This window comes from Arachis stenosperma, chromosome 2 (assembly GCF_014773155.1).
Source record: "Arachis stenosperma cultivar V10309 chromosome 2, arast.V10309.gnm1.PFL2, whole genome shotgun sequence".
In the NCBI taxonomy this organism is placed as follows: domain Eukaryota; kingdom Viridiplantae; phylum Streptophyta; class Magnoliopsida; order Fabales; family Fabaceae; genus Arachis; species Arachis stenosperma.
The window spans coordinates 77643334-77715422 of record NC_080378.1 but is presented as its reverse complement, the minus strand read 5'-3'; the positions used below and the strand labels follow the sequence as shown (position 1 = coordinate 77715422).

At 38.6% G+C, this 72089-nt stretch overlaps 1 protein-coding gene and 2 non-coding genes across 4 annotated transcripts; 2 read left to right on the top strand and 1 right to left on the bottom strand.

Moving 5' to 3' along the window:
- The first annotated feature begins 33339 nt into the window (after window positions 1–33339).
- LOC130962291 (UPF0481 protein At3g47200-like) lies at window positions 33340–40861 on the top strand. Of its 2 annotated transcripts, XM_057888491.1 has the most exons (3): window positions 33340–34067; window positions 39282–39961; window positions 40769–40861. In XM_057888491.1, the coding sequence occupies exons 1-3, from the start codon at window positions 33355–33357 to the stop codon at window positions 40804–40806; spliced, it is 1431 nt and encodes a 476-aa protein (XP_057744474.1). In that variant the 5' UTR covers window positions 33340–33354; the 3' UTR covers window positions 40807–40861. The 2 variants fall into 2 exon arrangements, with proteins under 2 accessions (XP_057744474.1, XP_057744473.1); XM_057888490.1 differs by lacking the exon at window positions 40769–40861 and having other exon boundaries at window positions 39282–40203.
- Window positions 40862–47343: 6482 nt separating this feature from the next.
- LOC130964168 (small nucleolar RNA R71) lies at window positions 47344–47451 on the bottom strand. Its single transcript, XR_009080274.1, has one exon. It is a non-coding gene; the product is annotated as a small nucleolar RNA R71 (small nucleolar RNA).
- A 23460-nt stretch (window positions 47452–70911) lies between these two features.
- On the top strand, window positions 70912–71015 carry LOC130964509 (small nucleolar RNA R71). The gene has a single exon (XR_009080599.1). It is a non-coding gene; the product is annotated as a small nucleolar RNA R71 (small nucleolar RNA).
- Window positions 71016–72089: the final 1074 nt, after the last annotated feature.

The window sequence follows — 72089 nt, the reverse complement described above, 5'->3', positions numbered from 1 at the left end:
TGGTCGCCCCAAGGGGAGCTTTCTTGAACTCCCGAGCAATAGCGGCATGAAGACTAGCCATCCGAACACAGCTCCGCACCATATACTGAAAGTGATGCTCCATAGACGCATCATCAGTAGAAATAAAGGTCTGGGGGAGAATGTGCTGCTCAATCCAACCAAGAGCGTCAAAATCCTTATCATTGAAACCGGCAAGCTCTTGAGAGGTCTTCTGTTTCTTGGGGGGAGGACCCGAGGTCGAAGACGGGGAAAGGTGACCGGGTCCGGAGGTCGGAGGATCTTGAGTTATAGCTCGGAACTGAGGAGTCGGAATGGTCTTCGACCGAGTCCGAACACCCACGGTAGTCTTCTGCGGAGAAGATCGGGCAGAAGCCTCAGCCTCGATATTCCGAGCAGCCGCAGACTTCTTCGACCGACGAAGGAACTTCATGGAATCAGCCTGAGAAGACATCTCTGCAGAAACGAAAGAAAGGGATTATCACAACAGAAAAACCTCCAAAACGAAGCCAAAATACTAAGATGAAATCTCAAAGAGGTCGGGAACTACCTAACTCGGAACGGAGAAGGCTTGGATCTCCCAACATTTTCTTCGTATCCAAGTGAGGTGCCCGACCCCATAAACTGCTCAACACACCCACAAAAGCCTGCTCCACCTCATCTAGACTCTCAAAAGTATACTTAACCGACACTACATTCTCCTGCCAACAAAGAGGAAAAGAAGGCTCCCCACTCTCATCTAAAAAGAAAGGTCGGACATCTCCAGCAGCCCGGACCTTGAAATAGTAGTTCTTGAAATCATGAAACGACTCATCATACAAGGTACAAAACTTCTTTCCCTGGTTAGCCCTAAAAGAGACCCAGGACACCTTCCCAGCACCCGACCCCGGCTTCGTCAACACGAACAGATAGGAAAAAAGAGAAACAGAAGGGGAGACGCCCAAAAACTGACACAAAAGTTGAAACAGCTTTAAAAACGCCCAAGAATTTGGATGGAGTTGCGTAGGGGCAAGGTTACAAGACCAAAGGACCTCGGACTCCAAGTCGGTAAAAGGAAGTCGTACACCCAGCTTAGAGAAAAAACAATCGTAAGCATAAAAGAATAGCTTCTCGGAACTTTCTAAAGGCGGGAAGCACACTCTCTCCTCGGACTCCGGGGCTACTAGCTCATAATCCCGCTCAGACTCCCTGTTCTCACAAATACTACACTCCCTACGGAACCTAACTAGATACTCAGAATCTACAACAGAAGGGACCCTTAGAGGAACAGGATCTACCCAACCAAGACCACTCGGAATCTTGGTCGACATTGCTTGAAACACCTTTCGAGACATAAAAAATCTTGCCTACAAAGAAGAATACAACAGCAAGCCAAAAATCACATAATAGGCAGACAGCAAAAAACCCATTCAGCAGAAGCAAGAAAACAAAAGTTCTTTTAGAAGAAAAAATGCAGTAACCCGAAAACAAAGTACCAAGAGAAAAGAGCCCCCCCCCCCACATACAAACAACCAAAACAATGGCGGCGCCTCTTTTCGGGGCAACCCCAGCATAGAAGAAAAAGAAACAAAAGCATATGTGCACAGCGAAAGTAAAGACGAGAAAACAAACCTGGAAGAAAGGAAGAAGACGACGAGCTCCGATGCAAGAAGAACGAAAAACAACGCACAGAAAGAATCGGAGAAGAAGAACAGAGAGAAAGAAGGAAGATGCTCGAAAGAGAGGTGGCGAAAAACCCAGAAAAAGGGAAAGGGAACAGAATAAACAAAGAAAATGAGGAAAGGGGCAAATAAATAATGCCTTCACAGAGCCCGAACGGAAATCGAGGAGAAACGGTAAAAAGCAATAAATGCTGAAACGGCCATTTTCAAATTTTGAAAAGACGACTATGCCCGAGCTCGACCTCTCAAAAGGACGAACTCGGACAGGGGCACTGTTCATACCCTGACCGAGCTCTCCAAACTCGGGAAGTTCGCAGAAGGTCCGACCTCGTCCCAAAGGCCCACGCCTAAGGTCGGACCTCGGACAAATAAAGAAGAAGGCCCATCAAAAGGAACGAAGCCCAAAACCTAAAGGCCGAAAAAGGCCTAGGAAAGGCGGTTCCACAAAAGATAGAGATAAGACTCCCAAAAGATAAGATAAGATAAGAATATCTTATCCAGGGAAGATCACGACCAACCACTATAAATACACTGGAGCACCCAGGTATAACTCATACTCTAATTCTACTCAATATCTGCTTGGACCCATGCTAACTTAAGCATCGGAGTGTCATTGCAGGTACAACCCCCAGCCGCTCAGCACACCAAGCTCGGGTCACGGAACCCCTACCTCGGGTCTTGCCAGACGACCGAGCTACACGTTTCAGGTAACCCTCGGAACAAATGGCAAGGAAGTAAACTAACAACTATAAAAGGCTCTTGGCAAGGTATGAAAATTAGAAGTTCTATCCTAGTTATCCTTCTCAATTGTGATGAGAATTGTTCATTGCTACCACTTAGTTAACCCTTACTAAAGAAAGGAAAGTCAAGTGGATGAATTGACTTGAGCCACAAGTCCTAGCCAACTCCCAAGGAAAGACTAGCTTTAGTGCACTCCAAACCAATTAGCAATCTCTCCAATTATCAATCAACAAAGGAATTAGATAACTCAAGTGTCACTAATTACTCTACCTAGGCCAAGAGGAACAAAAATCTATACTATATCTAGAAGAGGCATTTCAACAAACACATAGAGTGCAATAGAAGTAAACATTATTTGATGTGGTTAAACGACCATAACTTGAGCTACAGAGGTCCAAATGATGTGGTTCCAGTTGGGTTAGAAAGCTAACATCCGGGGCTTCGAAACGATATAAGATTTGTCATAGTTGCCACACGTATGGTGGCGCGCACGCGCATAGTACGCGCACGCGCATAGTACGCGCACGCGCCGTTGCTGCCACCTAGTCCACTTAAAGCAAAACGTGGCCAGAAATTTTAGAAGCCTTGTGGGCCCAATCCAACTCATTTCTGATGCTATTTAAGCCAAGGATTGAAGAGGAATCAACTGAACTTTTAACTATTAGTTTAGTTTAGTAGTTAGAGTTAGTTTCTAGAGAGAGAAGCTCTCTCTTCTCTCTAGAATTAGGATTAGGATTATGATTAGTTCTTAGATCTAGGTTTTAATCTTTGCTTTCTTCTACTTCTACATTTCAATTCTTTGTTGTTAGATTCATCTTCTTCTACTCTTTTGTTGTAATTTCCTTTATGTTGTTCTTGTGTTTTGTTGTAGATCTACTTTTGTTTCTCCCATTTTCTTTCAATTCAATAAGAGGTAATTCATAATAATTGTTCTTCTTTGCTTTTCTATTGTTGATCTCTTGCCTTTGTAGTTAGATCTCTCTTTAATTCTTGCAATTTATGTTGTTTACTTTTATTGCCTTTTATGTGTTTGATGAAATGTCTCTTATAGCTATTAGTTAGATTTTGTTCCTCTTGGCCTAGGTAGAGTAATTAGTGACTCTTGAGTTATCTAATTCTTTTGTTGGTTGATAATTAGAAGTTGCTAATTGATTTGAATGCCTCTAAAGCTAGTCTTTCCTTTAGGAGTTGATTAGGACTTGAGGAATCAAATTGATTCATCCACTTGACTTTCTTCCATGGTTAGAGGTTAACTAAGTGGGAGCAACACACAATTCTCATCACAATTGTGAAGGATAACTAGGATAGGACTTCTAGTTCTCATATCTTGCCAAGAGCTTTGTTAGTTGTTAGGTTATTTTCTTTGCCATTTATATTTCTTGTCCAAAAGCTTAAAAACCCCAAATATAATTCACAACCAATAACAAGACACTTCATTACAATTCCTAGGGAGAACGACCCGAGGTCCAATACTTCGGTTTATAAATTTAGGGGTTTGTTTTAGTGACAAACAACTTTTTGTATGAAAGAATTAGTGATTGGTTTAGAAACTATACTTGCAACGAGAATTCATTTGTGAATTCTAAACCGTCAAAAATCCAATCATCACTTGCCTGCTGCACCGGTCACGCGTACGCATTGTCCATGCATGTGTGTCAAGACCAGCTTCTCAAAACTTCAATTTCTTGTGTTCCTTCTAATTTTGAATGCTTTCTTTCCATCCTCTAAGCCATTCCTGCCCTATAAAACCTGAAAACACTTAAAATACATATCACGGAATCGATGGTAATAAAAAAGGATTAAAAATTAGCAATTTTAAGGCCAAATAAGCATGTTTTCAGTCATAGCACAAATTCGGAAGGTGATGAGCGGATAATTTATATGCTTTTTGGCATTGTTTTTAGGTAGTTTTTAGTATGTTTTAGTTACTTTTTAGTATATTTCTATTAGTTTTTATGCAAAAATCACATTTCTGGACTTTACTATGAGTTTGTGTATTTTTCTGTAATTTCAGGTATTTTCTGGCTGAAATTGAGGGACCTGAGCAAAAGTCAGATTCAGAGGCTGAGAAAGGACTGTAGATGCTGTTGAATTCTGACCCTCCTGCATTCTAAGTGGATTTTTTGGAGGAAAGTAGACATCTTAGGCTTTCCAGAAATGTATGACAGTCCATACTTTGCCCAAGATTTGATGGCCCAAACTGGCGTCCAAACGCCCACTAGAGACCATTTTCTAGCGTAAAATTTCAGAACTGGAGTTAAACGCCCAAACTGGCATCCAAGCTGGCGTTTAACTCCAAGAATGGCCTATTCACGTGAAAGCTTCAAAGCTTAGCCCAAACACACACCAAGTGGGCCCCGGAAGTGGATTTCTGCACTATCTGCACTTAGTTACTTATTTTCTGTAATCCCTAGTAACTAGTTTAGTATAAATAGCACTTTTTACTATTGTATTTTATCTTTTTGATCATCTTTTGATCTTTTGATCACTTTGAGGGAGGCTGGCCATTCGGCCATGCTTAGACCTTTCTCTCTTATGTATTTTTCAACGGTGGAGTTTCTACACCTCATAGATTAAGGTGCGGAGCTCTGCTGTTCTTCATGAATTAATGCAAGTACTATTGTTTTTCTTTTAATTCACGACTACTTCTTCTCCAAGATATACTCCCGTACTTAATTCAGTTAAGTCAGAATGAAGGGGTGACCCGTGACAATCACCCACTATCTTCGTTACTCCCTTAGCCAAGATCCGCGTGCTTGACAACCACAAGCGGTCTACATGATGTTCAACGTAGTCATTGGACGACAGCCGGAGTATAATCTCTTGGGTCTCTGATCCACGGATTTGACTTGACTCTCCTAACAACAGAGCATTCGAGTCCGTGAGGTTAGAACCTTCGTGGTATAGGCTAGAACCAATTGGCAGCATTCCTGAGATCCGAAAAGTCTAAACCTTATCTGTGGTATTCTGAGTAGGATCGGGGAAGGGATGACTGTGATGAGTTTCAAACTCGCGAATGTTGGGCGCAGTGATAGTGTGCAAAAGGATAGAGAGATCCTATTCTGACACAAGTGAGAACCGACAGATGATTAGCCTTATGGAAACCGTACTGGACCATTTTCATTGAGAGGACGGATGGTAGCCATTGACAACGGTGATCCACCAACATACAGCTTGCCATGGAAGGGAGTACGCATGATTGGATGAAGACAATAGGAAAGTAGAGGTTTAGAGGCAACAAAGCATCTCCAAACGCTTATTTGAAATTCCCATCAATGAATTATATAAGTATCTTTATTTTATCATACGTTTTATTTATTTTTCAATTATCAAAACTCATAATTGAATCCGCCTGACTAAGATCTACAAGATGACCATAGCTTGCTTCAAGCTGGCAGTTTTCGTGCGATCGACCCTTACTCACGTAAGGTATTACTTGGACGACCTAGTGCATTTGCTGGTTAGTTGTGCGGAGTTGTGAAAAGTGTGATCACAAATAAAAGCTTTAGAGTAAACAAAAATAGAAGAGAAACATAAATTATTGAACTTGATATGAAGAAACAATCCTAATCCTAAATCCTAAGAGAGAGGAGAGAACCTCTCTCTCTAAAAACTACATCTAAAACCTAAAATTGTGAGTAATAATTGAATGATCTGATTCTGTTCCACACCCAGCCTCTAATCTATATTTTTTGGGCCGAGAACTGGGTCAAAAACAGCCTAGAAGTTACTCTCAGTGCTTTCTGGTCCGTACAGGTCGCGACAAAGTGACGCGGAGGCGTCGTCCACTCGTTTGCGATTGAAGTTCGCAGATGCGATGCGGGCGCATCATCCACGCGTCGCCTAACTTTGGAGCAGCTATGACAAATTATATATCGTTGCAAAGCCCCGGATGTTAGCTTTCCAACGCAACTAGAACCGCATCATTTGAACCTTTGTAGCTCAAGTTATGGTCTTTTTAGTGCGAGAGAGTCATGCTGACAACTTTGCAATTTCTTCAACTTCTTGTATTCCTTCTACTTTTGCATGCTTCCTTTCCATCCTCTGAGCCATTCATGCCCTGTAATCCCTAAAATCACTTAACACACATATCACGACATCTAATGGTAATAAGAGAGGATTAATATTAGCAAATATAAGGCCAAAGAAGCATATTTTCAATCATAGCACAAAATCAGGAAGGAGAATGTAAACCCATGCATTTAGTATGAATAAGTGTATGAAAGATTGATAAAATTCACTCAATTAAGCACAAGACAAACCATAAAATAGTGATTTATCAGCCTTCCCACACTTAAACATTAGCATGTCCTCATGCTAAGCTCAAGAGAACTAAAAGAGTGAAGAGGAATGATAGAATGTATGAAATGCAACTTATCTATATGAATGCAACTACATGCAAAGATGTTTCTACCTACTTGGTTAAAAGTAAATAAGTTCTTCAAGACAAAAATAATTCAAATTCCACTAATTCAAATCATACAGTGAAAACAAGTAAACTTGTAAGAAGATAGCTCATGAAAATAGGGAACATAGAATCAAGCATTGAACCCTCACTTGTAGTGTATGTCTCACTCTAGTCTCTCTAGTGTATAGGGTAATCACTCTATTCTTCTCTAATCATGCTTTCTAAACTTTGTTCTTCATCTAACCAATCAACAAATATTTAATGTACCAATGCAAACATCATGAGGTCTTTTCAAGGTTGTAATGGGCCTAAGGTAAAGGTGAGGATATATGTATAAGGCTAAGTGAGCTAACAAAGTGAATCCTTGATTAGTCTAAGATCTCACCTAATATACACACTTTATGTAATTTAAAATGCTTTACCTAGCTACCCAAATTTTTCCCACTTTTGTATTACACGCTCATGTATCAAACTTGTTTTTCGAGTTTTGTCCCATGTGCATTGATTCTTTTTATTTTTCATTTGGGGTAATATATTTTTTTTTGTATCCCCTTATTTAATTACTTAATAATTTTTTATTTTTTTATTTTTATTTTTATTTTTTTATTTTATTTTCTTATCAATGCACATGGTAATTTAATTATTTTGATTTCACATGAGCATGCTTCCCAAATTTTCAAATAACTTATTCAATTCAATTTCCTACTTTTTTCTATCATCCGATGTTCCCATAAAATTCCCCACACTTAAATTATACACAATATCTATCTTAAGCTAACCAAGAATTCAAGTTGAAATTTTTATTTTGTTTTTCTGCTTAAGGCTAGTAATGTGGTTATAAAATAAGAGGTGAGTAAAAAGCTCAAGGTGGCTAACAAGGGTGACATAAAAGGGTAGGCTTTATTTGGGATAAGTGAGTTAATAATCAAATATGGCCTCAATCATATGCAAGCATGTACATACACTAAATAATGGACATATAGAATGGAACAAAGCAACGATTGCAATCATAGAGAAGAAAACACACAAGAATAAAAAATTATGGTTAAATAATGTAACCATGTAAATAAGCTCAAATCTCACAGATTGTGTATTCTTTGGCTCAAAAACCATGTTCCAAATACAACTTCAAACAAATTTAACACAGAAAATTTTAATTTTTAATTTAAATTAGTGAAATATTATAAAATAAAGTCTTGAAAAAAAATTTATTACTTCAACCAAGTGGTGGTCAAATATGCACAAAATCTAACTATAATGCAATCAAACATGCAAATGCAAGAACTAACTGTTCATACCCTGGGTCGAGCTGTCCGACCCGGGATGTTCTACAAACAAAGTGACCGACCTCTTTAGGCTAGGACAACCCGGCCTCTTCTTAAAGAGCTCGGCCAAGTCACAGGAAAGCCCAATAAAAGGGCCCAAGCAGAGGAACACGACCCGAATCCAAGGGCGGCCCAAGCCTATAGAGATAAAGGTGGTTCCCTAAAAGATAAGATGACCTCGCTCGAAGATAAAGATAAGATAAGATAACTAACTTATCTTATCTAAGAAGGTCACTCTACGCCATTATAAATACACTAGAGCACCCAGGTATAACTCATACTCTGATTTTACTCAATACTTGCTTAATACCCTTGCTAACTTAAGCATCGGAGTCCCTTGCAGGTACCCCCCACCCTCCGGGGACGAAGGATCAGCATCATCACCAAGTCCAACGAGTCGGACACAGCGACTCCGACCACCATGATCAGATCGGACTCCGCAGCTCCGACCAGCATAAGAAGATCTCGTCCGAGATCGACCTCTAGTTTCAGGTAACCCTCGGAACACTAACTATGGAGAAGTTTAAACATTGGTGTTGAGTCAGAAAATAACAAGAAATAATAAAATCTAACAACTACCAATTCAAGGAGACAAGATCAACAACTCAAATCAACAATTGAAAGAACATCAACCATTAAATTGCATTAATTGTAAATCAAATCCAACATGAGCATCCATGAACATAAAAGAGACATAAAAGTAAAATTAACACTACAAACTAAGAGAATTAAAGTGTAGAAACAAGAAATTGTAGAGGAAACAAGATGAAAACATAAAATTGGACCTAGATCTAAGATGGAAATACCCTAAGAACCCTAATTCTAGAGAGAAGAGGGAGATTATCTCTCTAGAAGCTAAACTACATTATGCTAAGCTACAACCCAGTGCTCCCCCCTTTGCTTGGGCTTCAATTCTGCATGAAATACACTCAGAAACAGGTTGGAATTGGGCCTGGGTTGCTCAGAAATCGCCCCCCAGCGTTTTACCTTTAAGTGAGTCACATGCGAGTATCGGCGCGTACACGCCATGTGCACGTGCGCGTCGATTGGCTAATTCTTCATCCACGCGGACGCGTCATGTACGCGTGCGTGTCTCTATACGAAATCACTTTTACGCGTGCGCGCCTTGTACGCGTGCGCGCCCATCGATGCATTCCCAATTCTTGTTTCCTCATGCATTCTCCACTTTGCATGCTTTTCTCCTTATTTCTTCCATCCAATACTTGTCTTATGAACCTGAAATCACTCAACAAACACATCAAGGCATCGAATGCAATTAAAGCGAGTTAAAATCACCAATTTAAGGGCCTAAAAAGCATGTTTTTACACTTAAGCACAATTCAAGGGAGAATTACAAAACCATGCTATTTTATTAAATAAATATGGAAAAAGGCGAATAAATCCCCTAAAATAAGCATAAGATAAACCACAAAATCGGGGTTTATCATTTGTCTGAGCTTTGATGGCCCAAATTGGCGTCCAAACACCCACCAGAGACCCTTTTCTGGCGTAAAATGCCAGAACTGGCACCAAAACTGGAGTTAAACGCCCAAACTGGCATCCAAGCTGCCGTTTAACTCCAAGAATAGGCTATGGACGTGAAAGCTTCAAAGCTCAGCCCAAACACACACCAAGTGGGACCGGAAGTGAATTTTTGCACTATCTGCACTTAGTTACTTATTTTCTGTAATCCCTAGTAACTAGTTTAGTATAAATAGCACTTTTGACTATTGTATTTTATCTTTTTGATCATCTTTTGATCTTTTGATCACTTTGAGGGAGGCTGGCCATTCGGCCATGCCTAGACCTTTCTCTCTTATGTATTTTCCAACGGTGAAGTTTCTAGACCTCATAAATTAAGGTGTGGAGCTCTGCTATTCTTCATGAATTAATGCAAGTACTATTATTTTTCTTTCAATTTACGCCTACTTCTTCTCCAGGATATACTCTCGTACTTAATTCAGTTAAGTCAGAATGAAGGGGTGACCCGTGACAATCACCCACTATCTTCGTTACTCCCTTAGCCAAGATCCGCGTGCTTGACAACCACAAGCGGTCTATATGATGTTCAACGTAGTTATTGGACGACATCCGGAGTATAATCTCTTGGGTCTCTGATCCATGGATTTGACTTGCCTCTCCTGAAAACAGAGCATTCGAGTCTGTGAGGTTAAAACCTTCGTGGTATAAGCTAGAACCAATTGGCAGTATTCCTGAGATCCGAAAAGTCTAAACCTTGTCTGTGGTATTCCGAGTAGGATCGGGGAAGGGATGACTGTGACGAGCTTCAAACTCGCGAATGTTGGGCATAGTGACAGTGTGCAAAAGGATAAAGAGATCCTATTCCGACACAAGTGAGAACCAACAGATGATTAGCCATGCGAAAACCGTACCTGGACCATTTTCACTGAGAAGCCGAATGGTAGCCATTGACAACGGTGATCCACCAAAATACAGCTTGCCATGGAAGGGAGTACGCATGTTTGGATGAAGACAATAGGAAAGCAGAGGTTCAGAGGCAACAAAGCATCTCCAAACGCTTATCTGAAATTCCCACCAATGAATTACATAAGTATCTTTATTTTATCTTACGTTTTATTTATTTTTCAATTATCAAAACTCATAACCAATTGAATCCGCCTGACTAAGATTTATATGATGACCATAGCTTGCTTCAAGCCGGCAATCTCCATGGGATCGACCCTTACTCACGTAAGGTATTACTTGGACGACCCAGTACACTTGCTTGTTAGTTGTGCGCAGTTGTGAAAAGTGTGATCACAATTCCGTGCACCAGAAGAATTTATAAAACCATTTAATTTATATGAATAAATGTAAGAATAGTTGATAAAATTTACTCAATTCAATACAAAATAAACCGTAAAATAATGGTTTATCACTAGGCGAGGTGAGGAAGTGGTGGGGCTACCTGCAAGGACACAATTGCTCAAGTCAGTGTCCATACAAAGGCAGCTATTAGGGTTAGGTTAGGTGACGTACCTCTGGAGAGGGGTAGGTCCCTCCCCTTTTATAGTCTATCCTAGGTCTGTACCTCGGGTGGGCCCTTGTCAGTCAGGCCCACTCCTTTGGAAGCTTCTGCCAGCTGTTTGAGTTTCACATGGGAGGGGAGGTGCCATTCGAGTCACCTCCCAAATTGGGTCTGGCTCCCCATTTGGTCGGCCTCGTGTCCGGAACCGGGTCGCTGGCCGCTTATGGACTGGGGAGGAACAGTGCCCTCAACGTGCCAGCTACAGGCATGAGCGCCGTGGTTGGCGCGTTCTATTCAACTTGCCCTTGGGTGAGGTTCTCGATAGGCCGGCCGCCCGTGATGGAGTTGTGCCTTATACGCACGATGGAACTTTGTCTATTATTGGGGACGTCAAACGTCACCTCATTTTTTGCGTCGGGCTTTTAATGTCCATTACATCTTATTTGAAACTTGGGGGGGCAAAAAACCCATTTTGCTCTTGGCTTTTGCCCTTCTCAGTGTCAGTTACCACTCAATTTCCATTATTCATCTCAATCCGCCATGCCTTACATTCTCATCATTCCAAATTGCCTTTGCCTTCGTTGTTGCTTCCTCCCTCTTTCCTGATTTATTCGCTTCACTTCCTGCCTTCTGTCACTCTGCATTTCATTGGAGTTCTTCCTTCTTCACTTCCTATTTCCTGGTTTATTCACTTCACTTTCTATTTTTTGGTGAGTGCTCTTTGCCTCTGTTCTTGATGAGTTTAATCTTTTTTTTATTCATGTTGCATGCTTCTTCTCCTGCTTAGGCTATTTGTTATTGCTTTTGTTTGGGTTGCACTGTTGTTGAATAGGTTATAGGGGGTACCATTAGATTTGCAGCTTTTTTACTCTTGATTGGCCATAGATTAGTTTACTGTAGAACATAGAGTTTCTGGTCAGTTTCCCGACTTTCCGACCTCCCATGCTTAACTTTAAGTTGTGCCCCATTATAGGTATGGCAGCACAACCTGTACCTCGAATTCCCGTGGTGGACCATTACATTTGGGTCACTTTGGGTGTTAAGGATACTGCCTCTAAGATAATCCTAGAGGAACTCCAGGAATTCCGGAACTCTAACCTACTTTGTGGAGGGGATCCCGAGGAAGAGAACTATGATACATTCATCCCTGGTAATCACGAGCGTATTTGCCACATTAACATGGACACTCCACGAATTGCTGATTGGATGTGGGTTTACAAGCCTACGTTCACCAATCTGGGGGGTACGTCTTCCCTTCTCCCTCTTTACTGTGTTGCTTTTAAACCGATGCGACATTGCGTCGTCGGAGTTGCATCCCAACAGTTGGGCCTTCATCCATTGCTTTTAGATGGTATGCGACTACATAGGGTTACCGGCATCTGTAGAAGTCCTTCTTTACCTCTTCCTTCTAACCAACCCTTCCAAGGAGGAGAGACCCAAAAAGGGGTACATGTCTTTCCGAGCCGTGCAAGGACAACGGATCTTCTGGTTGTTTGAAGATTCCTTCCATGGCTTTAAAGAAAAGTTCTTTAAAGTGCATCCCAGCGAAGGTCGGCATCCCTTTTGGCTAACAATTGAAGGGGAGTGCCGCATCCCGACTTACTGGAGTTTCGAAACTGGGGCCAACCATCTGATAAGGATGACATATAAAGGGTTGAGCCAGCAAAATCAGAATGTCGCCGACGTGTTGTTGGCTATTTTTGGTAAAAACAATGTCAATGCACATCTTTTAATGGGTGATCCTAAAATAGATAGGAGCTATATAGGTAATCTATCAGTTAGCCGAATTGTCGTGGCTCCTTATGATTTATGCTTGCACACTCCCTTGATTTGCTTAACTTCTGACTTTGTAACAGTTTCTTTTTTGGTTTTTCAGTTTCCATGGCTGCCGAGCACGTGGGTCTTGACAATCTGATGGCCCAGCTCTTTTTAGGGAACAGTAGCGATAGTTCTGCCACATCCACTGCCGATGTTCCGGCCTCACCAGTTCATGAGGTCCAATCGCGGCCACCTTCCCAAGAGATTGTTGGCACTAACGCTGGCGCGGCTCCTTGATCAGAGGAGAATCCTGAGGATGAGTTAGGTCCCGAGGTTACGATCCTTGAGAACCCTAAGAAGAGGAAGTTTGTCTCCAGCCCGGAGGGGGTTCTTACCATTATGGAGAGGAACTTTGATGCTAGGACCTTCATTGATTCCCTACTTCTGTCGGGCATGGAGGAGTTCTTCAATTGCGGGGATCTTGCTTCTCAGGCTAAGTGGGTTTACCGCACCCTGCTCTGAGCCGCCGCTATTGCGAGGAAGGTGGAGCCAGTCTTGGCTGGTGCTGGGTCCTTGGATGGTAAGCTCCAGGCGGCTTCCCGACTTATTGATAAATTGAAGGCCAAGGTTGAGGTTGTGAAGGTCAAGTTAACAAAATCTGAAGAGAAAGTGAAGTTATCTGACGAGAAAGTGAAGCTTTTTGACCAGACGGTGGCCAGGCTCACTGAGAAAGAGCTTACCTTGGAAAGCCAGCTTAACACTGCTCGGGGTTGAGCTGAAACGACTATCCAAGGTGGCTGATTTGGAGAAGAAACTTGCCGATGCCATGGTTGAGGTCGCTAATCTTAAGAAGAAGAACAAAGAGATTGTTAAGAATGCTCGGAACGCCATTGGGGGTATCGAGGAAGCGATCAAAGCCCAGGTGAATCTGCTGGTCCCTGACTTCGACGTCTCAGCTGTTGGTGCTTTCAAGACCATCAAAGATGGCAAGATCATCCACATACCAAGAAAGCGATCTGTAAAAGCGATCTGTAATGCTGTAAATCTTGTAATCTGTACTTATTTTGACTGGGCCGTCCCGACGTTTATTTTGTATGACACTAGTGGTAGTTTATGAATCCAAACTATTTACCGCCTTGTCGTGAAATGGTTATTGCTCGGCCAATATCATGCCTTTATTTTTTTAACCGCTTTCATATTGTGTGGCTTTAAAGTAAATAGCCATTAAATACTGTTTACGATTTCATTAGCTCCCGAGGTGATCATTTCCAGGGTGCCATGGAGTCGACAATTGGGTAAGGAGTAATATTGAGAATGAGAAGTAATAACAATTAAACACGAAATAAAAGTGACATGCCGACGGCTAACAAGAAAACAAGCAGTAGTAGAAACTTAAGGTAAACAAAGTAAATGGACAAAAGCAAAAGCAAAAATTTTAAAAAGTGGTTACTAAGTCGGATGCTCGTTGGGTTGCTGCATCTCAGACTGGCTCTTACGAGTAGATCTTTTCAGGTTTGTCGCGTTCCATGTTCTGGGCACCTCTCTTCCATCTAGTTGTTCTAACTTGTGCGCCCCTTTGCTGAGCACTTCTCTTATTCTGTATGGGCCTTCCCAGTTAACTGATAGTTTTTCTTCTCCATAGGGTAGTAGTCCTATATCGTTACGTTGTAGAACCAGGTCATCTGGCTCGAAACTCCTATTTAGCACTCTAGCATTATACCTTAGGGCTACTCTTTGTTTTAATGTTATTTCTGATAGATGGGCCATCTCCCAGGTTTCGTCGATTAGATCCTTCTTTACTGCCTCTTTAACCCTGCCAAGGAGCAGTCGTGGGCTCGGCTCCCCTATCTCTACAGGGATCACTGCATTGGTTCTGTAAGTAAGATGGAAAAGGGTCTCCCCAGTGGAGGACTGTGGCGTCGTCCTATAAGCCCACAAGACTGAGGCGAGCTCGTCTGCCCAGGACCCCTTTTCTAGTCGAGTCGCTTTTTAAGGCCTTTGAGGATGACCTTGTTTGCAGCTTCCACCTGAATGTTGCTCTGTGGATGTTCCATTAATGAGAACCTCTGCTTTATTCCCAAGACGGAGAGGAATTAGCCAAATTTCTTATCTGCGAATTACATCCCATTATCCGACGTAACAACTTCCGAAATTCCGAGCCTGGAGATCACCTGTATCCATATGAACTTTCGACAGTTTGCCGATGATATACTAGCCAATGGTTCTGCCTCGACCCACTTGGTGTAGTAATCAATGGCTACAATTAAGTACTTAACTTGCCCAGGACCTATTGGGAATGGCCCCAAGAGATCGACTTCCCATTGAGTGAAAGGTTGGGAGGCCATCAATGAACTCAACTCCACTACTAGAGACCTGTGGAAGTTGACGTTTTCTTGACATTTTCTGCATTTCTTCACGAATTTCTATGCATCCGACATCATCGAAGGCCAGTAGTACCCAGCCCTGACGAGCTTCCTGGATAAAACTTTTCCTCCAATATGGTGGCCACAGCACCCCTCGTGGACTTTGCCCAGGACGTAGTCTGTCTGGTCAGGGCGTAGGCATTTTAGCAGGGGCTGATTAAGCCCTCACTTGTACAGCTAGCCCTATATCACGACGTACTTGGCCGCCTCCCTTCTTATCGTCTTTGCTTCTTTCTCGTCTTCGGAGAGTTCGCCGTCTTCCAAAAAGTTTAGGATTAGGTCTATCCATGAGGGATAGTTCATCGCTTGTGACATACATAGGGTCACCGTTGGCTCCTTTATCAGTCCCTGAATCAAAGATTGATTCCCCAACCCTAGCTTTGTACTTACTAGTTTTGACAAGAGGTCGGCCCGGGCATTTCTTTCCCTGGACAAATGCTAGATTATGACCTCCTCGAAGTTTTTGCACAATTTTTTTACCCTTTCCAGGTACTTCTGGAGCAGGGAATCCTTGGCTTGGTAGGTCTCGTTAACCTCGGAAGCGACAATTTGGGAATCACTATTGACCTCGACCCGCGAGGCATCGATTTCTTTTGCCAAGAGTAGGCCCACAATCAAGGCTTCGTACTCTACCTGGTTATTGGAGATCGGGAAGTCAAATTTGATTGACTGCTCGTAGATCACCCCTGTCGAACTTTCAAGGATTATCCCTGCCCCTACGAATGCTTGGTTGGAGGCTCCATCAACGTGGAGCATCCAACGTATGTCTGGGTTCTCGTGGGGGTCCCCAGTTACCTCTATCAGGAAATTAGCCATTTCCTGAACCTTGATTGCGTGCCTGTGTTCGTATTTCAAATCATATTGTGACAGTCCACGTCATCATTTGTCCCGCCAGATCGGGTTTTTATAGAATTTGGCAAATAGCTTGATCGGTTCTTACGATTATCGAGTGTCCTTGGAAGTATTGCCTCAACCTCCAAGACGAGGTTAGGAGGGCGTAAGCTAGCTTTTCCAGCTTGGTGTACCTTAGCTCTGCACCTTGCAGCACTTTGCTAATAAAGTAGACCGGCTATTGGACTTTATCATGTTCTTGGATAAGGACAGCCGCCAAGGCCTGGTCCGTCACCGCTAAATATAAGAACAACATCTCGTTGTCTTTGGGCTTACCTAAGATTGGTGAAGCTGAGAGTATCTTCTTGAAGTGATTGAAAGCTTCTTCGCAAGCTAGGGTCCACTCGAAGGCTATTCTCATTCTCATCAGGTTGAAAAAAAGGGAGAGCTTTCGCTGCCGACGTGCCGAGGAAACGAGATAGGGCCGTAAGCCTCCCAGCCAATCTCTGTACATCTTTAATGCACCTCGGGCTCGTCATCCGCAGGATAGCTTCACACTTATATGGGTTGGCCTCAACCTCCCTCTGTGTTATCATGAAATCGAAGAACTTCCCAGCTTCTATGGAAAAGGCACACTTGAGGGATTGAGTCTCATATTGGGCTTTCGGAGAGACTCGAAGACGGCCTCTAGGTCGTTGACCAGGTCCCTTGGCTCACTTGTTTTTACCAAGATGTCATTGACATAAACCTCAACCGACTTCCCGATAAGATTGCTAAAGACTTTGTTCATCAGCCTCTAGTAGGTTATTCCAGCATTTTTTAGTCTGAACAGCATTACCCTATAACATAAGTACCGTCAGGCATTATAAACGTCATTTTTTCCTTGTCAGGTCGGTGCATCGGTATCTGATTATATCCGAAGTATGCGTCCATGAAGCTCAGGAATCGATATCCTGCTGCTGTGTCTACCAAGGTGTCAATGTTTGGAAGGGGAAAAGAGTCCTTGGGACATGCTTTATCGAGGTCAGAGTAATCGACGCACATCCTCCACTTCCCATTGGCTTTCTTGATGAGAACTATATTCGACATCCACATCAAGCAGGGGCAGAGCTAGACTAACTATTTAGGGGGGGCGGTGTTTAATAATTTACTAAAATTATTACCTGCTGCAAAGTAAAAGTGGGAAATTGGAGTGAATGAAGATATTGAGAGAAAAAAAATTTATATTTTATTTTTTAAATAAAGTAAACTATTAGACTAAGCATAAAACTATTATACTTTGTTAATGTTATATAAAAATAGACTGATTTTTTTATGAATGAAAAGAAGATTGAAAAAGTGTACCAAAAAAAGGAAGGGGCTGGGAAATAAAAATAGGAGGGGCTATGTCTGTTATTTCTTTTTTTAACAAAAATTAAAAATTTGGGGGGGGGGGGGCATTGCCCCCCTTTCCTTATGTGTAGCTCCGCCCTCGACGTCAAGTACTCGAGCTCTTTGATGAAGCCGACTTCTAACAAGCTGACCGTCTGCTTGGCCACCTCGTTAACTCTTTCTTGGGACATCTTCCTTTGCCTCTGAGCTACAGGCTTGACTTTCGGCTTTACTACGAGCCGGTGTGACATAAACTCGGGGTCTACCCCTTGCATTTCAGCTGGGGTCCAGGCGAATAGGTCACCGTTTGCTCTGATGGCCTCCATAAGGGGTTCTTTTAGGTTGTGTGGGAGGTTCCTGTTTACAAAGGTGAACTTCTCTTCTGTGTCCTCGACTCAAAACTTTTCCAAATCCTCCTGGGGTTCAGGTCTTGGCTTGTTGTCTACTCTGGCATCCAGATCGGCTAAGAAAACTCCAGATGCCTCCTACGACTTCTTTCTGAGTGAGAGACTGGCGTTGTCGCATGCGACTGCCAATTCTAGGTCACCCCTGATGGATCCGACAAATCTGTCGTCCGTAACAAACTTGATGTGCAAAAACTTGATGGACGTCACAGTAGAAAACTCGTTGATCGTCTTCATTCCTAGGATGACGTTGTAGGCTGTGGAGTCCCCCAAGACGACGAACTCTGCCATTACTAACCTCATTCCTTCTCCTCCCCCTATGAAAACTGGGAAGGTAACTATCCCGTCAGGTCTTATGTAGTTGTCGCCTAGGCTGATGACCCCATGTTGATGGGTCTTGAGGTCGGTTTCCCTGAGTCTCAAAGCGTCGAACATGTTTCTGAACATGATATTGGAGTCGGCTCCAGTGTCGACGAGGATCCTCTTGACTAGGCCCGTCCTAATTCTTGCCGTGATCACCATGGGGGGCTGTCCGAGACATCGTAAAACCATTGGTCTTCTAGGCCAAAAGAAATCCTACGGGGCTCCCTAGACGGGGTTCTGTGGTTCCCCGATGAAACGGCCAGGACTTTGGCATCCTTTTTGGTCGCTAACCTTGACTTGGGAGGGCGTCCCTCCCAATCACAACGGGCGTTATTGGCGTCCTCAGTAGGTCCTTGTCTGGGGTTCACAGCCTAGTTACAATCCTCTTTGGAATGCTCGCGTTCCCTTCTTTTGGGGTCCCTTATGAACTAAGGAAACTCAGTCGACTTGCCCTCGCGAATGGGTTGCTCCAAGGCGTCTTTCAAGTCAAAGAAGTCTTGAGTTTTGTGGCCAAAACCTTTGTGGTAGTCACAGTACAGGCTCCTATTTCCGCCTGTTCGATCTTTCAATTGTCAGGGCTTCGACAAAATCCCTTTGTCCGCAATCTGCTGGTAAACTTCAACAATGGGAGCCGTAAGGGGGTGTAGTTCGTGAACTTTTCCAAGCGGGGAAAAGGCTTGAAGGGTTTTCCTAATCCCCCCCCCCCTCCTCGGGGAGTTCTCTCATTTTCTCCCCGTGCCCGGGATGACGGGGAGGGAAGTTGGTCAGCTACCGTTTGTTGGCCGCCACCACCTAGCTAACCTCCTTGTCATTGATGAATTCCCTTGCCACGTTCTGGATCTCTTGCATGGTCCATACGGGATAGGTAGTAAGGTGCTTCTTGAAATCTCTGATTAGCAGACCATTCGTCAGACACAGGTGATGAGCGGATAATTTATACGCTTTTTGGCATTGTTTTTATATAGTTTTTAGTAAGTTTGAGCTACTTTTAGGGATGTTTTCATTAGTTTTTATGATAAATTCACATTTCTGGACTTTACTATGAGTTTGTGTGTTTTTCTGTGATTTCAGGTAATTTCTGACTGAAATTGAGGGATTTGAGCAAAACTCTGAAAAAGGCTGACAAAAGGACTGCTGATGCTGTTGGATTCTGACCTCCCTGCACTCGAAATGGATTTTCTGGAGCTACAGAACTCCAATTGGCGCGCTCTCAACGGCGTTGGAAAGTAGACATCCAGGGCTTTCCAGCAATATATAATAGTCCATGCTTTATTCGAAGATTGACGACGTAACTTGGCGTTAAACGCCAAGTTCATGCTGCTGTCTGGAGTTAAACGCCAGAAAAACGTCATGATCCGGAGTTGAACGCCCAAAACACGTCATAACTCAGAGTTCAACTCCAAGAGAAGCCTCAGCTCGTGGATTGATCAAGCTCAGCCCAAACATACACCAAGTGGGCCCCGGAAGTGGATTTATGCATCAAATACTTACTCATGTAAACCCTAGTAGCTAGTCTAGTATATATAGGACACTTATCTATTGTATTAGACATCTTTGGTCTCAGTTTTGTTTTATTCTTCATCTTAGGAGATCATTGATCACGTTTTGGGGGCTGGCCATTCGGCCATGCCTGAACCTCTTTTGCTTATGTATTTTCAACGGTGGAGTTTCTGCACACCATAGATTAAGGGTGTGGAGCTCTGCTGTACCTCAAGTATTAATGAAGTTCTATTTTCTTTCATTCAAATCCCTCTTATTCTTATTCCAAGATATTCATTCGTACCCAAGAACATGATGAATGTGATGAGTTAGATAACTCTCATTATCATTCTCACTTATGAACGCGCGTGATTGACAACCACTTCCGTTCTACATGCAACAGAGCTTGAATGTGTATCTCTTAGATTCCCCAACAGAATCTTCGTGGTATAAGCTAGATGGATGGCGGCATTTATGAGGATCCGGAAAGTCTCACCTTGTCTGTGGTATTCCGAGTAGGATCCTGGGAATCCGGAAAGTCTAACCTTGTCTGTGGTATTCCGAGTAGGATTCCGGTAATGAATGACTGTGACGTGCTTCAAACTTGTAACCTGCTGGGCGTTAGTGACAGACGCAAAAGAATCAAGGGATTCTATTCCAGTAGGAGCGGGAACCAACCAGTGATTAGCCGTACTGTGACATAGTGCGTGAGCATTAGTTTTCACTGCGAGGATGGGATGTAGCCATCAACCATGGGTGATGCCTCCAGACTGGTTAGCTGTGCGAGTGACAGCCGCATAGGATATTTCCCCGAGAGGATTGAAAGTAGCCACAGCTGATGGTGAACCCCTATACAAAGCTTGCCATGGAAAGGAGTAAGAAGGATTGAGTAGAAGCAGTAGGAGAGCAAGCGTCCTTGAGCTCTACAGCATCTCCATCCGCTTATCTGAAATTCCCACCAATGAATCTACATAAGTATTCTATCCCTTTTATTATTTATATTTTATTATTTGAATCTAATCAAGTATCATGTTTAATCTACCTAACTGAGATTTGCAAGGTGACCATAGCTTGCTTCATACCAACAATCTCTGTGGATTCGACCCTTACTCACGTAAGGTTTATTACTTGGACGACCCAGTACACTTGCTGGTTAGTTGAATGGAGTTGTGAATTCAGGTGCTGCCCCTTAGAAGCCTTCATCTCAAAATAATTAGAACAGTGATCACAATTTTGTCCACCAAGTTTTTGGCGCCGTTGCCGGGGATTGTTCGAGTATGGACAACTGACGGTTCATCTTGTTGCTCAGATTAGGTAATTTTCTTTTCAAAAATCTTTTTCAAAATTTTTCTTTTCTTTTTCGTTTTCTTCAAAAATATTTTCGAAAAAAATTAAAATAAAAATACAAAAAAATTAGAAAATCATAAAAATAAAAAAATATTTTGTGTTTCTTGTTTGAATCTTATGTTAATTTTTAAGTTTGGTGTCAATTGCATGCTTTTAAAATTTTTCTTGCATTTTTTTCGAAAATCTCATGCATTCATAGTGTTCTTCATGATCTTCAAGTTGTTCTTGACAAGTCTTCTTGTTTGATCTTGAAGATTTCTTGTTTTATGTTGTTTGTTGTTTCTCATGTGCATTTTTGCATTCATATTTTCCATGCATTAAAGATTTCTAAGTTTGGTGTCTTGCATGTTTTCTTTGCATCAAAAGAATTTCTCAAAATTATGTTCTTGATGTTCATCATGATCTTCATAGTGTTCTTGGTGTTCATCTTGACATTCATAGCATTCTTGCATGCATTTTGTGTCTTGATCCAAAATTTTCATGTTTTGGGTCATTTTTGTGTTTTTCTTTAAAAATTCAAAAATCAAAAAATATCTTTTCTTTATTTCCCTCCAAATTTTCGAAATTTTGGGTTGACTTGGTCAAAAATTTTCAAAATTAGTTGTTTCTTACAAGTCAAGTCAAAATTTCAATTTTAAAAATCTTATCTTTTTAAAATCTTTTTCAAAAATCATATCTTTTTCATTTTTTTATAAATTTCGAAAATTTCAAAAATCTTTTTCAAAATATTTTTCAAAATCTTTTTCTTGTCTTTATATCAAATTTTCGAAAATTAGCTAACAATTAATGTGATTGGTTCAAAAATTTGAAGTTTGTTACTTTCTTGTTAAGAAAGGTTCAATCTTTAAAAGTTCTAGAATCTTATCTTGTAGTTTCTTGTTAGTTAAGTCTTTTTAAAAATTAAATCTTCTTCAAAATATCTTTTTCTTAAAACTTTTATTTTATCTTTATCTTATCTTTTTCAAAAATTTCATCTTTTTCAAAAGTTGATTTCAAAATATCTTATCTAACTTCCTATCTTCTTATCTTTTTCAAAATTTGATTTCAAATCTTTTTCAATCAACTAACTAATTTGTTGTTTGTTTCTTATCTTTTTCAAAACCACCTAACCACTTTTCCCTCTCTAATTTTCAAAAATTCTCCCTCTCTTTTTCAAAAATTCTTTTTGTTTTAAATTTTAATTTTAATTATATTTTGTCTTTGATTTTCGAAAATTACTAACCTCTTTTTCAAAAATCATTTTCGAATTTTCTCCCTCTCTTCTCTTCTTCTTCTATTTAATTATTTAATTACTAACACTTCTCTTCACCTCTCTTCATCCAAAATCCGAACCCTCTTCATTCTTCTACTCCTTTCTTTTTTCTACTAACATAAATGAATCTCTATACTGTGACATAGAGGATTCCTCTTTCTTTTCTTGTTTCTTCTCTTTCATATGAGCAGGAACAGGGATAAAGGCACTCTTGTTGAAATTGATCCAGAACCTGAAAGGACTCTGAAGAGAAAATTAAAAGAAGCTAAATTACAACAATCCAGAAGAGACCTTCTAGAAATTTTCGAACAAGAGAAAGAGATGGCAGAAGAAAATAATAATAATAATGCAAGGAGAATGCTTGGAGACTTCACAAAGCCAACGTCCAAGTTTGATGGAAGAAGCATCTCCATTCCTGCCATTGGAGCCAATAACTTTGAGCTTAAGCCTCAACTAGTTGCTTTAATGCAACAAAACTGCAAGTTTTATGGACTTCCATCTGAAGATCCTTACCAGTTTTTAACTGAGTTCTTGCAGATCTGTGACACTGTAAAGACAAATAGAGTTAATCCTGAAGTCTACAGACTCTTGCTTTTCCCTTTTGCTGTAAGAGACAGAGCTAGAGTATGGTTGGATTCACAACCCAAGGATAGCCTGGACTCATGGGATAAGCTTGTCACTGCATTCTTAGATAAGTTCTTTCCTCCTCAAAAGCTGAGCAAGTTGAGAGTGGATGTTCAAACCTTCAAACAAAAAGATGATGAATCCCTCTATGAAGCCTGGGAAAGATACAAGCAGCTGACCAAGAGATGTCCATCTGACATGTTTTCAGAATGGACCATATTAGATATATTTTATTATGGTCTCTCTGAATTTTCGAAAATGTCATTGGACCATTCAGCAGGTGGATCTATTCACCTGAAGAAAACGCCTGAAGAGGCTCAAGAACTCATTGACATGGTTGCAAACAACCAGTTCATGTACACTTCTGAGAGGAATTCGGTCAACAATGGCATACCTCAGAAGAAAGGAGTTCTTGAAATTGATGCTCTGAATGCCATATTGGCTCAGAACAAAGTGTTGACTCAACAGGTCAACATGATCTCTCAAAATCTGAATGGATTGCAACATGCATCCAACAGTACTAGAGAGGCAGCTTCTGAAGAAGCTTATGATCCTGAGAACCCTGCCATGGCAGAGGTTAATTACTTAGGTGAACCTTATGGAAACACCTATAACTCATCATGGAGAAATCATCCAAATTTCTCCTGGAAGGATCAACAAAAACCTCAACAAGGTTTTAACAATGGTGGACGTAATAGGCTAGGCAATAGCAAGCCATATCCATCATCTTCTCAGCAACAAACAGAGAATTCTGAACAAAACAATTCTAATTTAGCAAATATAGTCTCTGATCTGTCAAAGGCCACTTTTAGTTTCATGAATGAAACAAGATCCTCTATTAGAAATCTGGAGGCACAAGTGGGCCAGCTGAGTAAGAAAGTTATTGAAACTCCTCCCAGTGTTCTCCCAAGCAATACAGAAGAAAATCCAAAAGGAGAGTGCAAGGCCATTGACATAGTCAAAGTGGCCGAATGCACAAGGGAGGAGGAGGACGAAAATCCTAGTGAGGAAGACCTCCTGGGACGTTCCTCAAGCAAGAAGGAGTTTCCTATTAAGGATCCAAAGGAACCTGAGGCTCATCTAGAGACCATAGAGATTCCTTTAAATCTTCTTCTGCCATTCATGAGCTCTGAAGAATATTCATCCTCTGAAGAGAATGAAGATGTGACTGGAGAGCAAGTTGCTCAATACTTAGGAGCTATCATGAAGCTGAATGCCAAGCTGTTTGGTAATGAGACTTGGGAAAGTGAATATCCCTTGCTCATTAGAGAACTAGATACTTGGATTCAGAGAACTCTACCTCAAAAGAAACAAGATCCTGGCAAGTTTCTAATACCTTGTACCATTGGCACCATGAGCTTTGAAAAAGCTCTATGTGATCTGGGGTCAGGGATAAATCTTATGCCACTCTCTGTAATGGAGAAGCTGGGGATCATTGAGGTACAACCTGCCTTGTTCTCATTACAATTGGCAGATAAGTCCATAAGACAAGCTTATGGAATAGTAGAGGACGTGCTGGTAAAGGTTGAAGGCCTTTACATCCCTACTGATTTCATAATCCTAGACACTAGGAAGGAAGATGATGAATGCATCATCCTAGGAAGACCTTTCCTAGCCACAGCAGGAGCTGTGATAGATGTCAACAGAGGAGAGTTAGTCCTTCAATTGAATGGGGACTACCTTGTGTTTAAGGCACATGGCCATCCCTCTGTGACAAAAGAGAGTAAGCATGAAGAGCTTCTCTCAGTTCAGAGTCAAGAAGAGCCCACACAGTCAAACTCTAAGTTTGGTGTTGTGAGGCCACAACCAAACTCTAAGTTTGGTGTTCAAACCCCATATCCAAACTCTAAGTTTGGTGTTGGGACTACACACTAAATTGACCTGATCACCATGTGGCTCCATGAGAGCCACTGTCAAGCTATTGACATTAAAGAAGCGCTTGTTGGGAGGCAACCCAATTTTATTTATCTAATTTTATTTTATTTTGTTTCTTTGTTATTTTTGTGTTTAATTAGGTACATGATCATGAGGAGTCACGAAAAAATCAAAAAAATTTAAAAACAGAGTCAAAAACAGAAGAAAAAAATTTTTCACCCTGGAGGACGCACGGGCTGGCGTTCAACGCCCAGAAGGTGCATCTGGCCGGCGTTCAACGCCAGAACAGAGCACCATTCTGGCGCTGAATGCCAAAAACAAGCAACAACCTGGCGTTAAACGCCAGGATGGTGCACAGAGAGGACAAACTGGCGCTGAACGCCAGTAACAAGCATGAAACTGGCGTTCAACGCCAGAAACATGCATTACATGGGCGTTGAACGCCCAGGACGTGCACCAATGGGCGTTTGAACGCCAGAATGGTGTGCCAAGGCAATTTACATGCCTATTTGGTGCAGGGATGGAATTCCTTGACACCTCAGGATCAGTGGACCCCACAGGATCACCTCAGGATCTGTGAACCTCACAGGATCCCCACCTACCTCGCCCTCTCTCTCTCCATTCATGGTCATCCCTTCTATTTTTCATTCACCACTCACTCTTACCCATATAGCCGAGTCCATCTCCCCTCACTCTCCTCCATTTTCATTCTTCTTCTTCTTTTTTTCTTTCTTCTCTTGCTCGAGGGCGAGCAATATTTTAAGTTTGGTGTGGTAAAAGCATAGCTTTTTTGCTTTTCCATTACCATTAATGGCACCTAAGGCCAGAGACACCTCAAAGGGAAGACAAAAGCTTCCACCTCTAAGTCATGGGAGATGGAAAGACTCATGTAAGCTGGAATAGCTCAGTTGGGTAGAACATGTGGCTGCAAATCAAGAGATCCCTGAGATACCTCAGGGGATAAGTTGTCCTCCACACAAATATTGGAAGCAACTAAGGGTGAAACATCATGAGCACTCCATCATTCTCCAAGAAATAAGAGAAGATCAAAGAGCAATGAGGGAGGAGCAACAAAGGCAAGGAAGAGACATAAAGGAGCTCAAAAAGCACCATTGGACCTTCAAGAAGGCGCCACCTTCACTCAGGTGGATTCATTCCTTGTTCTTATTTCTTTCTGTTTTCGGTTTTTAATATTGTGTTTATCTATGTTTTGTGTCTTTATTTCATGATCATTAGTATGTAACCATGCCTTAAAGCTATGAATAAATTCCATTAATCCTTCACCTCTCTTAAATGAAAAATGTTTTAATTCAAAAGAACAAGAAGTACATAAATTTCGAAAATAGCTATTGAATTTAATTTAATTATATTGATGTGGTGACAATACTTTCTGTTTTCTGAATGAATGATTGAACAGTGCATATGTCTTTTGATATTGTTGTTTATGAGTGTTAAAATTGTTGGTTCTTGAAGGAATGATGAACAAAGAGAAATGTTATTGATGATCTGAAAAAAATTATGAAATTGATTCTTGAAGCAAGAAAAAGCAGTGAAAAAAAAAGAAGCATTCGAAAAAAAAAAAGGGAGCTAAAAAGAGTATATAGAAAAAGAAGGAGCAGTAGAAAAAGCCAATAGCCCTTAAAACCAAAAGGCAAGGGTAAAAAGGATCCAAGGCTTTGAGCATCAATGGATAGGAGGGCCCAAGGAAATAAAATCCAGGCCTAAGCGGCTAAATCAAGCTGTCCCTAACCATGTGCTTGTGTCATGAAGGTCCAAGTAAAAAGCTTGAGACTGAATGGTTAAAGTCGTGATCCAAAGCAAAAGAGTGTGCTTAAGAGCTCTGGACACCACTAACTAGGGACTCTAGCAAAGCTGAGTCACAATCTGAAAAGGTTCACCCAGTTATGTGTCTGTGGCATTTATGTATCTGGTGGTAATACTGGAAAACAAAGTGCTTAGAGCCACGGCCAAGACTCATAAGTAGCTGTGTTCAAGAATCAACATGCTTAACTAGGAAAATCAATAACACTATCCAAAATTCTAAGTTCCTAAAAGAAGCCAATCATTCTAAACTTCAAAGGAAAAAGTGAGATGCCAAAACTGTTCAGAAGCAAAAAGCTACAAGTCCCGCTCATCTAATTATAATTAATATTCATTGATATTTTGGAATTTATAGTATATTCTCTTCTTTTTATCCTATTTGATTTTCAGTTGCTTGGGGACAAGCAACAATTTAAGTTTGGTGTTGTGATGAGCGGATAATTTATACGCTTTTTGGCATTGTTTTTATATAGTTTTTAGTAAGTTTGAGCTACTTTTAGGGATGTTTTCATTAGTTTTTATGATAAATTCACATTTCTGGACTTTACTATGAGTTTGTGTGTTTTTCTGTGATTTCAGGTAATTTCTGACTGAAATTGAGGGATTTGAGCAAAACTCTGAAAAAGGCTGACAAAAGGACTGCTGATGCTGTTGGATTCTGACCTCCCTGCACTCGAAATGGATTTTCTGGAGCTATAGAACTCCAATTGGCGCGCTCTCAACGGCGTTGGAAAGTAGACATCCAGGGCTTTCCAGCAATATATAATAGTCCATGCTTTATTCGAAGATTGACGACGTAACTTGGCGTTAAACGCCAAGTTCATGCTGCTGTCTGGAGTTAAACGCCAGAAAAACGTCATGATCCGGAGTTGAACGCCCAAAACACGTCATAACTCAGAGTTCAACTCCAAGAGAAGCCTCAGCTCGTGGATTGATCAAGCTCAGCCCAAACATACACCAAGTGGGCCCCGGAAGTGGATTTATGCATCAAATACTTACTCATGTAAACCCTAGTAGCTAGTCTAGTATATATAGGACACTTATCTATTGTATTAGACATCTTTGGTCTCAGTTTTGTTTTATTCTTCATCTTAGGAGATCATTGATCACGTTTTGGGGGCTGGCCATTCGGCCATGCCTGAACCTCTTTTGCTTATGTATTTTCAACGGTGGAGTTTCTGCACACCATAGATTAAGGGTGTGGAGCTCTGCTGTACCTCAAGTATTAATGAAGTTCTATTTTCTTTCATTCAAATCCCTCTTATTCTTATTCCAAGATATTCATTCGTACCCAAGAACATGATGAATGTGATGAGTTAGATAACTCTCATTATCATTCTCACTTATGAACGCGCGTGATTGACAACCACTTCCGTTCTACATGCAACAGAGCTTGAATGTGTATCTCTTAGATTCCCCAACAGAATCTTCGTGGTATAAGCTAGATGGATGGCGGCATTTATGAGGATCCGGAAAGTCTCACCTTGTCTGTGGTATTCCGAGTAGGATCCTGGGAATCCGGAAAGTCTAACCTTGTCTGTGGTATTCCGAGTAGGATTCCGGTAATGAATGACTGTGACGTGCTTCAAACTTGTAACCTGCTGGGCGTTAGTGACAGACGCAAAAGAATCAAGGGATTCTATTCCAGTAGGAGCGGGAACCAACCAGTGATTAGCCGTACTGTGACATAGTGCGTGAGCATTAGTTTTCACTGCGAGGATGGGATGTAGCCATCAACCATGGGTGATGCCTCCAGACTGGTTAGCTGTGCGAGTGACAGCCGCATAGGATATTTCCCCGAGAGGATTGAAAGTAGCCACAGCTGATGGTGAACCCCTATACAAAGCTTGCCATGGAAAGGAGTAAGAAGGATTGAGTAGAAGCAGTAGGAGAGCAAGCGTCCTTGAGCTCTACAGCATCTCCATCCGCTTATCTGAAATTCCCACCAATGAATCTACATAAGTATTCTATCCCTTTTATTATTTATATTTTATTATTTGAATCTAATCAAGTATCATGTTTAATCTACCTAACTGAGATTTGCAAGGTGACCATAGCTTGCTTCATACCAACAATCTCTGTGGATTCGACCCTTACTCACGTAAGGTTTATTACTTGGACGACCCAGTACACTTGCTGGTTAGTTGAACGGAGTTGTGAATTCAGGTGCTGCCCCTTAGAAGCCTTCATCTCAAAATAATTAGAACAGTGATCACAATTTCGTCCACCAACAGGCTGGCCACTGAGTTAGTCAAGCCGTCAATCTCTAGGCACTCGTCGTTGAATCTGTCGAGGAACTTCTTGGTCGGTTCCCCGACTTTTTGGGTGAGCCCCAGAAGGTTGATCGGGTGCTTGGCTTTGGCAATGCGCGTGGTGAACTGTGCTAAAAAGGTACAAGTTATATCCGAGAAGGCTGTAATAGACCCCTACGGAAGCACATTGAACCATTGGATTGCAGAGCTTGCCAGTGTCACAGGGAAAGCACGGTACCTCATTGCGTCACCAACGCCTTTGAGGTTTATCCTAGCCTTGAAGGTCGTCAGGTGCTCCTGGGGGTCTTGGGTACTGTCATATCTCATCTTCATCGGCTTGTCGAAGTTTTTCGGTAGTCGAACTTTGAGGATGGAGGAGGGGAAAGGGGTAGATCCCATGATGATGGGTTCTTGCCGTCTTTTTGGTCTCTCTTAGTAGGTCTCCCCGTGTCCTTTTGACCCGTCCTGGGTCGTTTGAGACCAAACATTTGGTCGGTGGCGGTCATCTCTTCGGGGGCTTCTGCCTCGAGCTTCTGACCTTCTTAGAGGGGATCGGGTGCGGGAGAAACTTGGCCTAGGACGGTAGCGGTCCTTCGCTGCTAGCTCTCTTTCCAGATTTTGCACCTAGTGGCGCAGCTCTTGCATGATTTTGGCATTATTGTCACCCGTGCCTCCGAACGGACGCCTCTCATGAGAGTTGGAGGGTGGGTCATCCCTGCGGGAACGTGTTCTCGTGTGCTCACGGGAGGATGCCACAGAGGCTAACCTACTCATCAAGCGGGTTCCTTCCTCCTCATGTGCTTCCTCCTCCTCGTGCTTGTCCATCGGGCCCAACAGAAAATTCATTCATGCTTCGTCCCCATAGATGGCGCCAATGTTCAGTCGCTCGGATTCTGAACGGGTACGGTCTGGTGAATATCAAGGATCGGTAGGTTGCTGGAAGCTGGATCTGCACGAGCTCCGGGAATGACGATCTTCCGAGTAGGCGAGGTGAGGAAGTAGTGGAGCCACCTGCAACTACAAGGACTCTAACGCTCAAGTCAGTGTCCATACAAAGGCGGTTATTATGGTTAGGTTAGGTGACGTACCTCTGGGGAGGGGTAGGTCTCTCCCCCTTTATAGTCTGTCCTAGGTCTGTACTTTGGGTGGGCCCTTGTCAGTCAGGCCCACTTCTTTGGAAGCTTCTGCCAGCTGTCCGAGTTTCACATAGGAGGGGAGGTGTCATTCGGGTCACCTCCTAGATTGGGTCTGGCTCTCCGTTGGGTCGGTCTCGCGTCCGGACCCGGGTTGTCGACCACTTGTGGGCTGGGTCGGAACAGATATAAAAATGACCATATATGCCCACGTGCATTCATAAAAAAATCTAAATTCAAATTTATTATTATTGTAGTATATGTTGATGATTTAAACATCATTAGATCACATGAAGAGATTCCAAAAACTGTGGATTATTTAAAAAGAGAATTTGAAATGAAAGATCTTGGTAAAACAAAATTTTGTCTTGATTTACAAATTGAATACTTGCAGAATGGTATATTCATCCATCAGTTAACTTATACTGAGAAACTTTTGAAAAAAATTTACATGGAAAAGGCACACTCATTAAATACTCTAATGGTGGTGAGATCACTAGATGTGAATAAAGATCCCTTTCGACCATGTGAAAATAATGAGGATCCCCTTGGTCCTAAGTACCCTATTTTAGTGCTATTGGCGCACTAATGTATTTCACTAACAATACAAGACCAAATATAACTTTTTCAGTAAACTTGTTATCAAAATTTAGCTCCTATCCAACTAGAAGATATTGGAATGGTGTCAAACATATATTAAGATATCTTCAAGGATCTGTTGATAAAGGTTTATTTTATTCCAACAAATCAACGTTTCAATTAGTTGGATATGCATAAAGGCAGATCACAATCAGGTTATCTATTTATATGTGGAGGCACAGATATATCTTGGCACTCAACAAAGCAAACTATAGGTGCAACATCCTCAAATCATGCAGAAATATTAGCAATTCATGAAGCAACTCGAGAATGTGTTGGCTTTGGTCAATCACCCAACATGTCTAAGATATGTGTGGCTTACCTGTGAAAAAAAATACCAACAGTCATACAAGAAGATAATTCCGTTTGCATATATCAACTAAAAGAAGGATACATCATAGGAGATAGAACAAAACACATTTCACCAAAGCTCTTCTACTCTCACGATCTTCAACAAAGTGGTGATATAGATGTTCAAAAAATCCGTTCCAATGATAATTTAGCAGATATGTTCATTAATGCACTACCTACTTCAACATTTGAGAAGCTAATATACAAGTGAGAAATTCGCCGACTAAGAGATATCAAGTGATGTAATTATTAGTGATATAGGTTGTACTCTTTTCCTTAACCATGGTTTTTATCTCACTTTGGGTTTTTCCTGGTAAGGTTTTTAACGAGGCAGCTACCTAACGTATTACAAGACGAGGCCTGCTACACATACAAGCCTTTTTGACTTACAAGTCTTACAAGTTAGCACAAGCCCAACAATACGCACGTTATTCAACCACTTCCTGTTTCCAAAGCGCGCTACTCACCATGCATTATGAACGACTCTTCTTCTTCTTCCTCCATGAAAACGAGTTTCTTGCCAAATTTGTTCGATCTCCTTCATGCGTTCTCTCTTCGCCTTTTCATTCGTTGTTTTACCTGCGTTTATCACTGGTATTCTTGCTTTGTTTTTTTTTCGATTTTCATGGTTTCTGAAATCAAGCTTTGAAATCGCTTTGAAGATAATGAAACTTCAGAAAAATGATTACAGAAATACACCCAAACGATTACAGAAATACACCCAAAGGATTTAAGAAATACACCTAAAATTCGTTGAAGTGCACCTTATGCATAATTCAGAACTCTTTCTTTTTCTCCTCCTCATCTTCTGCTGCTTCTTCTTCTTCAAAAACGATTTTAGAGCTTGATGTCAAAAAATAATAAAAATCGAGAATAACGAAGAAAGAAAACAGAGAAAAGCACATAAATGAAGAAAGAGAAGACAAGAAACGAAAGAAAAGAAGAAGAAGAAGAAGAAGAAGAAGAAGAAGAAGAAGAAGAAGAAGAAGAAGAAGAAGAAGAAGAAGAGGAAGAGGAAGAAGAACGTGCAGCAAGAAGAAGAAGAAGGTGCAGTGAAAAACGTGCAGTAATAGTTCGAAGTGCGTTAATATAAATGACTTGTAAAGACTTGTATAAAAAAAACGCTTGTATGTGGAGAATTATCCTTACAAAACAGTGTTCTCTTTTTCCTTCACCATATTTTTTTAGTAAGTTTTTTTTAGGCACTAGTCTACTATTATTACTAGGGACATCCAAGAGAGAGTGTTATAAATATATTTACTGTGAATGTCCTAACGAAAAGTTGGGTCCTTGGTTAAGACTAAGAGTTAGGCCTTTAATTAAGAGTTGGACCCTTGGCTATAAATAGCTCTTCTCATGTTTTTTAATGTACACAATTAATAATAAAATTAATTTTCATGTTGTCTATTCTTTTTTTTCTTCTTTTAGATTCTAATCCTTATTTTCATAATATTACTAATATTTTAATTTATTATTTGAATAAAAATACTATTTATTTTTTGTTATGATTAATGGTTGTTTAATGCCAATTCTGGTAATAGGATAATGGATGTTTAATTTATTTGATTAAAATAATTAAAACTATTTATCTTCTACCATTGGATTTATAGTGGAATGTATTTGATAGTAATTACTAATTTTATTTTTTAATAAAAAAGAGTCATGGTTAATGTCAGATTTATTGACAAAAGAATTTGATGATATTAGGTGAGATATTAGCGTCAGATGACGAAAATTTGATGGTAATGTATTTTTTATGAGTATTTTTTTATCGCATTGGTTCCGATAATAAACAAGACAGTAATATAATTCATAATTGAATTTACCTTTAATTTAAAATTTGAGGGTAATTTCAATGGTAGAAAAGAGAAATTTTTGCAGTTTACAATCAATTTTTTTTCTTTTTTATTAAAAAAGATAATTTCGTAAAGTTAAAGTTGCAATTAAGTGCATTACTGAGCCATTATTACAGTTCATAAAGTCTAAAAGAAAAAATAATACGTAATTAACATTTTTAAAATAAATATAAACAATATCAATCATCGCCTAATAAATTATTAGACTATTTTCAAAGTATCTGTTGCTTAGTTTTAACCTAATTGAGTGCCTGTACAATGTAGTAGTACATCCAAATTCCAAACTTGAACCATTAGCAAAGAATGATTATAATATTCCTTATCTCAAGTATATATAAACAAAAAAGTATCCCATGAAGTGCAACCAAAGAAAAAAAAAAATCATCCACAACACCGAAGTTAAACTAATTAAACTCTCCCAACACTATTAATAGTTAGCTCATCTTCACGGCTCATGATGGAACAAATGTTTAAGCAATTTGAAGAAGAAAACCAAAGATTACTTCTTCTACAAGAAGCATCAGAAAGATCTACTCAAACAATACGTGAAGAAATTCATGAGTTGCAAGCTCCACTCCCCAAGATTCGTAAGGTACCACATTATCTCCGAAACCGAGTAGATTTCGCCAAGCATTACTCGCCCAAATTGGTTTCATTTGGTCCCATCCATCATGGAGACCAAAATCTGAAGCTAGGAGAAGAGTACAAGCTTATGTGGTCAGTGATGTATGTTAGAACCAGAGGCCAAACCGCAAGGGACCTGCACAAAAGAGTTCTTAGCAATATCAAGGAACTACAGGACCTATTCGACAAGGACTTGTTTGCAAAACAAGAATTCACAAAGTGTGAGTTTGAAGGCTTCAAAGACCTTGACGAGAAACTCTCTTGGATGCTGTTTGTGGACGGATGTGCTCTGCTTCAAGTCCTGGAAAATGGAAACTTAGGTGATGCTTCTGATTACTGCCACTTGAAGATTAAGATGGATCAGTTGATTCTTGTTCAGCAGGATGTGCTGTTGCTGGAGAACCAGCTTCCATTTCAGCTGCTGAGGCTCTTGTGTTGCGATCCCAATGCCAGCGTCAATACCAATGTCGACGATCACTTAGTGAAGAGCATGGAAAAGTTTCTTTGCACTCATCATTTATGGCCAAAGCCATGTCCTCCAAGGTACCCAATTAAGAGACTCATACTTTTGGTATGCTTTTTAAATTAGATTTGATTTTTACCGTTATTCATGAATATCGCAGGTATCTTAGAATATTAATACGTGTTATTTCATATATTTTTAAGTTAAGTAATCAACTATTAAAATAATTATATTTTGTATAATAGAATCATCTTTTTCTTTTTTTTTAATACGAAAAAAGTCACCATCATTATTCATGAAATTTGGTGAAAACTTGAAAAGCATTAAAATCAAATTCAATTATATATTGCTCACAAAATTTAAATCTAAATATATGATGTTTTTCTTCTTGTCTATGTAGCATGGTTGTTTGAAAATCATCATTACTAGCTCATTGAAATGATTTTTCATTATTATTATTATTATTATTATTATTATTATTATTATTATTATTATTATTATTATTATTAAAAAATATATGTGTGTCTTTTAAAAAAATGAGGTATTGAAGGGAAAAAAATTAACAAGACATGTTAATAGTGAAAAAAATGAAATGAAAAATTGGTTGTTAAATACTTATCATTTATCATAATCAAATTAGCCCTTCTAGTTTTCATTTTAAAATTAAATCAGTCTCAAAGGAGAAACCAAATTGATTAAAATATTTTGTGTCATGACAGCTCGCCTAATATGGCATAATGCATTGTACTCAAGGTTCCTGAGAATCGAATCGATTTTAAGTAATTGGTTTATTGATTTATTGGGCTAATCGATTCAATCAATGATTCGTTCAATTGAAAAAATTATTTTAAAATAAAATAATTATTTTAAAATATAATTATAATCTAATATAAATTTTAAACTATTTTCTAAATTTAAAAATTTTACATGAAATATCTTCAATCAAATCTATATAATCTTATCAAAATACAATTTCAAAAATTAAATAGTAAAAAAAATATCTCAATATTAAAAATTAACATAAAAATTTATCGATCATCATTTATCGTCAAAATCCATAAATTAAAAGAACTTTATGATTGACTATTATTCGAACTAGGTGGATTAGAATTAGCAGCATCATTTGAATTAGGAGGATTGGCAGATGAATTATTACTCAAATCAGCAACTACTTCTTGATTAATACTTTCATTCATAACTAAAATCAATAAATCATAATTCAAATTAAAAACAGCAACAAAATAGCAGAAAATCAAATAATCATCCATAAAATCATATAATAGAATCAATAATAAATCTATTACTCAATTTCAAAATCAATAACAAAACCACATATTAAAGTAGAATCAATAACAAATCCATTATTCAATTTCCGAAACAAATCTACTCAATTTCAAAATCAATAACAAAAGCACATATTAGAACATAATCAGCAACATATCAAAAATCAGTCACTAACTTCAAAGTGCATATGTGAGGGTGTATTTGACAAATGTGTGAGGAAGACACGTTTAAGCTTTTTAAAAGTTTTAATTTTTGGTTTGGCAAATTTTTTATTCATGAACGCATGAATGATTTTGCATTCAAAATCACGTTTAAAAGAAGTAACAATTTTGAGCTTTTTTCGTTTCACCCAATAGACTTTTAGCTATCAATATTCAATCTTTATTTACCTTTTACTAACTTTATTCTTTATGCATATTATTGTATTATTTATATGAACTCTCTTTTTTTATTATTTTTATTTTTTATTTATTATTTATTTGACATTATACACTTTTATAATTGTGATTTTGTTTCTATTATTTTTTATTATCTTTTTATAATATGATTTATTGATCCTATTAGGTAAATTAAATTAAACAAAAAATTAATAATTAATAATAATAATAATAATAATAATAATAATAATAATAATAATAATAATAAATTATTGATACTAAAAAAGAGTATTAAGAGTACTAAAAATATATTATATAAAAAATATCAAAAAAATTTTTTGATCTATTTTAATCATTACTAAGGTAAATATTTAATTTTTTTAATTATTTTAGTACTTTCTAAAATTTATATTTTGCTAGTTTTAATTAAAAATATATTTTACCAATTTTTATATGTTATTTTTATTTTAGTATATAAATATTAATTTTATTATCAAATTAATTAATCAAATTTATTCAAATATCTAAATTAAAATGATAAAATAATATACAAAAATTATTTAAGTTGATGTCTATTTTAGTAATTTTTTATCTAAAAGTGATTTTGAATAGTATAATCCAAACAACATTTATTTTACTATAATCTATTTTGATATAAAGATTGCGAAACATAAATCACCTTAACACAAACTTACTTTTCATTAAAATCAAATTTGCAAAATCAATTTTATGCAAACTTTAGTTTGTAAACTGTAATCCAAATACACACGGAGTAATTTAAAATTTCAGAGTTCAAACCACTAAGCTTAACTTAGAGAAAGACAACGCCGACCATAAAACATTAATCATTTTGTTTATAATAGAATAATATAACTTTTTAAAACATAATAATCAATTTTTTTTTATAACAGTATAATCAAAATTTTCATGATTATGAGTATAAAAAATCAACTACCACCACTATATTTTTTATATTTTTATTCATGTTTTGACTGTGAATATAGATCTAGTTTGTCTTTATTATTTATGAAGTATAATTATAAATATGAAAAGTTTGATTATATTACTTATAGAATTTGATTATAAATAAATATATGGTCTTGACACATTTTAATACGTATTTAATTTATATATCGGTTATTGATTTTTTTTATCCACCGTAGCATGTTGTTTTTCAAATATAGATGAGATTAAATGTCTGAGACGATATGAGAGAATAAACCTACCAAAAAGCATTAGAAACAAATGTTAGTTTGATGAATCTCACATTAATAAATTTATGTACACACTAATCTTCGGGGAGGTGTTTGTTTAAAAGTATATATTTAGAGAATTATTCAGAGAAAAGATTACTTGGTATAATATACTCACACATTTGTTTCAAGATTTAAAAAAGTTATCACGTGCATCAATTATATATTGTTCTTAGGATTCAAATTTTTACAATTTGAAGTGAGATTTTATTCATACTAAGAGATTGAGCATAAAAACTTTTATATAAAAATACCAAATATGCCTTTAAGCAATGATTTTTTAATTAAAAATTAAATAACTAATATTAGTTCTAAGAATTTTTTTAATATTAAATAAACAATTTTATTACAATCGAATATTTTCCAAATACAGTATTAATTACTAAAAAAATAAAATTCCTGAAGACAATTTTTCTAACTAAAAAAAAAGAACTCTTTATAATTGGTAAATAATAGAGGGTTTAATCATGACCGAGAATTATGATGCTAATAGAGGCATATACATACAGTAAGTGAAATTGTTGTCATCTATTTCCAGTCAAAAGATCTGTACGTTTGTTTGAGTTCCAAGTAAGAGATATTTTAGTTAGAATAAGTATTATGAGCAAACACTTTTCAACTAATAAAGTAGTTAATAATTGTTTATTAAAAAACTCCAAAATAAAAATAATGAAAGCAGTGGCGGAGCTTGAAATGAAATTTTGGGGGGACCAGATAGAAGATAACTGTCAAAATATTTTTTATATGGACCCATTTAAAATAAACTCGTCTAACTTCATCTCTCTGATTTGGGTAATATTACCAAATTTGAAGCCATTTTCAGGGCATTGTTCCAAAGAATTAAGGTCAAACTCATCAGATACAACTCTTTAAACTTTTGAAGGTTGTATCTTACTTTCTTCGTGATTCATTAAAGTAGAAGAACTATCTACAGATGTTGATATTGTAAAAGTTATATGTTTTCCTTCTTAAATATTAGCCTTCCTCTTAAAAAATGCATCATCAACTCTTTGATTTTTTATGATTATTTTATATAAAAATTTGAATATATATCGGGTAAAATATGTAAAAAAAAATTAGAAGGACAAATATTAAAATTTATAATATTTATTGAATTTTTTTAACAATTTATACAAATACAATAATATCAATACTTATTGAATATTCTAATATTTTTTATCATATAAAAAAATTAAATTAAATAAACAGTAAAATATAAAATAATATTAAATTACATAAATAAAAAATATCTAATTGTTTATATTTGAACTCAAATGTAGAGGGAGTGTTGCTTATTGAATAGAGAGTTGCGAAATGTGAATACACTCAATTCAATTCAGTCTAAATTCAATATGTTTTGAATGTTTAAAACTAAAAACTATTGTACAATAAAAGCAAAAGATGAAGATTGAATTTTGGTATTTTAAGTCATAATAAAATATTTGAGCCAATTAAACTATTTTTTATTTTTTAAAAAAGTATTACTAATTTTTTTAATAAAAGTTTGGGGGGGCCGTGGCCACCCCTTGTCTGAACTAAGCTCCGCCACCGAATGAAAGCATATAATAAATCTCAAGTAAGTTCTTGAATTTGAAACAAAATACAACCAATTTAGGGATATAATCAAACTTTTAGGATTAAACTCTACCCTTCTCCCTTCTCCCTCTCTCTCTTATTGTTGGATCTAAGATAATAAATTATTTATACAATATGTATAATAGATTATTAAGTTATAAAATAAAAATCTCTCATATTATCTAGAATAATCATTCGAATACTAGGAATAATAAATATCTTTCCAAAAATTTAAACTGATCTTGGGGTTCACCAAAAATCGAGCTCTTGACCTTTTAAATCTAACGCTCTAATATTATATCATGATACCACTCATCCCAAAAGTTTCAAATAACACTAATAATTATATTTCTAATACTTCATAAACTTTCATTATATACATTATACAAATATTCCATTGATTCTTCATATTTTTCTTTATTGTTATTGGTATTGCTGTTGTTAGTAATAGTGGCGGCAAACGGTAAAGGAGAAGGTATAGGTATAGGTGTGATGGTACAGGTAGATGATGATAATATTGGTCATGACAATTGGGGTTGGGGTTAGAAAAGAAAATATATTACTCTAAAAAACTTAACTTTAGCGATAAAACTGAACTTATTTTAAACGTTAAGATAAAATTTAATCAAATTGAAAATTAGCAATTAATATCTCTTTTAAATGTTATGAGATACTTTTTGTTCGTACACCTAAACCTTTTGAAAAAGAAAAAGAAAAAAGAAGTCATTATAGATATCAAATTAAATATTATTAAATTGAGTTAATGTGATAAGCATGACCATTTTTTTTGTTTCAATGACTTTAGGAAAGAAGGTCCTTGTCCAAAACCAAACAGCGTCAACTTGCCACAACAAGAGAGCACCAAAGTGGTAATAACACCACCTGTGCTGGCTGTGCATCTGCTTGATTATCTTCGCAAAACCATCGTGGAGGATGATGGTTCCCAGAAAAAATTATCCAAATCCAATGCTAGTGTTAAGCAGTGCATCATCACACACAGAAACATCCAGGAGCTAACAGCATCAGGGATTCATTTGAAGAAACTCGATTCTCGAAATCCGAAATATATCAAATTCTCTTCTGGAGGAATATTTTCTTTTCGTGGCATCCTAGAGCTTCCTGAGATCACCGTAGATGACACAACAGCGCCTACTTTCCTTAACTTGATAGCTTATGAGATGTGTCCTGATTTTCCAAATGATTATGGGATTAGTTCCTTTGTGGCCTTCCTTGACTCACTTATCGATCAACCTGAGGATGTCAAGAAACTGAGATCTGCTGGGATTATGCGTAACGCACTTGGTAGCGATGAGGAAGTCTCCAAGCTCTTTAATGCCTTAAGCCAAGACTTGGTAACTATTGAGAGTTATTCTCATGTTAGTCAAGATATTGAGAGCCATTACAAAAACAAATGGTTGAGCTGGATGACTGAAATTTGGAATAACCATTTTAGCACTCCGGTGGCTATCATTGCCTTGTTAGCTGGTATTATTGCTCTTGTTCTCACTTTTATCCAAACATGGTACAGTGTTAAGCAAGGTTCTGACAACCAATCACAATAAAGTTAGAAGTTTAAAAATATATTTTATACAAAAATTTATTATGCTATTACATTCCGTTTAACTCTATTTGAATCAGTTAATCAGATTTGGTTCTCAGAACCTTGGTGTTAAATAGGAAACACTAATGAGCATATGACTTCATAAACAATAAATGTTATATGTATGTGTGTGATTCATTGTTTGTACGTTGTGGTGTTTTATACTTGGATCTAATAAATCTATTGATGTATGTTTGAGATTCGATAATGAATAAACATTGAAGATTTTATCAACTTCTAAAGGTTTCTTTCAGGTAAATGTATGTCCAAATTTAAGTGCATTTGTGGATTCTAATTGATTAAAATTACTATTATCTCCATAGTTATCAGAACTAGACTAGATCAAATGTTAAAAATAAATTTGATGGTTAAAATTTAAGAATGAATAGAAACCACAATTTGAATAAGTTGTCTATATTTAGTTTTAATTTAAATCATTTGTTTATTAGGATGTACTAAATTTAGACGTCAAAAAAAGTAGAAATACATATGTAATTATTTCATAAATAACAACATACAAATACATTCAATACATTTCTCTTCATTTTATATTCTTCATCAGTGTGCGCCTTGTTCTTTTATTTTCCAACAAAGTGGTATCAAAGCCACTTATAATATGTCTTTGTCAAAAGGAACTACTTTATCTTTTCAATACACACAATTATCTAAACTTAACTATGACAATTGGACAGCTCGAATGAAAGCAATTTTCGGTGCTCAAGGAGTGTGAAAAATAGTTGAGAAAGGCGATGTAGAACCAGAAAATGTGGAGAAGCTAACAGAAGCTCAAAAGGACGAATTAGAAAATAAAAGAAAGAAAGATCAATGTGCACTTATTATCATTCATCAAGACTTGGATGATGATATGTTTGAGAAGATTGCTGATATAACTCACGCAAAGAAAGCTTGGGTTACTCTTCAAAATTCCGTCATAGGAGTTGAAAAGGTGAAAAAGGTTCGTCTTCAATCTCTAAGGGCTGAGTTTGAGTCTCTAATGATGAAGGAGGCTGAATCCATTTCCGATTATTTCACCAAAATTTTGACAGTAGTACACCAAATGAAAAGGCTTGGAGAAAAATTAGAAGATATTCATGTTGTTGAGAAAATCCTTCGTTCTCTCAACTCAAAATTTTACCATGTGGTGGTAGCCATTGAGGAGTCTAAAGATTTGGATACGATGTCAATTGATCAGTTGAATGATTCCTTACGGGCCCATGAAGAAAGAATGGATAAAGGCAAGTAAGAATGTGTGGAGCATGTCTTGCAGGCAAAACTTTCGTGGAATACTAGAGGAGAAACCAACGAAAGTGGAAGACAAGGACGAAGTCGAGGCCGTGGACGAGGACGAGGACGTGGTTATGGAAGAGGAAGAGATGAGAAAAATTATTCTCAAGAGAAAAGAAATCAAAATTTTTCTCGAGGTCATGGAAGAGGAAGAATAGTTGACAAAAGACACATTGAATGCTATTCATGTGGAAAGAATGGACATTATTTTTGGGAGTGTCAGACATCCAAAGAAGAAGAAAATAAACTTATTGTGGACAGTGAAGATGTTGAAGAACCAACATGATTCCTTACACTCAAGGAAGATTAGAATTCCGAAGATAGTACGTAGTATCTTGACAATGGAGCTAGCAACCATATGATAGGTGATAGGAGTAAATTTGTAGCACTCGACACTAACGTAAAAGGACACGTTTGTTTTGGTGATGAATCAAAAATAGAGATCAATGAAAAATGGACGATTCTATTCGAGCTGAAGAATGGAAGTCATAAGATTCTTTCCAATGTTTATTACATCCCAAAGATGAAGATTAATATCTTGAGTATTGGGCAACTTATGGAGAATGGTTGCAAGATAGTCATAGAAGATCGCTATCTTTGGCTTAGAGATAAAAATAAAAATCTTATTGCTAAAGTTTCTATGACAAGAAATCGTATGTTCTTGTTAAACATGAGAAGCGGTGGAGCTATATGTTTGAAGTCATGTATTGAAGATCCACCATGGATTTGGCATATGAGATATGGACATTTAAATTTTGGTGGGCTCAAAGAATTGGGAACAAAGAAGATGGTAAAAGGAATTCCAACAATTGATCATCCTTATCAGTTATGTGAAGCTTGCTTACTTGGAAAACATTCAAGAAAGAATTTTTCAAAGCAGTCCAAATCAAGAGCTACCAAGCCACTTTAGCTTATCCACGCGGATATTTATGGATCTATCAAGCCTTTGTCACTTGGTAAGAGCGCCTATTTTTTTCTTTTCATTGATGATTATTCAAGAAAAATATGGGTTTATTTCTTGAAGCAAAAGAGCGAAGCATTTGAAGCATTCAAGAAGTTTGAAGCCCTCGTTGAAAAAGAAGGTGGCTATGAGATAAAAGCTCTCAGAACTGACAGAGGTAGAGAATTCACTTCAAATGAATTCAAGATGTTTTGTAAAAATCATGGTATTCGACGTTCCCTAACTGTTCCTAGATTGCCTTAACAAAATGGGGTTACTAAAAGAAAGAATAGGACAATTCTAAATATGGCAAGAACGATGTTAAAAAGTAAGTCATTACCAAAAGAGTTATGGGGAGAAGCAGTTGCACGTGCGCAGTTTATCTCTCAAACCACTCACCTATCAAGAATTTGAGAGATATAACACCTCAAGAAGCATGGAGTGGTTTGAAGCCTAATGTATCACATTTAATGGTATTTGGATCTATTGCATATGTCCAAATTCCTGAGCAAGAAAGATCAAAGCTTGATGATAGGAGCCAAAAGCTTGTATTTATTGGTTATTGATGCGTGAGCATCTTGTCTATCTTTTCCTAGTGAAATTGTACTTAAATTGCTGAGTTTAATTAAGAATTAATTATATTTTAGCCACTATGGATGCTATTTTGAGTTTTGTGCAATACTGTTTATTCTAGATAGCATTCGGCTAGATTTGATGGAGTTTCTGTAGCACAAGAATCAAAGGAGATGGCTGCGAGGAGCGACGTGCACGCGTGCCTAACGCGTGCGCGTGATCTGGAAGTATCCATGGCGACGCGTACGCGTGACTGATGCGTACGCGTGATTTGAAGATTTGCTCAGCGACGCGTTCGCGTGACTGACGCGTCCGCGTGACTTGCGAAGGAGACCAGCGACGCGTACGCATGACTGACGCGTACCGTGACGTGCGCGATCTGAAGAATTTACAGAAATCGCTGACGTGGATTTTGGGCCACCTTTTTGAACCAGTGTCCAGCCTAGAAAACACATATTAGAAGCTGCAGAATGGACAAATCAAGTGGTCCCCACCCATCAGCGGAAGACTTGTTAATTAATTCGAATTTAAATTCAAATCTGATTTTTAGGAAAAGATATTATTTTTAGATAATTAGATTTTAAATTTATTAGGATTAGTTATAAATAGGAACTCGGTACATTTAGACATAGTACATTTTTTACTAAAACCCTTATTTTTCCTCTCTAAACCATGAGCAACTAATCCTTCATTCTTAAGGTTAGGAGCTCTGTCTATTTTCATGGATTGATTCGTTTGATCTTTTTAATTTAATTCATGTCTTGATTTATATTTCAATAATTGTTTTCTGATGAGCAGATAATTTATACACTTTTTGGCATTATTTTTGGGTAGTTTTTAGTAGGATCTAGCTACTTTTAGGGATGTTTTCATTAGTTTTTATGCAAAATTCATATTTCTGGATTTTACTATGAGTTTGTATATTTTTCTGTGATTTCAGGTATTTTCTGGCTAAAATTGAGGGACTTGAGCAAAAATCTGATTCAGGCTGAAAAAAGGACTGCTGATGCTGTTGGATTCTGACCTTCCTGCACTCGAAATGAATTTTCTGGAGCTACAAAACTCCAAATGATGCGCTCTCAATGGCGTTGGAAAGTAGACATCGAGAGCTTTCCAGAAATATATAATAGTTCATACTTTGTTTGAGTTTAGATGATGTAAACTGGCGTTTAACACCAGTTCCATGCTGCATTCTGGAGTAAAACGCCAGAAACACGTCACAAACCAGAGTTAAACGCCAAAAACATGTTAGAACTTGGCGTTTAACTCCAAGAGAAGCCTCTGCATGTGTAAAGCTCAAGCTCAACCCAAGCACACACCAAAGTGGGCCCCGAAAGTAGATTTCTGCACTTAGACTTATTTTTGTAAACACTAGTAACTAGTCTAGTATAAATAGGACATTTTACTATTGTATTAGACGTCTTTTGATTGATCTTTAGTCAGTGTATGCAATTTTAGACCTTCAGGGGGGCTGGCCATTCGGCCATTCCTGGACCATTACTTATGTATTTTCAACAGTGTAGTTTCTACACACCATAGATTAAGGTGTGGAGCTCTGCTGTACCTCGAGTTTTAATGCAAAGTACTACTATTTTCTATTCAATTCATACTTATTCTTATTCTAAGATATTACTCATACTTCAACCTGATGGACGTGATGATCCGTGACACTCATCATCATTCGTCCCTATGAACGCGTACCTAACAACCACTTCCGTTCTACAAGCGAAAGCTAGAGTGAATATCTCTTGGATTCCTTAACCAGAATCTTCGTGGTATAAGCTAAAACCCTTTGGCGGCCATTCTTGAGAATCCAGAAAGTTTAAACCTTGTCTGTGGTATTCCGAGTAGGATTCAGGGATTGAATGACTGTGACGAGCTTCAAACTCGCGATTGTTGGGCGTAGTGACAGACGCAAAAGAATCAATTGATTCTATTCCGACATGATCGAGTACCGACAGTGATGCCCTACATACAGCTTGCCATGGAAAGTAGTATGAAGGATTGAAGGAAGACAGTAGAAAAGCAGGGATTCAACAGGAACAAAGCAGCTCCATACACTTATCTGAAATTCCCACCAATGATTTACATAAGTATCTCTATCTCTATTTTATGCTTTATTTATTATTAATTTCGAAAACTCCATAACCATTTATTATCCGCCTAACTGAGATTTACAATATGACCATAGCTTGCTTCATACCAACAATCTCCGTGGGATCGACCCTTACTCACGTAAGGTATTACTTGGATGACCTAGTGCACCTGCTGGTTAGTTGTGCGAAGTTGTGACAAAGTGTGATTCACGTTTGAGAGTGCTACCAAGTCTTTGGCACCATTGTTGATGATCACAATTTCGTGCACCAAGTTTTTTGTGCCGTTGCCGAGGATTGTTTGAGTTTGGACAACTGACGGTTCATCTTGTTGCTCAGATTAGGTAATTTTCTTTTCAGAAAGTTTTCAAAAATCTTTCAAAATTTTTTTTCTTTTTCGTTTTTCTAAAGATTATTTTTGAAAAAAAATTAATAAAATGATAAAAATCAAAAAAAATATTTTGTGTTTCTTGTTTGAGTCTAGAGTCAATTTTTAAGTTTGGTGTCAATTGCATGTTTTTAAAATTTATGCATTTTTTCGAAAAATTCATGCATATGTTCTTCATGATCTTCAAGTTGTTCTTAACAAGTCTTCTTGTTTGATCTTTAAATTTTCTTGTTTTGTGTTTTTTATTGTTTTTCATATGCATTTTTGCATTCATAATGTCTAAGCATGAAAAATGTCTAAGTTTGGTGTCTTGCATGTTTTCTTTTCTTGAAACTTTTTCAAAAATAAGTCTTGATGTTCATCTTGATCTTCAAAGTGTTCTTGGTGTTCATCTTGACATTCATAGTGTTCTTGCATGCATCATGCGTTTTGATCCAAAATTTTCATGTTTTAGGTCATTTTTATGTTTTTCTCTCTCATCATTAAAAATTCAAAAGTCAAAAAAATATCTTCTCTTTTTTTCTCTCATAAATTTCGAAAATTTGAGTTGACTTAGTCAAAAAATTTTAAAACTTAGCTATTTCTTATAAGTCAAGTCAAATTTTCAATTTTAAAAATCCTATCTTTTCAAAATCTTTTTCAAAAATCAAATCTTTTTCATTTTTCTTTTATGATTTTTGAAAATTTAAAATTATTTTTCAAAATCTTTTTCTTATCTTTATTTCAAAATTTCAAAAACTTTACTAACAATTAATGTGATTGATTCAAAAAAAATTGAAGTTTGTTACTTTCTTGTTAAGAAAGGTTCAATTTTTAAATTCTAGAATCATATCTTTTAGTTTCTTGTTAGTCGAGTAATCAATTTTAATTTTAAAAATCAAATCTTTTTCAAAATATCTTTTTCAATCATATCTTTTTAATCATATCTTTTCAATCATATCTTTCTCAAAAAAAAATTTTTTTGATTTCAAAATATCTTTTCTAACTTCTTATCTTTTCAAAATTGATTTTCAAATCTTTTTCAACTAACTAATTGACTTTTTGTTTGTTTCTTATCTTTTTCAAAACCACCTAACTACTTTTCTCTCTCTAATTTTCAAAAATCATCTCCCTCTTTTTCAAAATTCTTTTAATTAACTAATTTTTTCAAATTCTAATTTTGATTTTATTCCTTCTCTTAGTTTTTGAATTTTAACTTTAATTTAAAATAAAAACAAAAATATTTTTCTTTTATTTTAAGTTAATTTTCGAAAACCCCTCTCTCTCATCTCTTTCTATTTATTCATTCATTTACTAACACTTCTCTTCATCTTAAAATTCGAACCCACTCCTCCTCTCTGAGTTCGAATTTTCCTCTTTTCCTTCTTCTATTCTTTTCTTCTTCTACTAACATAAAGGAATCTCTCTACTGTGGTAAATAGGATCCCTATTATTATTTTCTGTTCTCTTCTTTTTCATATGAGCAGGAGCAAGGACAAGAATATTCTTGTTGAAGCAGATCCTGAACCTGAAAGGACTCTGAAGAAGAAACTAAGATAAGCTAAATTACAACAATCCAGAGACAACCTTACAGAAATTTTCGAAAAGGAAGAGGAGATGGCAGCCAAAAATAATAACGCAAGGAGGATGCTTGGTGACTATACTACAGCTACTTCCAAATTCGATGGAAGAAGCATCTCAATCTCTGCCATTGGTGCAAACAATTTTGAGCTGAAATCTCAACTAGTTGCTCTAATGCAACAGAACTGCAAGTTCCATGGACTTCCATCAGAAGATCCCTATCAATTTTTAACTGAATTCTTGCAGATCTGTGAGACTGTTAAGACTAATGGAGTAGATCCTGAAGTCTACAGGCTCATGCTTTTCCCTTTTGCTGTAAGAGACAGAGCTAGAACATGGTTGGACTCACAACCTAAAGATAGCCTGGACTCTTGGGATAAGCTGGTCACGGCCTTCTTGGCTAAGTTCTTTCCTCCTCAAAAGCTGAGCATGCTTAGAGTGGATGTTCAGACCTTCAAACAAAAAGATGGTGAATCCCTCTATGAAGCTTGGGAAAGATACAAGCAGATGACCAAAAGGTGTCCTTCTGACATGCTTTCAGAGTGGACCATTTTGGATATATTCTATTATGGTTTATCTGAGTTCTCTAAGATGTCACTGGACCATTCTACAGGTGGATCCATTCACCTAAAGAAAATGCCTGCAGAAGCTCAAGAACTTATTGACATGGTTGCAAATAACCAATTCATGTACACTTCGAGTTTAGATGATGTAAACTGGCGTTCAACGCCAGTTCCATGCTGCATTTTGGAGTAAAACGCCAGAAACACGTCACAAACCAGAGTTAAACGCCAAAAACACGTTACAACTTGGTGTTTAACTCCAAGAGAAGTCTCTGCACGTGTAAAGCTCAAGCTCAACCCAAGCACACACCAAAGTGATCCCCGGAAGTGGATTTCTGCACTTAGACTTATTTCTGTAAATTCTAGTAACTAGTCTAGTATAAATAGGACATTTTACTATTGTATTAGACGTCTTTTGATTGATCTTTAGTCAGTGTATGCAATTTTAGACCTTCAGGGGGCAGGCCATTTGGCCATGCCTGGACCATCACTTATGTATTTTCAACGGTGGAGTTTCTATACACCATAGATTAAGGTGTGGAGCTTTGCTGTACCTCGAGTTTTAATGCAAAGTACTACTATTTTCTATTCAATTCATGCTTATTCTTATTCTAAGATATTACTCGTACTTCAACCTGATGGATATGATGATCCGTGACACTCATCATCATCCGTCCCTATGAACGTGTGCCTGACAACCACTTCTATTCTACAAGCGAAAGCTAGAGTGAATATCTCTTGGATTCCTTAACCAGAATCTTCGTGGTATAAGCTAGAACCCTTTGGCGGCCATTCTTGAGAATCCGGAAAGTCTAAAACTTGTCTGTGGTATTCCGAATAGGATTCAGGGATTGAATGACTTTGACGAGCTTCAAACTCGCGATTGTTGGGCGTAGTGACAGACGCAAAAGAATCAATGGATTCTATTCCGACATGATCGAGAACCGATAGCTGATTAGCCGTGCTGTGACAAGAGCATTTGGACCATTTTCACTGAGAGGATGGGAAGTAGCCATTGACAATGGTGATGCCCTACATACAGCTTGCCATGGAAAGGAGTATGAAGGATTGAAGGAAGGCAGTAGAAAAGTAGAGATTCAACAGGAACAAAGCAGCTCCATACACTTATCTGAAATTCCCACCAATGATTTACATAAGTATCTCTTTCTCTATTTTATGCTTTATTTATTATTAATTTTGAAAACTCCATAACCATTTATTATCCGCCTAACTGAGATTTACAAGATGACCATAGCTTGCTTCATACCAACAATCTCCGTGGGATCGACCCTTACTCACGTAAGGTATTACTTGGACGACCCAGTGCACTTGCTGGTTAGTTGTGTGAAGTTGTGACAAAGTGTGATTCACGTTTGAGTACGCTACCAAGTCTTTGGCGCCATTGTTGATGATCACAATTTTGTGCACCATTTTCGTTCTCTATTTTATGAATATGGGTGGAACAAAAGTATGACCCATGTTCTAATTGAGTTCTTGTAAAACTTGGAAAAGCTCTTTACTTCAACAACAGCTTGAAAACATATTATACTGAATTTCTAATTGTTTGTATTTAACGGGATACGTGACATATAATCCCTTTATTTGTGGATAATTATGATTCTTTTGGCATATAAACTAGAAATTGATTATCACCCTCTAATTGGAATTAATTGACCAAGGAGTTGGCAATTAATGAATTTTAGAGGAGACTAGAAAGGTCTAAGGAATTAGGGTCTAGTCACATATAGTTTGCTATGAAATTAAATCTTGCATGATTAAATTAATTAGTAATAAAAGTTAATCCGGAAAAATAGATAACTCTGAAACCTTAACTGTTCTCTCAAACATTTTATTCCTAACTCATTACTGCTTGCTTTCTGAAATTCTTAAAGTACTGTTTAATGCTCTTTGAATATCTCAAAACCATTTTCTGCTTGCCTAACTAATCCTATCAAACGCTATTGTTGCTTGATCCATCAATCCTCATGGGATCGACCCTTACTCACGTAAGGTATTACTTGGGACGACCCGGTGCACTTGCCGGTTAGTTGTGGATTGTAAAATACTGCACCAAATTTTTGGCGCCGTTGCCGGGGATTGATAGTGATTAACAACTATTAGTTATTTGATTGCTTAGATTAGGCGTTTTAGTTTTAATTTTATTTAACTTTTGTTTTATTATTTTTGAAAAAATATAAATAAATAAATAAAAATATTTTTCTCTCTTATTTTCTGTGAACCTCCCCTCTCCCTGTTTCGTTTTAAATTTTTTTTTCTTTTATTACTTGATTTTCGAAAAAAAATATTTTAATTAAATTTTAAATTTTTGGAAAAAAATTCTTTTTCTTTACGTTTATATTTTTGTTTCCGTTGCACTTCCTTTTTTTTTCTTTCGTTCCCCCCTCCCTTGTTACGTTTTTCTTTTTCTTTTATTATAAAAAAATAAAAAAAATATTTTAAATAAATAAATAGCACTAATATCTTTCTTAATTTTTGAAATTAAGTTTGGTATTACCTATTTATTATTATTTATTTATTTATTTATTTATTTTATTCAATATTTTTATCTCTTTACACAAGTTACCTCACTGGGAATTCTCTGCACTCTGACGTAGAGATTCCCATTCTTTCTTGTTTTCTAGTTGTTTATACACAGGAACAGAGACGAAGAACATCTCTTAGACTTTGATCCTGAACCTGAAAGGACCTTCAGGCGGCGTTTACAACAAACAAGACTTTACAAGGTTGTAGAATCCACTATGGATCTGAATAATACTGATAATACCAATGCGGCAAACCCGAATGGGAATGAACAAAGGAGAGTACTTGGCTCTTTCTCTGCTCCTACTGCAGATCTGTATGGAAAGAGCATTGTGGTGCCTCTTATTGCTGCGAACAACTTTGAGTTGAAGTCTCAACTGGTCACTCTGGTGCAACAAAATTGCCAGTATCACGGTCTTCCCCACGAAGACCCAAATCAATTTATCTCTAGTTTTCTACAAATTTGTGATACTGTGAAGACAAATGGAGTAAACTCATATGTGTACAAACTCATGCTCTTGCCGTTTGCTCTGAGGGATGGAGCAAAGCTTTGGCTAGATTCTCAACCCAAGGAGAGTTTGGACACTTAGAACAAAGTGGTTACTGAGTTTCTCACTAAAATTTCCCACCAAAGAAGCTGACTAAGCTTAAGGTGGAGGCTCAGACCTTCAGGCAGAAGGATGGTGAGACTCTGTATGAAACTTAGGAGAGATACAAGCTACTGATTAGGCAATGCCCTCCAGACATGTTCTCCAAATGGACTCAACTAGATATTTTTTATGAAGGCTTGGGTGAAATATCCAAGATGTGCTTAGACAATTCTGTAGGAGGTTCATTGCACAAGAAGAAGACACCGGAGGAGACTATTGAGCTGATTGAATTGGTTGCAAGTAACCAAAATTTATACTCCTCTAACAGGAATCATGTGAATTCTGAAACCCCTCAGAAGAGAGGCGTGTTGGAAGTAGATGCTGTTAATGCTCTTCTTGCTCAGAACAAGATGATGTCTCAGCAAATAAATCTACTTACTCAACAGATGGGTGGCATGCAAGTCTCAGTTATCAACACCCAAAATCTACCACAGGAAGTCTCCTATGACATGGCATGTAATTTTGTGCAAAATGATAATTATGATTATACTCAACCTTCTTTTGAACAGGTGAATTATGATTATACTCAACCTTCAAAAAAATCCCTTGGCAACAATCAATAAAATTTCTCCTGACATGAAACCTAAGTTTGGTGTTGGGAATGCATCATCTACCAAGGAGGAGGTTCCCAAAAAGAAGAAAGTACCCAGAGGATGGAGAAACAAAAAGATCCCTACTGAAGGTTTTTCCCCAGGAATGAAGGTGGTGTTGAACAGTAATCCAGCATGGGTTTATACAGTAATCAGAATCCTCTCTCTGGAGCATATTGAGCTACGTTATAGAGACACAGGAAAGAAGTTCAAAGTAAGGGGTGAAGAGCTGAGCCCCTATGATCCTCCTCCTTAGAGGAGCTGACCGTCAAGCTAGTGACGATAAAGAAGCGCTTGTCGGGAGGCAACCCGATAATTTTGTATCCTTAGCTATTTCTATTTTTCGTAGTAGTAGTTTTCCTAATTGTTAGATTTATATTAAGTTCTTACTAATTTTCTGATCATGCAGCTATTTTATCACAAGAACCGAACACCTCAAGCTAAAAAAAAAAGAGAAAGAGCACACGACGTGCAAGCGTCACTGACGCGAACGCGTCAATCATGTGTGCGTGAAAAACAATAATTGACAGAGAGTTGCGTAGAAATGGCGCTGGACTCATGCTTGGCGCACAAACATGACCACACGTACACGTACCCCAGCGTGCACGTTGTTTGCACTTATCGCCATCTACGCGTACGCGTCAATCTGCAAAATCGACGTAAAGGAGTGTTTGGGCAGAGAGTTACGCTAGCTTGGGGCAGAAAGTGTGCTAAAAGTACCAATTTGGGCACGCGGACGCGTGACTGACGCGTCCGAGTCAGTTGCACATATGGCCATCCACGCGAGCACATGCATGACGCGAACGCGTCGTTTGAAAATTTAACTCCCAAGCCATGCGAACAGAGAGTCACGCGGGTGCTCGACTGGCTTCGTGCGAATCACACAAAAACTATGGCATGCGGACGCGTGTCTGATGCGAATGCGTCATTCAAGAAAATTTGCGACCCCCGCGTATGCATGCAGCGTCACCTTCACCGCACAACTACACTTGTTCGCCGCACAGTTTTCACTTTCTCCTCTCTCTCTCTCCCAATCCTAATTCTCTCTTGTCCTTTTATCTTTATATTCTTCTTTCCTCTCACTCTTTATTTTTATTTTCAGTCCTTCTTTGCTTGAGGACAAGCAAACCTTTAAGTTTGGTGTTGATGACGCTGCGCTTATGGGTTTTCTGACACAAAAGGGAGGCGAATCATCTTCACTGAGGAACACAACCTGAAGAATAAAGTGACCGCTAGGATAACTAAGGTGGTTGAGTTCTTTTCATTTTTATTCCTCCCTTCTTTTTTCTATGTTATGTTTCGTTTTTCTGCTATTTTGCTTTGTTTTTTGCATGATCTTCTATTAGTTAGAATCTTAGGACTAGTTTTTTTTATTTAATTACTTTAATGCTGAATAGTTATTTTATCTACCACTCACTGAACTTGAATCTAAAAAGAAAAGAAAAAGAAGTGATATATTGCATGAGAAATTGAGTTAATTTTAAGAATAGTCTTATTTACTTAAATGTGGTGGTATTTTCTGTGATTTTTGAATGCATGATATGAACAGTGCCTATTTGAATTTGAATCAAGGGATGTTGATGTATAAAGAACAGGAATTTAGAGAATTATTATGACTTCTCTGAAATAAACAAAAAAAAATTAATCCTTGAAGCAAAGGAAACAAAAAAAAGAAAAAAATAGATAATAATTAATAAATAAAAGCAAGGTCCAAGGCTCTGAGCATCAATGACTAGGGAGGTCAGACATGATTAAAAGCTCAAAGAGTTGTTTTCTTAGTCATATGCTTGTGGTGCGAATGTGTCAAGTAATCCTTGAGACAGAACACTTAGAGTCGAGACCAAGTGCGTTTAACAGAGTATGCCAAAGGCTTTGAGCACCACTGTCTGGGAGTAACTGAAAGAAAAATCAGGACTCAAAGAGAGTCCCCCAGTTAAGTGCTTGTGGTGTTTCTGTGTAAAGTAATCCTTGAGACAAAACATTTAAAGTCACGGCTAGGCTCAAGGTGCAAAGCACCAAAGAAAAATAAATTAAAGTAAATTTTGCTGTATTCAAGGATTAAACTGAAATATAAAGATCAGAGAGTTCATAATATTATCTGGATTCTAATTCCGAATGACATTAACATTCTTCTGATTCAAAGGAGAGTGAGATGCCAAACCTATTCAGGATTGCAGTTGTAAACCCCACTATAAGAAGAGACACGAGCTTAATCGAACTCTCATTCTCGTGCAAATTCACATCATAAGCTCATGACTGATGCGTACGCGTGACGTGCGCGATCTGCAGAATTTACAGAAATTGCTGACGTGGATTTTGGGCTGCCTTTTTGAACCAGTTTTCAGCCCAGAAAACACAGATTAAAAGCTGCAGAATGGACAAATTAAGTGGTCTCCACCCATCAGCGGAAGTCTTGTTAATTAATTCAAATTTAAATTCAAATCTAATTTTTAGGAAAAGATATTATTTTTAGATAATTAGATTTTAAATTTATTAGGATTAGTTATATATAGGAACTCGGTACATTTAGACATAGTACATTTTTTACCAAAACCCTTATTTTTCCTCTCTGAACCATGAGCAACTAATCCTTCATTGTTAAGGTTAGGAGCTCTGTCTATTTTCATGGATTGATTCGTTTGATCTTTTTAATTTAATTCATGTCTTGATTTATATTTCAATAATTGTTTTCGTTCTCAATTTTATGAATATGGGTGGAACAGAAGTATGACCCATGTTCTAATTGAGTTCTTGTAAAACTTGGAAAAGCTCTTTACTTGAACAACAGCTTGAAAACATATTATACTGAATTTCTAATTGTTTGTATTTAACGGGATACGTGACATATAATCCCCTTATTTGTGGATAATTCGGATTCTTTTGGCATATAAACTAGAAATTGATCATCACCCTCTAATTGGAATTAATTGACCAAGAAATTGGCAATTAATGAATTTTAGAGGAGACTAAGAAGGTTTAAGGAATTAGGGTCTAGTCACATATAGTTTGCTATGAAATTAAATCTTGCATGATTAAATTAATTAGTAATAAAAGTTAATCCGAAAAAATAGATAACTCTGAAACCTTAACTGTTCTCTCAAATATTTTATTCCTAACTCATTGCTGCTTGCTTTTTGAAATTCTTAAAGTACTGTTTAATGCTCTTTGAATATCTCAAAACTATTTTATGCTTGTGGTGGACGAAATTGTGATCCATATTCTTTTGTATTTATATGAAATCATTATTATGGCACCAGTTGAATTCACAACTCCGTTCAACTAACCAGCAAGTGTACTGGGTCGTCCAAGTAATAAACCTTACGCGAGTAAGGGTCGATCCCACAGAGATTGTTGGTATGAAGCAAGCTATGGTCACCTTGTAAATCTCAGTTAGGCAGATTAAATTTGTTTATAGTTTCGAAAATAGAAATAAGAAAATAGAAATAATAAAAGGGATAGAATACTTATGCAGATTCATTGGTGGGAATTTCAGATAAGCAAATGGAGATACTGTATGGCTGAAGAACGCCTACTTTCCTATTGCTTCAACTCAATCCTTCTTACTCCTTTCCATGGCAAGCTGTGTATAGGGGTTCACCGTTCGACGATGGCTACTTTGTATCCTCTCTGGAAAATGGTCCTCTGCGCTGTCACTCGCATGGCTAATCGTCTAGAGGCATCACACTGGCCGAAGGCTACATCCCATCCTCGTAGTGAAAACTACGCTCACGCGCTCTGTCACAGCACGGCTAATCACTGGTTGGTTCCCGCTCCTGCTGGAATAGAATCCCTTGATTCTTTTGCGTCTGTCACTAACGCCCAGCACTTGCAAGTCTGAAGCACGTCACAGTCATTCATTACCGGAATCCTACTCGGAATACCACAGACAAGGTTAGACTTTTCGGATTCCCAGGATCCTACTCGGAATACCACAGACAAGGTTAGACTTTCCGGATCCTCATGAATGCCGCCATCTGTAACACTCTAATTAGCCTAAGCCTTACCTCGCGTCGTAAAGCCAAGGTTAATCAGAGATTACGACAGTTCTAAACTCAAACATAATATATATATAGAAAGAATAGTATAATCTAGAAGCCCGATGAAAGATATAGCTCAAAAATAGAATTTCGAAGCACAAACGTACTAACGGAGCTACTAGCTTAAGGCATAAGAAACAGAGAAGATATAACAAAAGATAAGTATATAATATCATAGGGAACTAGTCACGACTCGCGGAGTTTAAGCCGGCTAGCCATATACTGATATACAAAACCATACAGTGAAAACAGCTTATACAAGTTTTGTTCTCTCAAATACATGCCTCTAGGCAAAACAAAATACAACAGGAGAGATATATAAACAAAATAAACCAAAAGAAACTCAAAATGATCCAAGATTCTCCGCTCCTGTCACCAACCAAAGCAACTCACCGAGGTGGGTTGCGTCCTGCATCTGAAAACACAACAACAATATGGTATGAGAACCGGCGGTTCTCAGTATGGTAACAGTTCCCAGTGATATAGGATATAAGACCCCGGGACGCCAAAGGCAATCCTAAGCTTCATATCCATCACAAGATTCAACTTAAAGTATTATAAAACATTTAAGCATAATATACCAACTTGACTTAAATAAACCAGGTTATCTATCTTAAGGGATTTCTATTCTAACCAAACACCGCTGTCCCACAGCCTTCACCAACCGATCCTCCATGCGATCCCATCGCCACCGCCTTCCGAACCTCCTCAATCCTAGCAGAAAACACAGATAATGTTCAAAGCAAGTAAAGCACAAGTAGTAACATATATGGCAAATAATTCAGATAGCAAGTAAGCATGTTATTCAATTAGGCAAACCATTACAGGTAGACAAAGCATACAAGCAGATAGGAAATGCATATGATGAATGCCTGCCCTACTGGCTGTGATATCACATTGTCGGTTCAACTGCCAACCCGACACATCTCCATGGAGACGTCGCCCTTCGGATTTCTTATATGGGAACCCCCGAGATATAGTGCTCGGATCACTGTCCAGGTACCGGCGCCTGCTCGCCCTATAGATCCGAAGGGATGCGAGCGGGATATTCTTGCCTCAGACCTCACATCTCAACGTAAGCGGGATTAACCACCGTCCTTACGCCGCCGCCGCTACCTCGACAGGCGGGATTAACCACCGTCCCTGCCAGGCGCATAGCGTCTCAAAATATCATGTAAAAATATTATTTCAGTGGTTTTCAAAAGTATTTTTAGCATACATAAATCCATCACATCAATCCGAGTCCTCGACTCATCTCAACCATTGTCCCTTTTATAACTCAGTTTCCAAGTACCAAAAGTCCATCATTTCTCATCTCACATACCAATCATCCTTCACCTAACATCAAACCATTCTCAGCACGCCAGAAACCTAGACCTCCATTTTCTAATTTACCTTAAGATCATGTACTAGAGCCCTTAATTTATATCCCATGTTCTAATACTCAAAACTAGGTTTTTAACACCAACTTTGAATGATCGTAACTTTCTCTACAAAATTTCAATTTTCACAAACCTTATACTGATTCGAAGAATTTTCAAAGATCTTTAATTCTAAACAATTTTCAATCAATTTTGAAAACCGAGGCAAAAGTTATGATCAAACAAAGTTTACCAAAAACTCAATTTTTCCAAACTTCACAATTACCACACTATCTCACCATACCCATACCAAATCATACCAAACCATCCAAAGCTCCATTTTTCATCAAAATGTACCTGTTATGGCATAATACATCAACCTCACCACATTTTTCTTCTCATTTCATTATTCTCAATTCCAACATCAAATATATAACACTTATGATCAAAATCACCATCAAACCCACCATTTCATAAATCATAACACTACAATCATTATAAGAACCAACTCCCAATCCATACAATCATTCAACATCATCATATCATTATAATTCATCACAATCAACTCAACATTCATCAATTCATCAATATTTAGTATACCAACAATCATTTTAATTCAACCTATCCTATTGGTCACTAGCCTATGTGTCCATGAATATTATATACTACATAGAGGAAACCGAAACCATACCTTGGCCGATTCCCTTTATGCACCCAAACTCAAAATGAGCACCAACAAGCTTCCAACCACAATCCAAGCTTTCAAATCCACTCCAACAAGCACAAATAAGTTCCAAAAGCTCCCAAAGCCACAATAATCAAACTATATACATATAAATCACCACAAATCAACCTAGGGTTCAACATAAGCATAATCTCACAAGGATTTAAGAGCTTTTACCTTTCCCAACAGATTTGACAACGCAAATCCAAAGCTAAGCAAGGATTAGAGCAAACCTAAACATCCAAAATCACAAAAACCCATTTAACCCAAAACTCTAATGAAACCCGAAATTTTGAAGAGCAGAACTGGAAGGATTTCGTGATTACCTTGAGGGTTTCTTGGGTGGGTTTTGTAGAGCTCTTCACAAGGAACGCGTAGCCGCAAACGGTGCGGCGATCGGAGCTCCGTAGCTCAAGATATGAGCTTGGGAAGTTTGAAGTGAATAGTAACAATGGTGGAAAGCTCTCACCTCTCTCCTCACTTCAGCTGCTGTTGTGTTTAGGTTATGAGGGTGAAAGTGGCTGAAATGGGTTCATTTAAGTGTATTTATATGTTGGGTTTGGGCCCAACTTGGGCCCGGTCCAACCCGTTAGCGTTTTTAGCCCGTTTGGCCTAACTTCGGGCCAAATCTTTAAAATTAAAGCCCAGTTTTCCATTGCTAATGTTTTTCTAAGGTTTTTGATGGTTTTCACTTTTCTCGTGCGGTACCAGGCAGACTTGAACCGGTTCAACCGGTTCAATTGCAGGTTCGCAATTTTTCACGGTTTTTCGTAGAAAACACATTTTCTGACTCAGAAAGACCCACTGAGTCCAAAAATCACCTTTAAATCCTCAAATTCTCTCTCTAACCTTTCGGAATCTAATTTGGGCAATTAATTCACTTAATTAACCGGTTGATTCGTTGCGGTTCTTACATTCTCCCCACCAAATAAGAAATTTTGCCCTCAAAATTTGAATTACCTGAGAAAAGCTCGGGATAATCTTTTCGCATCTCAGACTCCAATTCCCAAGTGTGCTCTTCTACTCCTGCTCGCTCCCAAGCAACTTTAACCAATGGGACATCCTTTCCTCGCAGCTTCTTCATACTAGTGTCATCGATCCTCACTGGTGTCACTTGGAGAGTCAAGTTCTCTTTCAACTTGACCGATTCAGGCTCCAACACATGAGCCGCATCCGACGTGTATTTACGGAGTTGTGACACGTGGAATACGTCATGCAAGTTAGACAGATGAGGTGGCAAGGCTACTTGATACGCCACTGGACCGAATCTCTTCAAAACCTCAAACGGTCCTATATATCTTGGGTTCAACTTCTTGGTCTTGATTGCTCTTCCAATCCCAGTTGTCGGTGTAACCCTAAGGAATACATGTTCTCCCACTTCAAACTCTAAGGGTTTCCTTCTCTGATCCGCATAACTCTTCTGTCGACTTTGGGCAGTTAAAATCCTTGCACGAATCTTCTTAATATTCTCAGTAGTCTCTGCTATCAAATCTGGACCCAAAACACTTACTTCTCCACATTCATACCAACAAAGTGGAGATTGACACTTCCGTCCATACAAAGCCTCATACGGAGCCATCCCAATGCTTGCATGAAAGCTGTTGTTATATGCAAACTCCACCAATGGCATGTAACGATCCCAACTCCCGGGTTGATCCAACACACATGCTCTCAGCATATCTTCCAACGTTTGAATAGTCCTTTCCAATTGTCCATCTGTTTATGGATGATACGCCGTACTAAGACATAGCTTTGTACCGAAAGCTCTTTGGAAAGCTCCCCAAAACCTTGATGTGAATCGGGGATCACGGTCCGATACTATGCTTGACGGCACACCATGCAACCTCACTATCTCCTTGAGGTATAATCTTGCCAACTCCTCTATAGAACAGTTTAGTCGGATAGGCAGAAAATGAGCGGATTTGGTTAAGCGATCTACGATCACCCAAATCGCATCAAACCCCGACCTAGTCCTCGGTAAACCGGTAACAAAATCCATTGCAATTCCTTCCCACTTCCACTGAGGAATCTCAAGTGGTTGTAGCATTCCTGACGGTTTTTGATGCTCTATCTTCACTTTTTGGCAGGTCAAACATTTGGATACCACTGTAGCTATATCACTCTTCATCCCCGGCCACCAGAACATCTTCTTCAAGTCATAATACATCTTCGTGCTCCCGGGATGAATAGAAAACCCACTGTTGTGAGCCTCCAACAGCAAGTCTTGCCTCAAACTCCAAACATCTGGTATGCAAATCCTTCCCTTATATCTCCATAACCCTTCATCATCCTTAGTGAATTCTTCGCGTCTCTTATCACCAACTGGTTGAAACAATTGCTGAAACTTCTGCTCATCTTGCTGAGCCCTTTGTATTTCTGATTTAAACGTGCTTGAAATCTGTAACTGATTCAAACAAGCTCTTCCGGCAACTTCACTAATATCCAGCTTAAGATCTACAAACTTATCCACTAGTTCTTCTTCTTTGATTCTCATCCAAGCAATTGTTAAAGATTTCCGACTCAAAGCGTCTGCTACCACGTTCGCCTTTCCAGGGTGATAACTCAACTCGAAATCATAATCTTTAAGCAACTCCATCCACCTTCTCTGGCGCATATTTAGCTCTTTCTGATCAAAGATGTACTTGAGACTCTTATGATCAGAAAAGATGCTAAACCTTACTCCGTATAAGTGGTGTCTCCAAATCTTCAATGCAAACACAATCGCCGCTAATTCCAAGTCATGAGTGGGGTAATTCACCTCATGCGGTCTTAGCTGACGCGATGCGTAAGCCACCACATTCCGGTGTTGCATCAACACGCAACCCAAACCCTTCAAAGAAGCATCACAATATACCTCAAACGGTTCACGCGGTTCCGGTAGGATTAGAATAGGTGCTGAAGTTAACCTCTGCTTTAACGTTTGAAAACTTTCTTCGCACTCCGACGTCCACTCAAACGACACTTCTTTCCTTGTCAACTTTGTCATTGGTAGCGCAATCCGGGAAAATCCTTCGATAAATCTCCGGTAATATCTGGCTAAACCCAAAAAGCTTCTGACTTCCGTCACAGTCGTCGGTCTTTCCCATTCCATCACCGCTTCTACTTTAGAAGGATCTACAGCTATTCCTCCCTTACTCACCACGTGGCCTAAGAACTTTACTTCCTCCTTCCAGAACTCGCACTTTGACAACTTAGCGTATAACTTCCGCTCCTTTAAGATTTGCAGTACAATCCTCAAGTGTTCTTCATGCTCCTTTACCGTCTTAGAGTAAACTAAGATGTCATCTATGAAAACCACCACGAATTTGTCCAAAAAGGGACGAAACACTCTGTTCATGTAATCCATGAAAACAGCAGGTGCATTCGTTAACCCAAAAGACATTACCGCAAACTCGTAGTGTCCATAGCGTGTCCTAAACGCAGTCTTAGGGATATCATCTTCCTTCACTCTTATCTGGTGGTAACCGGATCTCAAATCAATCTTGGAAAACACTCCAGCTCCTTGCAATTGATCCATCAAGTCATCTATCCTTGGCAGCGGGTACTTGTTCTTCACTGTCACTTTATTTAACTGTCGGTAATCCACACACAAACGCATCCCTCCATCTTTCTTCTTCACCAATAAAACTGGCGCTCCCCACGGTGATACACTCGGTCGAATGAACCTCTTATTCAGAAGCTCTTCCAACTGAGTCTTTAGCTCTGCCAGCTCTATAGGAGCCATTCTATACGGTGCAATCGATACTGGTCCAGCTCCCGGCACCAATTCAATCGCAAACTCAATTTCCCTTTGAGGTGGGAACTCAGGGATATCTTCCGGGAACACTTCTGGAAAATCTCTAACCACTGGAATTTGATCTATGTTCTGGGCATCGCCCAACACATTGGCAGCCAACAGAATATAACCCTGACACTCCTCCCCACTATAATGCACCATTACAGAGTTTAGGTAATACCCTGTAGCTACCACTGCTCCATTTTCTCCTTCCGGCATAAACCGAATTGTCCGTTCAAAGCAATCCAACAAAATTCGGTTCTTCGACAACCAATCAAACCCTAAAATCATCTCCAGCCCCACCATTGGTAAATAGATCAAATCGTGTACAAAGTCTTTACCCTCAAGCTTGAAACCTACTTGTCTACAGCTTGACCTAGTCATAATTGTTTGATGCGGAGTATGTACATGTAGATCAAAAGGTAACTCTGATACTTTTAAGCCTAATTCCTCAACTTTAGCAATTGAAATAAACGAATGCGAAGCTCCAGTATCATATAATGCAACTAAGGATTTATCACCAATTAGACATATACCTTTCATCAAAGGATCCGCCTTGGAAGCATCCTTGGCATTCACAGCAAAGACTCGACCTTGATGCTGACTCTGGCCCGCATTCTGATTTCTCCCACGAAGGCAATCCCTCGCAATGTGGCCAGGTAACCCACACTTGAAGCAACCACCTAAACCAATCTTAGATGAGTCATAAGGGTGAAAACGTCCACAACGATCACAAGCTAAATCCGGATAACTCTTACTCTGATTTCCTCTTCCTTTAGCATACTGAAACTGATTCTGATTGTTCTTTCTGAAGCCCCCTTGGCCTTGAGAAGTATATCCCCCTCTTTTGAAGCTTTGTCCTCTAGGATGAAAATACTTGCCACGCCCATGACTAGAGCTCCCTCCATGAGTGTCCTTAGATGCCGCCACTGTCTTGGCATACTCCTCCACTACCCTTGCTTTGTTCACCAAGTCGGAGAAGACACGGATCTCCATAGGAGCCACAGCAGTCATAATGTTGTCCTTCAAGCCCCTTTGGTACTTAATGCACCTCCAGCTCTCGAAAGTCTCCGGGTCACCCTGACATACCCGAGAAAACCTACAAAGCTCTTCAAACTTATTGGTGTACTCTGCCACCGACATGGAACATTGCTTCAGCTGCATTAGCTCCATCTCCTTTGCTTCCCTTGCAGACTCAAGAAAGTATTTCTTGTAGAAAGCCGTTTGGAACACCTCCCATGGAATGTCAGCGTTCTGAAGCTGTAGCAAACGACACTCAGCTTGCCACCAGGGCTGGGCCTCTCTCGCTAGCTGATAAGCGGCAAACTCTACATATTGATTGAGAGGAACATGCTGCGCCTGTAAAGCACGCTCTATAGCCTGGAACCAGTGGTCCGCTTCAATAGGATCTGTGGATCCTCGGAAAGTTGGCGGATGAACCTTGAGGAACGTCACCAAGGTCATCGGAATTCCTCCTGTGTTATCGCCGTTACCCTCACCATTATCATTGGTATTCCCTTCGCCATTCCCATTTCCGTTGCCATTCCCAGTCGGTTGGCCCAATCTTTGCACTGCTTGCAGAGTCGCAGCAGCATTAGCTTCCATGGTGTTAGCGAGATTCGCCATCGCCGCCATGAATTCGGCGTGATTGTCAGCTGGTTGCTCATTCCTACTGCCTCGTGTACGCGTTCGACCTCGCCCGCGAGTAGCCATGTAGGATTCCTATCCACACCAAACAATAGATATCAAGGTGATCAGTCTCAATATCAAAAGTCTAGTGCTTCAATTAACCCAACCAGGCACTCACAAACAAGCATGCTATGCATATATCAAATAGATAACCTAATAGCATCAAAGAAAAGACACACAGAGTATGCAATGAAGCACAATCGGTCCATCCCTCAGGCTCACGAGGACGAACCGCTCTGATACCACTAAATGTAACACCCTAATTAGCCTAAGCCTTACCTCGCGTCGTAAAGCCAAGGTTAATCAGAGATTACGACAGTTCTAAACTCAAACATAATATATATATAGAAAGAATAGTATAATCTAGAAGCCCGATGAAAGATATAGCTCAAAAATAGAATTTCGAAGCACAAACGTACTAACGGAGCTACTAGCTTAAGGCATAAGAAACAGAGAAGATATAACAAAAGATAAGTATATAATATCATAGGGAACTAGTCACGACTCGCGGAGTTTAAGCCGGCTAGCCATATACTGATATACAAAACCATACAGTGAAAACAGCTTATACAAGTTTTGTTCTCTCAAATACATGCCTCTAGGCAAAACAAAATACAACAGGAGAGATATATAAACAAAATAAACCAAAAGAAACTCAAAATGATCTAAGATTCTCCGCTCCTGTCACCAACCAAAGCAACTCACCGAGGTGGGTTGCGTCCTGCATCTGAAAACACAACAACAATATGGTATGAGAACCGGCGGTTCTCAGTATGGTAACAGTTCCCAGTGATATAGGATATAAGACCCCGGGACGCCAAAGGCAATCCTAAGCTTCATATCCATCACAAGATTCAACTTAAAGCATTATAAAACATTTAAGCATAATATACCAACTTGACTTAAATAAACCAGGTTATCTATCTTAAGGGATTTCTATTCTAACCAAACACCGCTGTCCCACAGCCTTCACCAACCGATCCTCCATGCGATCCCATCGCCACCGCCTTCCGAACCTCCTCAATCCCAGCAGAAAACACAGATAATGTTCAAAGCAAGTAAAGCACAAGTAGTAACATATATGGCAAATAATTCAGATAGCAAGTAAGCATGTTATTCAATTAGGCAAACCATTACAGGTAGACAAAGCATACAAGCAGATAGGAAATGCATATGATGAATGCCTGCCCTACTAGCTGTGATATCACATTGTCGGTTCAACTGCCAACCCGACACATCTCCATGGAGACGTCGCCCTTCGGATTTCTTATATGGGAACCCCCGAGATATAGTGCCCGGATCACTGTCCAGGTACCGGCGCCTGCTCGCCCTATAGATCCGAAGGGATGCGAGCGGGATATTCTTGCCTCAGACCTCACATCTCAACGTAAGCGGGATTAACCACCGTCCTTACGCCGCCGCCGCTACCTCGACAGGCGGGATTAACCACCGTCCCTGCCAGGCGCATAGCGTCTCAAAATATCATGTAAAAATATTATTTCAGTGGTTTTCAAAAGTATTTTTAGCATACATAAATCCATCACATCAATCCGAGTCCTCGACTCATCTCAACCATTGTCCCTTTTATAACTCAGTTTCCAAGTACCAAAAGTCCATCATTTCTCATCTCACATACCAATCATCCTTCACCTAACATCAAACCATTCTCAGCACGCCAGAAACCTAGACCTCCATTTTCTAATTTACCTTAAGATCATGTACTAGAGCCCTTAATTTATATCCCATGTTCTAATACTCAAAACTAGGTTTTTAACACCAACTTTGAATGATCGTAACTTTCTCTACAAAATTTCAATTTTCACAAACCTTATACTGATTCGAAGAATTTTCAAAGATCTTTAATTCTAAACAATTTTCAATCAATTTTGAAAACCGAGGCAAAAGTTATGATCAAACAAAGTTTACCAAAAACTCAATTTTTCCAAACTTCACAATTACCACACTATCTCACCATACCCATACCAAATCATACCAAACCATCCAAAGCTCCATTTTTCATCAAAATGTACCTGTTATGGCATAATACATCAACCTCACCACATTTTTCTTCTCATTTCATTATTCTCAATTCCAACATCAAATATAACACTTATGATCAAAATCACCATCAAACCCACCATTCATAAATCATAACACTACAATCATTATAAGAACCAACTCCCAATCCATACAATCATTCAACATCATCATATCATTATAATTCATCACAATCAACTCAACATTCATCAATTCATCAATATTTAGTATACCAACAATCATTTTAATTCAACCTATCCTATTGGTCACTAGCCTATGTGTCCATGAATATTATATACTACATAGAGGAAACCGAAACCATACCTTGGCCGATTCCCTTTATGCACCCAAACTCAAAATGAGCACCAACAAGCTTCCAACCACAATCCAAGCTTTCAAATCCACTCCAACAAGCACAAATAAGTTCCAAAAGCTCCCAAAGCCACAATAATCAAACTATATACATATAAATCACCACAAATCAACCTAGGGTTCAACATAAGCATAATCTCACAAGGGTTTAAGAGCTTTTACCTTTCCCAACAGATTTGACAACGCAAATCCAAAGCTAAGCAAGGATTAGAGCAAACCTAAACATCCAAAATCACAAAAAACCCATTTAACCCAAAACTCTAATGAAACCCGAAATTTTGAAGAGCAGAACTGGAAGGATTTCGTGATTACCTTGAGGGTTTCTTGGGTGGGTTTTGTAGAGCTCTTCACAAGGAACGCGTAGCCGCAAACGGTGCGGCGATCGGAGCTCCGTAGCTCAAGATATGAGCTTGGGAAGTTTGAAGTGAATAGTAACAATGGTGGAAAGCTCTCACCTCTCTCCTCACTTCAGCTGCTGTTGTGTTTAGGTTATGAGGGTGAAAGTGGCTGAAATGGGTTCATTTAAGTGTATTTATATGTTGGGTTTGGGCCCAACTTGGGCCCGGTCCAACCCGTTAGCGTTTTTAGCCCGTTTGGCCTAACTTCGGGCCAAATCTTTAAAATTAAAGCCCAGTTTTCCATTGCTAATGTTTTTCTAAGGTTTTTGATGGTTTTCACTTTTCTCGTGCGGTACCAGGCAGACTTGACCGGTTCAACCGGTTCAATTGCAGGTTCGCAATTTTTCACGGTTTTTCGTAGAAAACACATTTTCTGACTCAGAAAGACCCACTGAGTCCAAAAATCACCTTTAAATCCTCAAATTCTCTCTCTAACCTTTCGGAATCTAATTTGGGCAATTAATTCAGTTAATTAACCGGTTGATTCGTTGCGGTTCTTACACCATCTATCTAGCTTATACCACGAAGATTCTGTTGGGGAATCTAAGAGATATGCGCCCGGCCTAAGGTAGAACGGAAGTGGTTGTCAATCACGCGCGTTCATAAGTGAGAATGATGATGAGTGTCACGGATCATCACATTCATCAAAGTTAAGTGCAACGTATATCTTGGAATAAGAACAAGTTGAATTGAATGGAAGAAAATAGAATTGCATTAATACTTGAGGTACAGCAGAGCTCCACACCCTTAATCTATGGTGTGCAGAAACTCCACCGTTGAAAATACATAAGTAAAAGGTTCAGGCATGGCCGAATGGCCAGCCCCCCAAAGTGATCAAGAGACCTAATGGTCAAGAGATGGATAAATACATTAGTTAAATGTTCTATTTATAATAAACTAGCTCTTAGGGTTTACATGAGTAAGTAATTGATGCATAAATCCACTTCCGGGGCCCACTTGGTGTATGTTTGGGCTGAGCTTGATCTATCCACGAGCTGAGGCTTCTCTTGGAGTTGAACTCTGAGTTATGACGTGTTTTGGGCGTTCAACTCCGGATCATGACGTTTTTCTGGCGTTTAACTCCAGACAGCAGCATGTACTTGGCGTTCAACGCCAAACTCCCGTCATGACGCCGTTGAGAGCGCGCCATTTGGAGTTCTGTAGCTCCAGAAAATCCATTTTGAGTGCAGGAAGGTCAGATTCCAACAGCATCAGCAGTCCTTTTGTCAGCCTTTTTCAGAGTTTTGCTCAAATCCCTCAATTTCAGCCAGAAATTACCTGAAATCACAGAAAAACACACAAACTCATAGTAAAGTCTAGAATGTGAATTTAACATAAAACTAATGAAACATCCCTAAAAGTAGCTTGAACTTACTAAAAACTACCTAAAAACATGCCAAAAGCGTATAAATTATCCGCTCATCACAACACCAAACTTAAATTGTTGCTTGTCCCCAAGCAACTGAAAATCAAATAGGATAAAAGAAGGGAATATACTATAATTTCAGAAGCTTTTTGCTTCTGAACAGTTTGGGCATCTCACTTTTTCCTTTGAAGTTCTGAATGATTGGCTTCTTTAGGAACTTAGAATTTTGGATAGTATTATTGATTCTCCTAGTTAAGTATGTTGATTCTTGAACACAGCTACTTATGAGTCTTGGCCGTGGCCCTAAGCACTTTGTTTTCCAGTATTACCACCGGATACATAAATGCCACAGACACATAACTGGGTGAACCTTTTCAGATTGTGACTCAGCTTTGCTAGAGTCCCCAGTTAGTGGTGTCCAGAGCTTAAGCACACTTTTGCTTGGATCACGACTTTAACCACTCAGTCTCAAGCTTTTCACTTGGACCTTCATGACACAAGCACATGGTTAGGGACAGCTTGATTTAGCCGCTTAGGCCTGGATTTTATTTCCTTGGGCCCTCCTATCCATTGATGCTCAAAGCCTTGGATCCTTTTTACCCTTGCCTTTTGGTTTTAAGGGCTATTGGCTTTTTCTACTGCTCCTTCTTTTTTTTTTCGCAAGCTTTCTTTTTCACTGCTTTTTCTTGCTTCAAGAATCAATTTCATGATTTTTCAGATCATCAATAACATTTCTCTTTGTTCATCATTCTTTCAAGAGCCAACAATTTTAACATTCATAAACAACAAGATCAAAAGACATATGCACTGTTCAAGCATTCATTCAGAAAATAAAAGTATTGTCACCACATCAATATAATTAAACTAAATTCAAGGATAAATTCGAAATTCATGTACTTCTTGTTCTTTTGAATTAAAACATTTTTCATTTAAGAGAGGTGAAGGATTAATGGAATTTATTCATAGCTTTAAGGCATAGTTACTACATACTAATGATCATGAAGTAAAGGCACAAAACATAGATAAACACAGCATTAAAAACCGAAAAGCAGAAAGAAATAAGAACAAGGAATGAATCCACCTGAGTGAGGGTGGCGCCTTCTTGAAGGTCCAATGGTGCTCTTTGAGCTCCTCTATGTCTCTTCCTTGCTTCTGTTGAATGGTTCCTAGTAATTTTGGTGTTCCTCCCCTTAGTTGCTTCCAATATTTGTGTGGGGGACAACTTATCCCCTGAGCTATCTCAGGGATCTCTTGATTTGCAGCCACATGTTCTACCACTGAGCTATGACGGCTTTATATGAGTCTTTCCATCTCCCATGACTCAGAGGTGGAAGCTTTTGTCTTCCCTTTTTTTTTGGATGTCTCTGGCCTTAGGTGCCATTAATGGTTATGGAAAAGCAAAAAGCTATGCTTTTACCACACCAAACTTAGAAAATTGCTCGCCCTCGAGCAAGAGAAGAAAGAAAAGATGAAGAAGAAGAAGAAGATACGGAGGAGATGGAGGCATGTGTGTAGTCGGCTATATGGGTAGGTTTGGGTGGGAAAGAGTTTTGAATTTTGAAGGTGGGTGGGGTTTATGGGGAAGAGTGGATAGAAGTGAGTGGTGAATGAAAAACAGAAGGGATGACCATGAATGGAGAGAGAGAGGGCGAGGTAGGTGGGGATCCTGTGAGGTCCACAGATCCTGAGGTGTCAAGGAATTCCATCCCTGCACCAAATAGGCATGTAAAATGCCTTGGCACACCATTCTGGCGTTTAAACGCCCATTGGTGCACGTTCTGGGCGTTCAACGCCCATGTAAAGCATGTTTCTGGCGTTGAACGCCAGTTTCATGCTTGTTACTGGCGTTCAGCGCCAGCTTTCCTTCTCTGGGCACATTCCTAGCGTTCAGCGCCAAGATGTTGCTTGTTTCTGGCGTTCAGCGCCAGAATGGTGCTCTGTTCTGGCGTTGAATGCCGGCCAGATGCACCTTACTGGCGTTGAACGCCAGCCTGTGCGTCCTCCAGGGTGTGAATTTTTTCTTCTGCTGTTTTTTATTCTATTTTTAATTTTTATGATTTTTTCGTGACTCCTCATGATCATGTACCTAATAAAACACAAAATAGCAATAAAATATAATAAAATAAAAATTAGATAAAATTGGGTTGCCTCCCAACAAGCGCTTCTTTAATGTCAATAGCTTGACAGTGGCTCTCATGGAGCCACAAGGTGATCAGGTCAATGTTGTATGTTGCCCACACCAAACTTAGAGTTTGGATATGGGGTCTTAACACCAAACTTAGAGTTTGGGTTGTGGCCCAAACACCAAACTTAGAGTTTGACTGTGGGGGCTCTTCTTGACTCTGAACTGAGAGAAGCTCTCCATGCTTACTCCCTTTTGTCATAGAGGGATGGCCATGTGCTTTAAACACAAGGTAGTCCCCATTTAATTGAAGGACTAATTCACCTCTGTTGACATCTATCACAGCTTCTGCTGTGGCTAGGAAAGGTCTTCCTAGGATGATGCATTCATTATCTTCCTTCCTAGTGTCTAGGATTATGAAATCAGCAGGGATGTAAAGGCCTTCAACCTTTACTAGCACGTCCTCTACTAATCCATAAGCTTGTCTTAATGACTTGTCTGCCAATTGTAATGAGAACAAGGCAGGTTGTACCTCAATGATCCCCAGCTTCTCCATTACAGAGAGTGGCATAAGATTTATCCCTGACCCCAAATCACACAGAGCTTTTGCAAAGTTCATGGTGTCTATGGTGCAAGGTATTAAGAACTTGCCAGGATCTTGTTTCTTTTGAGGTAGAGTTTTCTGAATCCAAGAATCCAGTTCACTAATGAGCAAGGGAGGTTCACTTTCCCAAGTTTCATTACCAAACAACTTGGCATTCAGCTTCATGATAGCTCCTAAGTATTGAGTAACTTGCTCTCCAGTCACATCTTCATCCTCTTCAGAGGAAGAATAGTCTTCAGAGCTCATGAATGGCAGAAAGAGGTTTAATGGAATCTCTATGGTCTCTATATGAGCCTCGGATTCCTTTGGATCCTTAATAGGAAACTCCTTCTTGCTTGAGGGACGTCCCAAGAGGTCTTCCTCACTAGGATTTTCGTCCTCCTCCTCCCTTGTGCATTCGGCCATGTTGATCACATCAATGGCCTTGCACTCTCCTTTTGGATTCTCTTCTGTATTACTTGGGAGAATACTGGGAGGAGTTTCAATGACTTTCTTACTCAGCTGGCCCACTTGTGCCTCCAAATTTCTAATGGAGGATCTTGTTTCATTCATGAAAATGAAAGTGGCCCTTGACAGATCAGAGACTGTATTGGCTAAATTAGAAGTATTTTGTTCAGAATTCTCTGTCTGTTGCTGAGAAGATGATGGATATGGCTTACTATTACTCAGCCTATTGCGTCCACCATTGTTAAAACCTTGTTGAGGTTTTTGTTGATCCTTCCATGAGAAATTTGGATGATTTCTCCATGATGAATTATAGGTGTTTCCATAAGGTTCACCCATGTAATTAACCTCTGCCATGGCAGGGTTCTCAGGATCATAAGCTTCTTCAGAAGCTGCCTCTTTAGTACTGTTGGATGCATGTTGCCATCCATTCAGATTTTGAGAGATCATGTTGACCTGTTGAGTCAACACTTTGTTATGAGCCAATATGGCATTCAGAGCATCAATTTCAAGAACTCCTTTCTTTTGAGGTACCCCATTATTCACGGAATTCCTTTCAGAAGTGTACATGAATTGGTTGTTTGCAACCATGTCAATGAGTTCTTGAGCCTCTTCAGGCGTTTTCTTTAGGTGAATAGATCCACCTGCAGAATGGTCCAATGACATTTTCGAAAATTCAGAGAGGCCATAATAGAATATATCTAATATGGTCCATTCTGAAAACATGTCAGATGGACACCTTTTGGTCAGCTGCTTGTATCTTTCCCAAGCTTCATAGAGGGATTCACCATCTTTTTGTTTGAAGGTTTAAACATCCACTCTCAGCTTGCTCAGCTTTTGAGGAGGAAAGAATTTATCCAAGAAGGCAGTGACCATCTTATCCCAGGAGTCCAGGCTATCCTTGGGTTGTGAATCCAACCATATTCTAGCTCTGTCTCTTACAGCAAAAGGGAAAAGCATGAGTCTGTAGACTTCAGGATCAACTCCATTCGTCTTTACAGTCTCACAGATCTGCAAGAACTCAGTTAAGAAATGATAGGGATCTTCAGATGGAAGTCCATAAAACTTGCAGTTTTGTTGCATTAAAGCAACTAGCTGAGGTTTCAGCTCAAAGTTGTTGGCTCCAATGGCAGGAATGGAGATGCTTCTTCCATCAAACTTGGACGTTGGCTTTGTGAAGTCACCAAGCATTCTCCTTGCATTGTTATTATTTTCGGCTGCCATCTCCTTCTCTTGTTCGAAAATTTCTGAAAGGTTACCTTTAGAATAATTTAATTTAGCTTCTTTTAATTTCCTCTTCAGAGTCCTTTCAGGTTCTGGATCAATTTCAACAAGAGTGCCTTTTTTCCTGTTCCTGCTCATATGAAAGAGAAGAAAACAAGAAAAGAAGAGGAATCCTCTATGTCACAGTATAGAGATTCCTTTATGTTAGTAGAAGAAGAAAGGGGTAGAAGAATGAAGAAGGAGATTCGGATTTTTGGATGAAGAGAGGTGAAGAGAAGTGTTAGTAATTAAATAATTAAATAGAAGAAGAAAAGAGAAGGGAGATTTCGAAAATAATTTTGAAAAAGGATTAGTAATTTTCGAAAATTAAATATAAAATAAGATTAAAATTAAAACATGAAACAATTAGTTAATTAAAAAGAATTTTGAAAAAGGGGTGAGATATTTTCGAAAATTGAAGAGGGAAAAGTAGTTAGGTGGTTTTGAAAAAGATAGGAAACAAACAAAAGTTAGTAGTTGATTGAAAAATATTTGAAATCAAAATTTGAAAAAGATAAGAAGATAAGAAGTTAGATAGGATATTTTGAAATCAAATTTTGAAAAAGATAAAATTTTTGAAAAAGATAAGATAAAAGATAAGATAAAAAATTTTAATAAAAAGATATTTTGAAAAAGATT

Bases quoted from the DNA above. Each gene is read 5' to 3' on its own strand.
- LOC130962291 (XM_057888490.1), top strand. From the start codon at position 33,355: ATGATGGAACAAATGTTTAAGCAATTTGAAGAAGAAAACCAAAGATTA. The intron at 34,068-39,281 runs GTACCCAATTAA...CAATGACTTTAG, and splicing joins CCAAAGCCATGTCCTCCAAG to GAAAGAAGGTCCTTGTCCAA.